The sequence below is a fragment of the Cornus florida genome, unplaced genomic scaffold, assembly GCF_030987335.1.
Source record: "Cornus florida cultivar Cherokee Brave unplaced genomic scaffold, ASM3098733v1 CherokeeBrave_3.0.0_Hap2_Chr01, whole genome shotgun sequence".
NCBI lineage: Eukaryota > Viridiplantae > Streptophyta > Magnoliopsida > Cornales > Cornaceae > Cornus > Cornus florida.
The window spans coordinates 106,249,239-106,321,327 of record NW_026775571.1 but is presented as its reverse complement, the minus strand read 5'-3'; the positions used below and the strand labels follow the sequence as shown (position 1 = coordinate 106,321,327).

Genomic DNA, 72,089 nt, shown 5'->3' with positions numbered 1-72,089 from the left:
CCTCGGAATTGCAGTCTGCGTGTATTAAGTTGATGAACTGTGTGATGAGAGAAGGGGAAGGGGAGGAGTGATCGGATTTGAGGGAGCGAAAGCCGCGAACGGAGGGGATGGTTTCGACGGAAGGGAGGGGAATGTAGGGGAAATGAGGAGAGTCTATTAATGGATTATAGAGATAAGGATGACAATTGTGAGGGTGGTTAAAGGCCAGCCAGCCATGAGAAGAGCCCACACAAAATGCGCCATTCGGCATAAGAAGCTCCCTCTGCCATGGTACACTGAGAGTCCTTCGAACCCTAAATTGACTCTGCTCCGAAAGGCTGAAGAAATGAAAATACTCCTCATTGTTCTTGTTGCTGGACTCCGAATTGTGGTGATCGACAACATTAACACCGGGAGGTACCATGAGCAATGGTGATGAAGACAGTGATCGAGGACTTACAGGTAGAGAAGAAGAAGAACAACGCCGGATCAGCAAAAACATCGCAGCTTTTTTGAAGCATCCGCCTCCAAGGAGCAAACCACTACCACCACTGGTACTGGAGTTGTGAAAACTCGCCGGGTTAGAACAATTACACCGTATTTTCTGCATGGACTGGTGGGAATACAGCATCCGATTGCCACAACTCCTCCAATTAGCCGCCATTCCTCTCTCTTTCTGCTATTTCGCTGTCGTGACCTAAGTAGATTTTGTTGTGATGGGCTTTTGGCCAAGTTGGACCATTATACTAACTAGCTGGATAGTCCATGTAACCTTGTACAGTTTTATCCCATAATTTAACTTTTCGGAAGAAAAAAAACGATTCTTTATATATTTCCCAATTAATAATCAACAACCCAAATAACTATTTGTAGACATGTATAGTGTTACCCAAATTCCACGTCAAAATATGCATTTTTTCTTTACCGGTGAACTGCAAATTAAAAACACTGAAATAGTTTCAAAAATGTGCAAAGTGTAATGATACGAAACCTGAAACAGAAAAGGCGAAAACTCTCAATCTAATAATTTTTTTTGGGCAGAATCTCATTTTCTTTGGGCAGAACCACATTTAGCCTAGTTGCTTGGCTCGAGTAATCGTGTTGGATACATGTCTGAACAATAAAGCTATTGTATGAGATGTGCCCAAGGACAGTCTCTGAATGATGCATAAAGAAACCTGGTTTGAGTCCTGATGATTGTTTCTATATCATCCATATAATAATCAGTTCATCACATTATGTCCCTGAGAATGAAACTCGGGGTTTAGAGGAAGATTAAAGTTTGTTCATCGAAGATTTAGGAAGTAACACAAACATCATAGACTAATGGTGTAAACCTGGCTTGATTACACAGATGGTGAAAGTGTCCTTAACAGATGTATGTCTTAAAATTCCAAAATCAATTATAACATCATAACAATCCATGATGTGTATTCATATCTCTTTTGGTGTCTAAAGAACAATCTTGGATTATATGATGCAAATTGATTGCAAAAAAAGAACATTATCAGCATTTTATAAAATGTATATTCTTTTCTTTTTTTTTTAATCTAATTCAGCCAACTGGTTTAGCTTTTCTACCATTGCACCCGTGCACTCAATGCACATCGTCTAACAAATACCATTACTGGATGTTGATTTACCATGACAACTATGTTTTAATATCCTGAGTTTTGTGGTCGAGCAAATCTGACGTCAGAAAATCACTCTTGCTTTTTGACATAGATACCAATTAAGTCCATATAAGCATAAGCAGGCAACAACAGTAAGAACTAGTGCAACTAAAGTATTGTGTGGGAATGATTCGTTCTTGGTTCCAAGTTCCAAACACGATGACATATGTTTTGGCTTGGAATTAAGTGGTAACTCAGTAGTCAACTTTTATTGTGTTCAATTAGTTGATCATTAAGTGTATTTTTAGTATCTTCCATGTAACTTTAATCATTATTGTGGGTTTTACTGTTAGTGAGGATGTAGACTACTGCTCCCATGGTGCCTGGATACTTTAAACACGCAGCAGTCATTAACTACTTCAGTTCAAAATTGTGGTTTTGATTATGATGGGTTTAGGTCCACAAATTACCTGCAGCAGTCATTAGCTAGCCAGAGAACCAAACATTACTTCATTACAATATCTTTCGATTCTTTTCAGAAAATGGTTGTCCAGAAAACAATGAGGTTGATGAGCAGCAAACAATGAGGTTGATGAGCATCTTACAAACAATGATTTTATATTTTGCTGAACATGATTTTAGTTCAAATTAAAATTTTGTATGAGTGATGACATAAACTATTTATATTTTTAATTTCATAAATATTGGGGCAAATAGTAAACCAACTAGACATCTTCAGGTCATTTACTTTGGACGCAACAACCTACTAAATTTTGTCAAACCCTATACGTGATTGTCCTTGCTCGCCGCTCCTCACAGCTTAACCCCGCTCGGATCGGAGTCTCCGTCGACCATTGAACCAGACTATTGGTAGCTATTTCTTTCTCTGACTCTATCTCTCTTTCTTTTTCACTCTTTGTTCAGTTTTTATTTTTATTTTTTATATTATGTATGTTGATTTTTTTTTTAATTATTATTATTATTTTGTTGATGTTACTAGCCAATGAGATTGTGTATTATTTTGATTTTTCCTTTTCTTCTTTTTCAATCCGAAATTATGCAGATTGTGTATTCTTCTTGACTCTCCACTGCTATATTCTAATTTTTTTTTTTTGCAGATTATTGGAACAAGTGATGGAAACTCATTTAGTGCTATCAAACACCTAAAATTCTATCTAAAACATGGATTGTTTAAATTAGCAATTTGCAACCAGATCAAATGCCCTGGAATGATTTCACTATTCTGTTTTGAAATTTACATAACATGCCTAGAAATGGGCCGAGCTCGTTGCAAACTCGCTATTAATATGTGCACCTTGGTGTGAGATACATGGCCCTAATCGACGGTAAAAATCATGGAGAGTGTTTTGGTGCATTTATGGAAATATAAAATCGCTTTAGAAAGGAAACCTGTAAATGGATTTTGGGGGCATGCATGCCCTTGTATGTTGTTTTGTGTTGCTGTTGATTTTAAAAATATTTATTTTGTAGAAACATGTTTTTTTTTTTTTTTTTTTTTTCATGTGCACTTCATGGACGGTATTAGTGACAAACATGTTGTAGAATAATTTTCAAGTTCGTATTTTTTATGATGCTTTGCATTTTGCAGAACCGGGAAGTCCAAAGAGAAAGTGTGACTGAGAGATTAAAGATCTTGTTTGAAGACATACCGAAATTGTTGGAAGTTCATTTCAAGAAAAACTAAGTGATATTGTGGATGTGTTAACTTTCACCTCAACGTAAACTTTTTTCTGCTTTGCAAATCTGATTTTGTGGTTCGACTTCTGGCTAAGGTGATCAATTGTGGGCCTTTGTCTGCTGGCTATGGTTATCAGTATTAAGTGATAGAAAAACTAAGTGATATTGTGGATGTTTTAACATTCACCTTAACGATATTTATTTATTTTTTATTTTCTCCTTTGCAGATCTGATTTTGTACTTCTGGCTATGATTATAAAATTGGGAGTTTCGTTTACTCTGGTTTTGTTGATGTTCAGTGACGGATTCAAAAAATTTTGTGAGGGTGGTGATCTTTTAGTTTGTGGGGTCAAATTTATATAGTGGGAGTTTTCTTCATAAATTTTTTAAAAATAAAAAATATAAATAAATAAATCAGTGGGCGAATTGTAATATTAGTTAGGGTATCTTTAAAAATTTTCAAAAATTTGAAGTATAAAATACAAAAAAAAAAAAAAATAATTCAGTAGGGACGAATTATAATTTTAGTAGTACTATCTTCACAAATTCAAAAAAATTTAAAATATAAAATGAAAATATAAAAATCCAGTAGAGACATGGTCCTATGCAAGGTCCTGGCTGTTGACGTGGCTTTCTCTTGTAAGTTTTTTTTTTTTTTTTCCTTCAGCTTTGCAAATTTAATTTTGAGGTTCAGTGCTTATTCCAAGTTTCTTGGAGATGGTGAAAATTGCAGTTTTGTTAATATTTTGTACAAGTTTCATTTTCATTCTCTCGCTGGTAACTATCTTGGCATTTGGGATATTATGACTATTTAGTAGTGGTGCTACATCAAACGTGATAATTTTCTAGGCTTCGGGTCTTTATTGCGTTGGCCTACTTTTGTTCCTCCTTATAGTGTACATTTGAGAGGTCCACATAGATGTATGTCCTTGGTATGTCCCTTGTATTTTGTAAGGTAGTTTCATTATTGTGATTAATAAAATATCGCCTTTGCAAAGCCATTGGTATGTGATGTGTGACACATGAAAGGTTATGACATGTTAATATAATTGACTTAACATGAATCTAAACATGAATAACTCAATTCATAAATACAAGAGATGTAGAAGCAAATATGAATTAAAGTCCATTGTAATTAATATCTCTAGCATTAATTCACAGTAACGTTAGTGATATATTATAAGAACAAGTTAGAGATAAAGTGAATATTTATGCACTAGAGACTATTATACATGCTTGTTGAGAAGCGAATATAGAACCTTGGAAAGGTAGATGAGGTGAAATATTTAATATATGGTATTTTAAGGTTTGAAAAACCATAAGAAATATATCATATATAAAATTTCCAAAGTTGTGGTGGGATAATGTCCATAAATGAAATTTGCTATAAGTTACCTCACCAGATAAGAAATACTTATAAATGTAGGGTTCTTAATCCTGAGAAATTTTGGATAGAACCAAAAATCATTTATAGTATTATAACAATAATGCATGTTGTTTCCTATGAGTAAAATATTATGGAAAAACTAGAAGAGTTCTTTTTTCAGCGGAAGAGCTGAGTTATTTGTTCTAGTTGAAAAGTAAAGTGTGCATATAAGTCCTTGAGTGGACTAAAGGTGGTACCAAGACAATAACATATATATGATGTATAAGTCATTATATGCCTTTAAAAAAAAAAAATTTAATGATATACTAATTAGTATATTTGATATGAAAGATTTAACATCTGATAACATAGTATATTCTCAATAGAGTGAAATTGAGATAATATTAGTTATGATAACAAAAGCCTAGCTAACTTTTGTAAATGTAAATCTCAAATATAAATACTAGTCAAAGTATATCATTGGTTGAGATTGCAAGGCATCTTAAAAATTATGTTTAATTGCACATTTTCAATCCAGGATCGGATCACTGAAAAACAATAAATTGGGTAGTTGAGATACACCCTAAATCCAATATTGCATAGATCGAGGTATCTAACTAAATTGGAGGTGTAACAATGATGCAATCTAGATGTGATATTAAAGACTTCAAATCCAAGAGTGGATATGTCTTTTATATTAAAGGTGTAGTTATATGTTCTTAATACAACTCAAAGTTAGAAACTTTGAATAAATCAAATAAGAAAGTCAATAGACTTCACCTAGAGGACATTTCAAAGTAAGTCTACACTTGTGCCACTAAAGAAAATGATATTGCTAACAGTAAGCAATATTAGGGCACAAAGTATACAGTTACTCTCACCTGGAGAAATCTCTGCAGAGTGTAATATTTCTAAACACAACCTTGTGGCCACATATAAAATTGAGGGTTGTACTATAGAACAACTGTACAGATCATCGAGGGGAATGGGATTAAAAGCCGAAAGATAACGAGTTATCTTAATGGAAATCCAACCTAGCTGACTGGAGATCTCAAGATCTAGGTTCAAAGGGACAACAGAAATTTTGATTGACTCACCAGAAGCACTGGGAAGATATAAATCTTCTGCCCATTTCTATGATGAGACAGTGCTACCTACAGCGAGGATTAGGATAAGCTATGCTTTTAATGACTCTTATACCTTGAAAATTCAAGTAGGGTATGGTAGGATACTCTTAATAAGAAATCACCTATATGAGTGTGAAGTGGGGCCGCTTCTATGAGAACTATAAAGGCTAAGTTTTCTGGAGCACTTATTGAATACTAGAACTTGTTCAGGGCCAAAATGAACACAACAATGAGAACCAACTTTGTGAGGAAATGTACTGTGTGTTTGTTATTGTCTTGGTTTACACAAACGGCTAAACAGTTCAAGACATCGCGTTCACTGGTTAGCCAGTAAATCCGATAGTAATACATTAGGGAAGGTTCAAAGCCAAAAGCCACCTATCCTGATGCAGTAACTTTCCGACTATACTCTCTCTAGTGTCTACATTATCATTTGCATTTTAGCAGCCAATTCCATTCATGTAGGGGATTGTTAGAAATTTGGTGTGAATGGAAGTTGTTTATCTAGGAGTCTGTAATTAGAGTGGTGCCACCATATCTTTTGCGATATTAATAACCCATGAATATGGTTATTGATGTAGAATGTTTCTGTAATACAGAATTTCCAAATTACAATGAATCCTTGACATGTGATTCAACGTGATTAAGGATGGGTTGGAAAGTAAGGGTAGCATGATTGAGAAGTCACATTGAATCATAATCATATTTGTGAGTTTTGGGTTACAGACGTTGAAAGAACGTAATGTGGTTGACAATTAAGAATCGGTTGAAGGTGACCAAACTATGAAATGATACGTTCTTTCCAAACAGATACACCCATACTCCAAAAGGAATCCCAAACAGACATACCTATACACCAAAAAGGCATCTCTAAGTCTATAAATACCCCACTGGCTACTATAATTTATCGTTCAAAAAAATTTATTCTCTCCCTCTCTCAAGATGAACCCAATCCAAGTGGATATGGGTTCAAGCCATGGTCAAGTGGTCTGAGCCACTTAGGCCCAAAACCAATTTCATTGAGCCATATTAAATTTGGTTCGAGCCATTTGGTTCGGATTGCACTCAATTCATTATTTAAATAGTATAGATGCATTTTTGAGTCAGAGAGAGTATTACACAAAGGAGGTTCACCGTATCCACGAGTTTGTAGTGCTGCTATTAGTGGATGTAGACCGTTGTATCCTGGGAGATAGATGCTACTGAGTCCGTTAGCACCATAGCGAGACGAATCTGTCTTAAGGACATAGTATCCAATACTAACCTTGGTCCAGGTTCTTTATTTATTATTATTATTATTATTTTATTACTTTATTTTACATATTTAATTAAATATAGAGTTGCATATTTAATTAATGATTTCTTAGCATATTGTTAATTATCTCATGACGTATTAGTATAAGGTTTGTTATGTTTTAAATGTCACATGAAACATATATTTACCAACAGTAAAAAAATGAGCAACTTAATCATAGTAGTTTTGAAATTGAGCACTTTGCCCCCCTCCAGACGTCGGAATCCTTTTTCCGATGATATGTATAAGTGCAATTACATATATGCCCTCTATAATTATCATTTTAGGAAAAATCAAAAAACATGAAAATGCAAAGTGTAGTATATACCCCTTAGTAGTTTTAAAGGCATGTTTGACTAAGCCTTGGTTAGTTACATTAGTTTAGGGTTAGAGATTAAGTTTTCACCCCATTTGTTTTTTTACAAATATAACCTTATTAGACCATGCCACCTCAATAAAATTAGGTATATTAATGTAATTTTTAATAAAACCCCAAACCCACATTCTCTCTCCATCGTACTGTCTCTCTCTCAACCAGTATTCTCTTTCTATATTCTCACAAAACTCCATTATCATTGTTAGATCATCGCCTCTGTCGTCGTCAACCATGGTGCCGTGAACTTGTTACCGTGATCCATACCATCGCGGTTATCGTCAACCATGGTGCCTTGAATTAGTCGCAGTGAATCACGTGGTTGGCAAACACATAAATTTCTACTCATAGCTAAGAAAAATCATAGAATCAAAAAGTTCAATAAGAAAGCCTGTTTGGTTAAAGAGAAAATGCAGGGAAAGAAATGAAATTAAAATTTGGCTCTGATTTTTCCCTTTTTTTTAGGAGTCAGGACCTAGGAAATAAAAAAGCTCGACTCAGTTGAAAATGTCATTTTCAGAAACCTAAACGACAAGTATAATTGACACGGAAAATGTTATAATTTCTTCCCCTCCCTCCATTTTCTCAGCAACCAAACAAAGACCCCACAAATTTTGAAAATGAGAAGAGCAGATTGTCTATTATCTTTTATTTTCCTTCATGTTTCGAGCAACTAACTAGGGATTTATATAATTGGGGTTTCCTCCATTTTCTCAGTGAACAAATAGAGATTCACATATAAAAAATAAAAAAAAAAATCCAAATTTCAATGATCAGAAAAAATATGAGAGGACACTGACTTAAGGTTTTGGCAAGCGATCTTCCAGAAAATAGCATAAGACCACTGATTATTGGCACAGAGAGTCTTCAAAGCTTCTTTCAATAGATACCCCATAGGTCCGAATCGGGACGAGACTTTGAACTTTAATGGAACAGTGAATCAACAAACTTCTGTGCAGGGTAACAGATAGATATAGATATAGATATAGAGATAGAAAGTTCAGTGACGGAAATCACAAATTTCCCGGCAACTCGAATTTTCCGGCCTAACTTCCACGACACGATCCTCGTCCCGCCTGTTTCATCCTCAATCCCCTGCTCCTCTTCCTGTCCGGATCCAAGTTCCCCGCAATCATCCTCCTGCAACTCATTCCAGAGAGAGAAGAAAAACAGGTCAGTAGAGAGAGAAAGTGGAACACACTTTGAGACCTAAACTATACCACAAGCTTTGGGCTCGTAGTTGGGCGAAGATTTTCTTCATTTTAGCTCAAAAATTGAATCAAATGTTACTAAAACAGAGAATATATGTGTGTGTATATAGTTGTATGACTATGATCATGTATTAATTAAGTTTGGATGCAAAAGCTTTTTTTATAGGAGAGGGGTATAATCGTCATATTGAAGGGTAATTTTGGAATTAGTTAAAAAGTCTGAGTCACGTGCATTACCATATCACCGGAAAGAAGATTCCGACGTTTGGAGGGGGGCAAAGTGCTCAATTTCAAAACTACTATGACTAAGTTGCTCACTTTTTTACTTCATGGATGTATTTTGCTTGATGAAGTAAACGTCGTGGGGGTATTTTGCACTTTTGCCTTTCTTTTATCTCTTAAAAGTGAAATGCGAGAGTTCAGACATCAAATCCTTTGCGAAAGTTTCTTGTTAAAAGCAAAAGATTAATAAATTACCTATAACTCAACCCTGATCAATTCTTAGTTACGTTTGCAACGTCAGACTCTTTCTCTTTCTAACTTCTAGTGAGAAAAACCCTATTTTCTACCGCGATTATCAATCTTTTCATACAAATCCTTCATCGATCAATCACTTCTTGCTCAAGATTGCCTTTCCTCTCACTGTAAAGTCTCTGTTCTTCTGAGTTTCTCTGTCCAATCAGAGTGTTTTGTGTTTGGGGGCGGTAATGGTGAGTGTTTTCGTTTTGGGTGTCTGATCTATAGGTAGTTTGGGCTGTGTCTCTAATTCTCGATTCGCTATGTCGCCTGCAGGTAGGTATTCCTGGTTTCATATTACTTTAGCCAATTTCACTATATTCTTTCGGAAATGGTGGAGTATCATATCGTTGCTGAATCTTATATTCTATTTCCCCTTGGGTTTTTTTTTTTTTGCAAGTCTATTGGTTGACTGAATTGGGTGAGTTTATGGTTCTTATGATTGAGGTTATGGTAGTATTTATGGTTGGTTTTATTACTCTCTTGTTGGGTATTGATCGAATCCGGGCTGATCTGAGATCTGATTCCTTAGTGTGATACCCCTCGGATCCGAAACACGGGGTTGATCAGGCCCAGGCCCAAACCCGAGGGAAATATCAAACAATTAAAGTATTTTAAAGCGAACACATAATACAAAGATTTAAATAAAATAAGAAATAGAATAAAGCTAACAGAAATATCCATTATCAAATCCTCCAAACGGTAGTGAATAAAATGAATCCAAATATCCCAAAACCTCCAAGTGTACAACTCGGGAATCCATCTAGTGGACCCCTAAATAAAATCCCAACTGAACTGAAATAACTGAACATAAATAAAACTGAAACATCGAGAGAAGTCCTACATAATCTGATGAATGGAAAACTGTCCTCGAACAGCACAATCAAGCTCTAAGGCTGGAACCGTCTCGTACCTGAAAAGAATAAAAGAGTGGATCAGGCCCACAAACAAGTTCTAATCTAACTGCAATCCATACAGTGACCCGATACGCAGATACACCCTAGATACCCTCACAAAAGCTATCTAGTCCATACATATATATATATCCACACTAAGGGACATTCACTGGACTATAATAGGGGTCTCAACCTGAATTGAAGGCAACATGCAAAAATGCACCCCAAGGTGGGCATGAGTACCGAGACCTAACAGGGTACACCTCAACCTACTATATCAAACTACGCATCCACTGCATATACGCACCCTAACCAATGAGCCTGAGACTCAAGCTCATTTCGTGGTACCATAATCATATATCTAAAGTCCGTCCAAATCCCGAGTATGTTATTCAATTATTCATTGAGGTGACATACGAAACACAGTCCAGTTAGCCATTCAACTTATTCAGCTGATATGACTTAACTACAACCAACTAATCCAATAAGTCACTCAACTTAGTCAGTTGATCTGACTCAAACACAAATAGGATTCAATATTTTACAATCTATTCCTTTAATCCGGTAGGTTAGGTTTGCGTTTTGAGCTAAACCATCCCTAGTTTGCCACCGTCCCATACCGGTGCATACACTCATCCACATCTATGTAAATTACAACACATAAATAATAGTTAAATAATTTACAATCCAAACCATTATCCAAATAATTGTAAAAAGATGGTTAATATTCTAGCAGTTTAAATCCAAACCACAATCCAGCTAATTGCAGAAAAAGATTTAATATTCCAACAATTAAATTCCAAAACCATTATCCAGTCCGAATCCGAGGTCCCAATAATTGCAAAATAGTGTGTGATATTACAGCAATTAAATCCAAAGTATAATCTAGTTTAAAAAAAAAAAAACCAAGTAAACTACAGAATTATGAACAGTAGCTTAACAACCAAAGTCCAAAACATGCATAGGTTAAAACTAATAAATACATGACCCTATCATGCATTTAGAATCAGTTTTATAACATATTAAATCCCATTAACTTGCTGAAATTTAATTAAGCAATTAGTCTATCTTCCATCCATTAACAACACAGAGGGTTCGTTAATTTTGTACTGTTTATCCCATTCATTTAGAGGTCATCCTAAATCAATTTAAGATCATAATGACACCCAAAACGAACATCCTAGTCCCTCTGTGAATTCCCAGAACCATTAGAACAGTTCACACAATTCAAAACAGTGCGTCAAAAACAACATCAGGAAGCAAATTTAAGAGAGAGCTGGTCGTCATCTTACCAGAAGCTTAAGAGTGTGCACTAAGGCGAGGGCTAAGAGTTTTACATTTATAGAAACCACTACTACCTTTCACTATAAATATAGCTAGGGCGAGTAGGGATCGTCCCAAGGGATTATGAGGATCGAGCAATGTCGTGGAATTGTTATTAGGGCTAATAGGTCGAGTGATCAAACAATTGGTTGGTTGGTTGATTAGAAAACAACTAAATTAAACTAAGTGATAACAAAGAATGCAATTAAGAGTAAGTGATAGAGAAAGAGATCTTGGGGTTTAGAGATTACCACCAAGCAATGCATTTCTATACCATTGACAAGTGACTAATGAGGGCAAATGGTGTGTTGCAATATTGGTGTGTGTGTGTGTTTGGTTTATTCAACAAGCAAGGATGACTAGTTAAGCATGTATTGTCTAAACATTATGTGAAAGGCACAATATATCTAAGTAATAAAACATATATTGTCTAAACAACATGTGAAAGGCACAATAGATCAAAACAAGTCATTAATCCTTTCATTAAGCTCACAATCCAAATGCAACACAAGGTTAGAGACATATGCTACTTGCATTCAAAAGCTTGGATCATCAAACAATAAGCATAGATTGTTCTCCCATTTAACACTACACTACAACTACACTACATCTATACTACAAACATGAAAATAAACTAGGAAGAGGCACAATCCATCAAGGAATAAGTATGAACCATCAAGAGAATCACAAGAGCATTCCTTTAAGCACTATGTTTTGACAATCTCCAAATCTATAGCATCAATACACATAGACATGCATCAATAACACAAAACCTAGAGACAAGCACATGAACATCTATTCTAGCATACATAGACATATGGATATAATGAAATGATCAATTGAAAGCATTAAACCACATAAATCATTGAATAAACAAGATCTATATATATAAAAATGTCAAAACATCAATTACAACACTAATTCCTTAATAATACATAAGATTAAGATATAAAAAGCATGTTTGGGGCTAACTCTAGCCCCAAGAGGATGTTTAGCCACTCATGGTGATGTTGCTCCAACCCTCAAGGGCTAACTCCATGGTTGAAATCTATTCCTTGTTGATGAAGAATCTCCAATGGTGTCTCTAGCATCTTCCTCCTCTAAACTTCCTTTCTAAGAGATGATATGAAAATAATGATGGCTCCCTTTGTAAAAAGCAATCCTTATCCTTATATATGTAGGTCAAAATGACACCCAAAATGAGCTGGGGTCGTGCACACAATATTCCCTAATGATTGGATAAAGGACGGATTGTACAAGCTGGAAATTTAACTTTTTCGCACTGGAGGAAGTTCGATCGATCGAACCTTGGACTTGGATCGATCGAACTGGCTGAGATCCATCAAACTTAGGCTGGATGGATCCAACTGGTTGAGCTTTTTGGGAAAAGACAAATTCGAGATATTTTGAGAGATTTTTTTTGGGAAAAGGACAAAAGTGGTTAGTGGGTGGTACAGCTGTGGATAGGATCAATCATTTGAATAAGGACAAAAGTGTTCGATCGATCGAATGGTGGTGTTGGATCGATCGAACTTTTAGACTTTATGCTTTTGGGTCAAGGCTTGGATCTATCTTGAAGTGCTGAGATCGATCATTGTTCAATCGATCGAACCTTGAACTTGGATTGATCGAACTTTGCTGCTTCTCATCTTTGGCTTCATTTGCTTCTTTCTTTCTCCACTTTGCTCATTTCTTTGTTTAATCCCAGAATTGCTTCAATTAAACTCTTATTTGGCTGAGTTAGCTTATTTTCGGGATAAGTGCCTGAAAATGGAAATAATACGAAATCAATCTAAAACGGTAAAGTAAGATAGATAAAGGTATTAGAATGCTTAAGCTTAAGGGGTTTAAATACGCACTTTTCAGCGCTCATCAAGAGCCTGCTCCAAGACTTTGGAAGCAGGCTCTAATCAGCCTGAAGCCGGCTCCAAGGTCCTTGGAGCCGGCTCCATATGTGTGGGAGCCGGCTCCCACTTCTATGGAGCCGGCTCTCACCTCCTCTGAGAGCCATCTTCAACCTCAGTAATTTCTGCGACCTTCTGCTTCGTCTCCGGTCGCTCCCAACCTTTCTACTTGGTTTTAAACTATTCCTAAAGGTCCTAATTGTGTACAATATAATCCCCATGGTGTGTTTACAACAGTTGAAATTAAATACAAAAACTACAAGTTCTACAGACTAAGCATGCTTTAAGAATAAAACTGAAATCAGACATGCACGAACTATAATTTAATAGATTTCAACACATATATTTCATCAATATAGCATCTAATATACATGTAAAACTCAGTTAATGATTAATTAAACCATAGAGACTATCTAGGTGCACAGAACACAAGCCAGAGGGAAGGAGGAAGAAAAGAACTTGCCTGTGATTTCAGTTTTGAAATCTTGGTGTCGTGTCCACTATTCCGGCAACACTGAACTACTGTCTATCCTCCTCTTACTTCTGCTCTTCCTTTCTCCTAGGTCCGACCTTGAAGCCTCAGTCGAATCCCACACCGAATGTGCTTTGTTCTCTCAAAACCTCACTCTGTATCTCTCTGTAGCTTTGATACGTGAATTATGCTTATGTTTTCTAAAACCCTAAACCACCGTAATGTGTATATTTATAGGCTTATAACAATAAAACCCTAATTAAATTAAGACAGTTAATTCAAATAAGTCAATTTAATAAACAATTCCATTAAATTAAAGCAATTCACTTAAATAAGATAATTCATTAATTAATGAAATTTAACTTCCATAATTAAACAACTAAATTACAACTAAATCAATTAAAGAAGTAAAACAATTAAACACTTAATCAAATAAACAAATAGGCACACAAAATGCAAAAAAACAATAATTAAAATACCAAGACTATCATTTTTAAAATTAGGAGTATTACAGTTAGGCAGTGGTAACGTTTTGTGGTGTCGAAAATTTCCGTTGAATATCCTTTCGCGATCGTCGGTTACGTGGTGCATAACTGGGCTGCTGCTACTCGTTCTTCCCCAGTTGTTGGTGTTCTGTTGCCGAGGTATTAAAACACAGCAGTCTTTGGAATGGTCGATGGTTAGGTTTCTTTGGCCGGTGACTATTTTATAGATTGGGGGGGAGTGATACTGCCTAAGCGTCCACTAAAAGATTCATTGTGGGGATTGGTGGGACATGGGCACGTGTGGCATCGAGATCTGTTATTGCCCCCCACTTTAATTATGTTTCTAGGTCAGGTCACACACGTAAACTCTATTAAATACGTTCTACATTGTGTGGTCACGGGTAAGGGTATCTCTAATGCAATGTTAAAAGGGCTGTTATTTCTAAAATATAATAAGTGGGCTTAAAAAGTGGCTCTCCAATGCATTGCTATATTGTCTGTCAATTTTTAACTTTGTCAAAATTAATGCCAATTGTAGCACAAGAAATAGCTACTACTATTTCACAGAGAGAGAGAGTGGCGAGGGTTCAGATATATATATATATATATATATTTAAAAAAGATCATAAAAAATTTCACCAAAATAGGATTTAGTTTGCAAAAACAAGAATTAAAGACCTTGATTAGTTGATTTAGAAAAAAATAAAAATAAAACCCATACATACAAGTTACCAGTTGTAGAGAAAGATGGGGGGCAAGCTTGAGAGTTGAGAAACAGGAGCTGAAGTTTGCGAACGGCGAACTTGAACTAGAACAGCGGGCGATGGAAACTGAAAAATATGGGTTTTGATTTTTTGAACAATCTAAAATGATATGTCGATATGGGTTTTGATATAGGAAATAGGTTTTGAACGTTTGATTCTTGCATAGATAAACTGAAATATTTGGGTTTTGAACTTCTGATTCTTGTTGATTTTGTAGTTTGCAGTTGCACAGAGAGAGAGAGGGGGCAATTTTAGAGCTGAGAACTAGAATAAAGATGGAGGCGATTGGGGAGGCTGAAATGATTTGCCCTAAAAATATATATATTTTTAATAATAATATAATCAAATATATATAATATATATATATACATATATATATATGGGTTTTGATTTTTTGATTTTCTTTTACATCATTTTGTTTTTTCTCTTTTTTTCTCTCTTTTTTTTTTTTTTTTTTTTTTTTTTTGGGTCCTTTTTTTGACCAGATATTTTAGATTTTTGCTTTTTTTTAATTAAGTTTAATTTTAGTTTCTTTCTAATGTCTACAACTTGACTTAGAATGTGCCTAATGTTAATATTACTGATACAAATATGAATGGTGGGAATGGTAGTTGAAAAAGAATGATGGTTGTTTCAAAAAATAGCATTTTGCGTAAAATGCACCATTGGAGCAGAATTGCTAAAATGTAACATTTTGACACTGTAACACATGTCAAAATATAGATTTGGCATGCAAAAATAGCTTTTAGCATTGGAGATGGTCTAAGTGGCGTCTTTTATTCACTTGTGTTAGCGCTGTCATCCTTGGTAAATGTAATTGGTTTATTAGGCTTTTGTTTTCCACGTCACTCCAGCTGCGTTATATTGACTACAAGTCACTTTTCTTAAAGCCTCGAGTACATTTTGTGCATCTTTTCAATGCCTTGGTGTATCCATTAAGCCATCTTTTCAATACCTTGGCGTATCATCACGTTAGGTTCTTCCCAGTTTATTTGAGTTAAAGCGTATCAAGTATGCCTCTGTATTTCTTGTATAGAGGTTGTGTGTTGCCTTCGAGCTATTTGTTTGGGCCTAAGTGCCTTATTGTTGCTTTCTTTTTGGGTTGCCTGTTTTGGGTAGCTTTGTATTATTATTATTATTATTATTTTTTGGCTGGCACCGGAACTCACCTGAGCAGGCCCCATTCAAGACCTACCATAGGCTACAAACCGGGGATGCTGTCGACTGCCCCACACCTCAGCAACAATTTTAGTTGAGGGTTATAATGACGATGTACAGGTTCGAACCTGGGACCTGAGGCAGTCCAGGTTGTGACCTTACCATGTATCTTGAATGCAATAGAAAAGTTTTTCAGGGTTTTACTCCGTTTGTCTTGAAGGGTGTTGTTGCTGGTATCTTGGTAGCGGTGATATGTCTTTATGAAATTGTCTTATGCTGTCTATTGATGTCATTTATTTCTTGTCACTTTGATATCTGTATGGTACTCCGGGTTCTCCCTTCGTCTTGGGTTAACTCTGTTTATAGACAGAGGTACAAGGTAGTAAATGTTGTTGTCCAGCTCAGGGGCGGAACTATGAATGGGAGCCCAGGTCCAATTAAAAAATTACATTTAGTACTACTAAACCCATGTACTACTATTCATTTTCCTATCATTCAGTCCAGTCCAATCCGTAATAAAACATTAACGCAGCCCAATCCAAACACATTGTTGAAAACCCAAACACATTGTTATCTGAACTCTCTTTTTCTTAATCTGCAAAACCGTGTAAACATTACAATTTGAATGTTCAAACTTACAAACAATTAAAGCTTCCTCAAATTGTACAACAAAGTTACTCTTTTGAACACAATTTTAAAGTGAAAAAGTAGCCCTGGATTCTTCTAATCCAAATCATTCTTTGCTTGAATTTTTTTTTCCCCAATAAATCCTCTATTTGAAATTTTTCTTTAGAATTCCCCACTCTCAAATCCTGGCTCCACCCCTGGTCCAGCTCTCCGGGAGTCATGTTCCTACGTATTGGTTTATTCAGTTTCTTTCAGAGGAATTTGTTCTCCCGATTGCGCAGAATGTAAAGACTAAAACTTTCCAAGGTAGAACGGCTTAGAAAGGTAACATTCAAAGATCTATGTATTCGTCTCTATCGCATGCAAAGATCTACGTATTCGTCTCTATGTATTTGTCTATGTATTTGTGCCCCTCCTCATGTACTTGTTTGTGATACCCCTTGGATCCGAGACACGGGTTGATCAGGCCCAGGCCCAAACCCGAGGGAATATCAAACAATTAAAGTATTTTAAAACGAACACAAATGACAAAAAGAACAATAAAGATAGAATAAAACTGAAAGAAACATTAATTATAAAATCCTCCATGTATAACTGAAAATTGAAACTCCAATCCTCCAAAACTTCAAAGTTACAACTTGGGAATCCACTGATGGACCCCTAACTAAAAGTTCAACTGAGAATGAAACTGAAAATAGATAATACTAGAAACATCGAGAGAAGTCCTATGTAATCAGATGAAAGTGAGACTGTCCTCGACAAGCACGATCAAGCTCTAAGGCTGGAACCGTCCTGTGCCTGAAAAGAATAATAAAGGAGTGGGTCAGACCCACGAGCAAGTTCTAATCTAACTGCAATCCATACAGTGACCCGATACGCAGATACACCGTAGACACCTCACAATATCTATCTAGTCCATACGTATAAATATATCCACACTAAGGGACATTCACTAGTCTATAATAGGGGTCTCAACCTGAATAGAAGGCAACATGCGAATACGCACCCAAAGGTGGGCATGAGTACCTAGACCTAACAGGATACACCTCAACCTATTATAACCAGCTACGCATCCACTGCATATACGTACCCTAACCAACAAGTCTGAGACTCAAGCTCAACTCATGGTACCATAAACATATATATATAATCCGTCCAAATCCAGGGTAAGCAGTTTAACAATTTATTAAACTGACCTACAATAAACCAACTAGTTAGTCACTCAACTTATTCAGTGGATATGACTTAACTACCATCCGTTAATCCAGGAAGTCATCCAACTTGGTTACAGCTGATCTGACTTAGTCACAATTAGGATTCGATATCTTACAATCCATTCCATTAATCCATTAGGTTAGGTCTTAGCGTTTTGAAGCTAAACCATCCCTAGTATGCCACCGTCCCATACCGGTGCATATAATCCTCCATATCAATGCCAATTACAATATAGAAATCATAATTTAGTAAATTACATTCCAAAACATTATCCAAATAATTGCAGGAAGATATTTGATGTTCTAGCAATTAAAAATCCAAACGATAATCCATATCATTGCAGAAAGTATTTACTATTTTAACAATTAGCCTCCAAAGCATGCATAGGTCAACTTCAATACATCAATGACCCTATAATGTATTTAGAACAATTTATAAACATATTAGATCCCACTGGAATGCTCAAAAATAAGCTTGAGCAATTAAGTCTTCTTCCATCCCTTAATCGTGTACAATGTGCATAAATTTTATACAGTTTGTTCCGTTAATTTAGAAGTAAACTTTAATCAATTAAAAGACCTCTTAATACCCAAAGTTAACTTCTTAATCACTATGGCAAGTCCCAATATTTTTTTTTTTAAACAGTTCCCACACACAACAGCTTCAAACAGTGCATTAAACACCTTCTGGAAGCAAACTGAGCGAGAACAGGTTATAAACAAAAGGGGAGCCGGCTCCAATTTTTATTGGAGCCTGCTCTACTTGGGTAGAGCCAGCAATACACTTCCTAGAGCCTGCTCTACACTAGAGGGGAGCCGGCTCCCTCCTCCATGGAGCCGGCTCTCTCCCTCTCTGAGAGCCGTCTGTCCGTCTGTGACTTCTGCGACCTTCTTCTTCAACGCCGGCCGCTTCCCATCCGTTTTATTTAGTTTTAGACTATTCCCAAGGGTCCTAACTATGTCCAGTATAATCCCCATAGAGTGTTTACAACAGTTGAAATCAAAAATAAAAACTACAAGTTCCACAGACAAATCACGCTTAAGAAAACAACTACTGTAATGAACGTTAAAGAACCATCACCGAATTTATTCAAGGCAAAGATAAGGTTAAATTGACATATAAAAACATGCTTAATTCAATTATTGATCCATTAGAACCCTAGAGTATATCTAGGTGCACAGAACACAGGCCAACGGGAAGGAGGAAGAAAAGAACTTGCCTGAAGTTTTGGACTCAAAACTTATCGCCGTCTTCCCAACGTCCGGTAACCACTGCAACACTGTCTAGCCTCCTAATACCTCCTTGGTCCTCTCTGTACACTTCCTCTTAAGCCTCACTCTGTTTTCCCCACAACTGCTCTCTGTTTCCCTCTCTGTATCTTGGGTACGTGAATAGGGTTTTTATTTTCCAACCCTTGATACAGAGTAACCATATATATATAGGTGTAAAAACATAAACCCTAATCCGTGTTTAATCAGAGACAGAGCCCTAATTCGAAACCTAGTCGGCCCATGAAACTACCTTTGTTACGGCTTACCCAAATGTGAAATTTCCAACCCCAAGGTTAACTGTAACTTAACACAGCATTAAATAAAAAACAATTAAATAATTAAATCCGCTTAACTAATTAATTCCAATTAAAAACCCAATTAAATAATTAAAAATACTTAATTCAATTTAAAACACATGACACATAGGTAAACAACAATTAAACCAAATAATCACATAAAACAATTTAATTCAAATTTCAAATAACCAATTAAATAAAAATGCGATAAAGATAATAAAATAAATTAAAAGGCAATACAATAAATATGTTGAAAATGCCGAGACTATCCTTTTTAAAATTAGGGGTATTACATTCTTCCCCCCTAACAAAAGGAATTCCGTCCTCGGAATTCGCTCTGACCTTATTCCAATATTTCAGGAAACTGCGAGCGAATGACATCCTCCCGTTCCCAAATGGACTCAGCCTCATTGTGATGACTCCACTGCACACGAACCAAAGGGATAACCTTATTGCGAAGGATTTGATCCCGACGGTCAACAATACGACATGGTGGCTCCAAATAAGTTGCATCCGGCTGCAACTCAATCTCCCCAACATCAATATGCTGATACCGATCCTCATCGCGCAGAAATTTCCCCAACATGGACACATGGAATACGTTGTGTACGCGATCCAAATTATCCGGCAGTGCCAACCGATAAGCAACAGCTCCAACCCGATCCGTAATCATGAATGGACCGACAAACCGTGGAGACAACTTCCCTTTCTTCCCAAAACGCATAACACCCTTCATAGGAGATACTTTAAGAAGAACCTGATCCCCAACCTGAAATTCCAAAGCACGAGTGCGACGATCAGCATAGCTCTTCTGCCTACTTTGGGCAGTACGCATGCGATCTCGAATAAGAGCAATCTTTTCAGAGGTATCCTTGATGAACTCAGGACCTAAGAATCGATTCTCTCCAACCTCCATCTAACAAACAGGTGATCGACACGGTCGACCGTAAAACGCCTCAAAAGGTGCCATCCCAATAGTCTTCTGGAAACTATTGTTATAAGCAAACTCCACAAGTGGCAAATATTCCTCCCAGTGGCCCTTGAAATCCAGAACACACAACCGAAGCATATCTTCCATAATCTGATTCACTCTCTCAGTCTGTCCGTCAGTCTGAGGATGATAAGCAGTACTAAGGTGTAACTCCGTACCTAAAGCCTGCTGAAAACTCTTCCAAAATCCAGATACAAAGCTCGAATCCCTGTCCGATATAATAGACAATGGAATGCCATGTAGCTTCACAATCTCTGAAATGTAAAGCCTCGCCAACTGCTCCGAAGTGTAGTCAGTGCAAATAGGCAAGAAATGAGCTGACTTGGTCAACCTATCCACAATGACCCATATGGAATTATGCCCCTTGAAAGAATTTGGCAACCCTTCCACAAAATCCATAGATATGCTCTCCCATTTCCACTCCGGAATTGGTAGTGACTGTAGAGCTCCTGGAGGCCTCTGATGATCAATCTTAACCATCTGACAAGTACTACACTGAGAAACAAAAAGAGCAATGTCCCTCTTCATACCTACCCACCAAAACTGCCGCTTCATATCTTGATACATCTTATCGCCTCCTGGATGAACAGAGAACTCAGAGTGATGAACAGAGAACTCAGAGTGATGAGTCTCAGTCATCACATCCTTCCTCAAATTATCAGTAGAAGGTACCACTAGCCGTCCCTTGTACCTTAAACCTCCATCAGCCCCAACATAGTAGAATGGAACCTCTCCGGAACCTATCTCTGTGACCTTGTAGAAACATTGCTGATCAGTGAGTTGTGCTTGTAAAACCTTGCGAATGATGGAAGGTGTAACTACCATGCAAGCCATAAAAGCATCTGACAACTCATCTACATTCTTCAAAGTATTCCACTCAGTAGTGAATAGAGCAGAAAGACTACCAACAGGTCGGCGACTGAGTGCATCCGCCACCACATTCGCTTTCCCTGGATGGTACTGTATAGAAAAATGATAGTCTTTTACAAACTCCAACCATCTGCGCTGTCTTATATTCAGCTCCCGCTGAGTGAACAAGTACTGCAAACTCTTGTGATCACTGAATAATCTAAATGACTCACCCAACAGATAATGCCTCCAAATACGCAAGGCAAAGACTACTGCTGCCAATTCCAAATCATGTGTTGGATAATTAAGCTCATGAGGCTTAAGTTTCCGAGATCCATAAGAAATCGGTCGCTCCTCCTGCATCAATACACATCCAAGACCCTGCAACGATGCATCCGTGTAAACGAGATACTCTATCCCGCTCTGCGGAGTAGCCAGAACCGGTGCAGAAGTTAGCTTCCTTTTCAGCTCATCAAAAGCTCGTTGACAGTGTTCATCCCACACGAACTGTACACCCTTCTTGGTCAGATGAATGAGTGGTCCTGCTATCTTGGAGAACCCCTGGATGAATCTCCTGTAATATCCTGCCAGGCCGAGAAAACTCCGAATCTCAGTAGGTGATGTAGGCTGTCCCCACTCAACCATCGCTGAAACCCTGGCCGGATCCACTGCTATCCCCTTTTCTGACACCACGTGACCCAGAAATTTTACCTCCCGCTGCCAAAATTCACACTTCTCGAACTTGGCATATAACTGGTGCTCACGAAGCGTCTGCAAGACTATGCGAAGATGTCTAGCATGATCGTCCTCCGACCGAGAATAGATCAAGATGTCATCAATAAAGATAATAACAAACTGATCCAAATAAGCCCGGAAGACTCTATTCATTAAGTCCATGAACACTGCAGGTGCATTAGTCGTCCCAAACGGCATAACACGAAACTCATAAGAACCATATCTCGTGAGAAACGCTGTCTTAGGAACATCCTGCTCCCTAACCCTCAGCTGATGATACCCAGAACGCAGATCAATCTTGGAGAAGTATGTGGCTCCCCTTAACTGATCAAACAAGTCATCAATCCTGGGCAAAGGATACTTGTTACGAATCGTAACCTTGTTCAACTCCCTGTAATCTATACACAGACGAAGCGAACCATCCTTCTTCTTCACAAACAGAACCGGTGCTCCCCAAGGTGATGTACTCCTACGAATAAAACCCTGGCTGAGTAACTGCTGAATCTGATCCCTCAGCTCTCTCATCTCTACCGGTGCCATCCTATAGGGTGCCCTAGCAATAGGCACAGTGCCTGGAGCTAAGTCTATCACAAAATCGATCTCGCGACTAGGTGGCAACCCTGGAATCTCCTGAAATACATCCGGGAAATCCTGTACAATTGGTATGTTATCCAATGACACAGTAATCCCCTCATCCTTTTCCTCCTCCACATGGAACAAATAGGTGCTACCGCCTCCTTTAGAACGTGGCATAGCTACTACGTACATATCCTGACCAGGTATGGTAAAAATAATAGATCTATCAAAACAATCAACTTGGGCATGGTAGTGAGACAACCAATCCATCCCAAGTATCACATCATAAGTGTGCATGTCCAGGACCAGTAGATTGGCTAGAAACCTGAGTCTGCCAATATCTAGTGTCACAGGCCCATCACTCTCATGTATAATAGCTGTATCACCCAATGGTGTAGAAATACCCTGAGGTCTAGTGCATACCCTCGTCCTCATCCCAGATAAAGCAACAAAAGTCCTAGCTACAAATGAGTGTGTAGCACCCGTATCAAATAAAACACGTCCAAGTAAACCATGAATAGGAAACTTACCCTCAATAGTCTGAGGTGCCTGAACATCTTGTGGCTTGGGGTTATACACCCTGCCATAATGCAACTGCTGTGGTGCCTGTCCCTGAGTCTGCGGCGGTGCCGGTAAAGCCAGATGTGTCTGTCCCTGAATCCGTGGAACTTGTGGAGCTGGTAGAGGCACTGGCGCCCTCTGTCCCTGCTGCACATACTGTCGCTGTCCCTGTCCTGCTTTAGGACACTGCCTGGTGGTATGACCATACTCTCCACAAGTGTAACAACTACCTTGGAAAGTACCAAATGGCCTCCTCTGTCGGTTAGCCTGTGGCTGACCCTGTCCTGCCTGTGGTCCTCCATTCTGTTGCCTCTGAATAGGTGCCCCATTCCGGTGAGCATCTGAACCACCCTTGTGCTTTTTCCAAGGCTGTTGCCCTTGGAACTTGCCTTTGTCATTCTGCCGGTGACCATTGCCGTTCCCCTTTTCAGCTGACTGATTAGTAGAGTCTTTATCACCCCGCTTCTCACCACGAGCCTGTCTGATGTCCACAGTCAACTGATACTGTTGTAGCGCGGCGTCTACCACCTGAGCATAGGTAGTATAGGCTGGACTACCTGTAATAGCTCTCTTGATAGACCACATCAGTCCCTTGACAAAACTGTTGCGCTTCTTCTCCTCTGTATCCACCTCCTCCGGTGCAAAGAGAGACAAGCGTGTGAACTGCTGCTCATACTCTGCCACTGTCATGTTTCCCTGCTGTTGACTTAGAAACTCGGTCTTCATAGCTGCCCTGACTGCGTAGGGAAAATATTTCTCCTCAAAGCGAGCACTGAACTCATCATAAGTCAATGTCATCCTCTCCTCTGGGGTGGTAACTGACTCCCACCACTGTAGTGCATCCCCAACTAACTTGAAAGTAGCAAGCATCTGCTTCTGAACCTCCGTGCACTGAACCAAACAAAGATGACGCTCAATGTCCTGCTTCCACTGGTGAGCTGCTCTCGCATCGGTGGAGCCTGAGAATACAGGTGGACTCCCCTTTGTGAAAGAGCTCCTAGCCTTTCCCCAAGAATCCGTCTGAACTACTGGTGCTGGTACAGGTGCCTGCTGAACCTGTGGTTGGTTCCGGAGTGCAGCTGTTACCCCAGCCTCTATAGCCCGAGCAACAAGGTCATTGAGGTGTGGAGGAATCTCTGAATCTCTGTCCCGACCCTGAGTCTGTTGAACTTCCTCCTGCTCCTCCTGAAACCCTGGTATTTGCTGCTCTTCTTCCATTTGCCGACGTTGCAGACATTCCTGCTGTCTACGTGCCGCTCTCCTCCGTCGACTGTTCATGTTCTGTCCTCTTCCAGTGTTAACCATGCTGTTAACATAGAAAGACAGACATCAGTACGAGTTTAAACGAACCGTAAAAGAATTCAACGAATCCTAAACATGAGCGTTATAAAAAAAACGCTACGCGGAAGTCTTAATACGAAACGTCCTAGAGACACTTGAACCTGGAGTGCTCTGATACCAACTGTGATACCCCTCGGATCCGAGACACGGGTTGATCAGGCCCAGGCCCAAACCCGAGGGAATATCAAACAATTAAAGTATTTTAAAACGAACACAGATGACAAAAAGAACAATAAAGATAGAATAAAACTGAAAGAAACATTAATTATAAAATCCTCCATGTATAACTGAAAATTGAAACTCCAATCCTCCAAAACTTCAAAGTTACAACTTGGGAATCCACTGATGGACCCCTAACTAAAAGTTCAACTGAGAATGAAACTGAAAATAGATAATACTAGAAACATCGAGAGAAGTCCTACGTAATCAGATGAAAGTGAGACTGTCCTCGACAAGCACGATCAAGCTCTAAGGCTGGAACCGTCCTGTACCTGAAAAGAATAATAAAGGAGTGGGTCAGACCCACGAGCAAGTTCTAATCTAACTGCAATCCATACAGTGACCCGATACGCAGATACACCGTAGACACCTCACAATATCTATCTAATCCATACGTATAAATATATCCACACTAAGGGACATTCACTAGTCTATAATAGGGGTCTCAACCTGAATAGAAGGCAACATGCGAATACGCACCCAAAGGTGGGCATGAGTACCTAGACCTAACAGGGTACACCTCAACCTATTATAACCAGCTACGCATCCACTGCATATACGCACCCTAACCAACAAGTCTGAGACTCAAGCTCAACTCATGGTACCATAAACATATATATAAAATCCGTCCAAATCCAGGGTAAGCAGTTTAACAATTTATTAAACTGACCTACAATAAACCAACTAGTTAGTCACTCAACTTGTTCAGTGGATATGACTTAACTACCATCCGTTAATCCAGGAAGTCATCCAACTTGGTTACAACTGATCTGACTTAGTCACAATTAGGATTCGATATCTTACAATCCATTCCATTAATCCATTAGGTTAGGTCTTAGCGTTTTGAAGCTAAACCATCCCTAGTATGCCACCGTCCCATACCGGTGCATATAATCCTCCATATCAATGCCAATTACAATATAGAAATCATAATTTAGTAAATTACATTCCAAAACATTATCCAAATAATTGCAGGAAGATATTTGATGTTCTAGCAATTAAAAATCCAAACGATAATCCATATCATTGCAAAAAGTATTTACTATTTCAACAATTAGCCTCCAAAGCATGCATAGGTCAACTTCAATACATCAATGACCCTATAATGTATTTAGAACAATTTATAAACATATTAGATCCCACTGGAATGCTCAAAAATAAGCTTGAGCAATTAAGTCTTCTTCCATCCCTTAATCGTGTATAATGTGCATAAATTTTATACAGTTTGTTCCGTTAATTTAGAGGTAAACTTTAATCAATTAAAAGACCTCTTAATACCCAAAGTTAACTTCTTAATCACTATGGCAAGTCCCAATATATTTTTTTTAAACAGTTCCCACACACAACAGCTTCAAACAGTGCATTAAACACCTTCTGGAAGCAAACTGAGCGAGAACAGGTTATAAACAAAAGGGGAACCGGCTCCAATTTTTATTGGAGCCTGCTCTACTTGGGTAGAGCCGGCTCTACACTTCCTAGAGCCGGCTCTACACTAGGGGGGAGCCGGCTCCCTCCTCCATGGAGCCGGCTCTCTCCCTCTCTGAGAGCCGTCTGTCCGTCTGTGACTTCTGCGACCTTCTTCTTCAACGCCGGCCGCTTCCCATCCGTTTTATTTAGTTTTAGACTATTCCCAAGGGTCCTAACTATGTCCAGTATAATCCCCATAGAGTGTTTACAACAGTTGAAATCAAAAACAAAAACTACAAGTTCCACAGACAAATCACGCTTAAGAAAACAACTACTGTAATGAACGTTAAAGAACCATCACCGAATTTATTCAAGGCAAAGATAAGGTTAAATTGACATATAAAAACATGCTTAATTCAATTATTGATCCATTAGAACCCTAGAGTATATCTAGGTGCACAGAATACAGGCCAACGGGAAGGAGGAAAAAAAGAACTTGCTTGAAGTTTTGGACTCAAAACTTGTCGCCGTCTTCTCAACGTCCGGTAACCACTGCAACACTGTCTAGCCTCCTAATACCTCCTTGGTCCTCTCTGTACACTTCCTCTTAAGCCTCACTCTGTTTTCCCCACAACTGCTCTCTGTTTCCCTCTCTGTATCTTTGGTACGTGAATAGGGTTTTTTTTTTCCAACCCTTGATACAGAGTAACCATATATATATAGGTGTAAAAACATAAACCCTAATCCGTGTTTAATCAGAGACAGAGCCCTAATTCTAAACCTAGTCGGCCCATGAAACTACCTTTGTTACGGCTTACCCAAATGTGAAATTTCCAACCCCAAGGTTAACTGTAACTTAACACAGCATTAAATAAAAAATAATTAAATAATTAAATCCGCTTAACTAATTAATTTCAATTAAAAACCCAATTAAATAATTAAAAACACGTAATTCAATTTAAAACACATGACACATTGGTAAACAACAATTAAACCAAATAATCACATAAAACAATTTAATTCAAATTTCAAATAACCAATTAAATAAAAATGCGATAAAGATAATAAAATAAATTAAAAGGCAATATAATAAATATGTTGAAAATATCGAGACTATCCTTTTTAAAATTAGGGGTATTACATTGTTGCTATATAAGCCTATAATGTTTATAATCTTTTTGTTTGGCAGGTTAAAAAAAAAAAATCTCAATTATGTTCGGGTTAGACCTTTTCGATCCAAACCCATAACAAACAGATTTGACCCAGTCGTCCCACTCAATTCGGTTCCGTAGGAAAAATTGTATTAATAAGACAAAGCAGCTACCACACCCAAGCCCAACACTTCAACCCAAGTGTTGTGGGGCTTGTAAAGCATTTTTCAGAATAAAAAATGCTTGTAATGTACTAGATATAAATTAGGGTTTTAGAAATGGGAGTGATGATATTTCTAGGTCACGAATTAAGTGGTATCTCAGAGTCAGAGAGAGAGAAATGGCTAATTGGAGGAGTTTTGGCGATCGGATGCTGTATTGCCACCGGTCTATTCTAAAAACATGGTGCAATTCTACCAATCCGGCGATCTTTCACAACTCCAGTATCGGTGGTGGGGGTGGTGGTGGTTTGCTCCTTGGAGGAGGCGGATGCTTCAGAAAAGCTGCGACCTTTTTGCCGATCCGACATTGTTGTTGTTGTTGTTCTTCTTCTTCTCCACCTGTAAGTCCTCCTCGATCACTGTCTTCGTTACCGTTGCTCATGGTACCTCCAGGTGTTGCTGTTTTCGATCACAACAATTCAGAAAACAACGAGTCCAACAACAACAACAACAACAACGAGGAGGACTATTTTCATTTCGTCAGCCTTTCGGAGCAGAGTCAAATTAGGGTTCGGAAGAATCTTAGTATACCATGGCAGAGGGACCTCCTTATGCCGAACAAAGCATTTTGTGTGGGCTCTTCTCATGGATGGTTGGCCTTTAACCACCCTCGCAATTGTCACCCTTATCTCTACAACCCCTTAATAGACTCCCCTCATATCCCATACATTCCGCTCCCTTCCGTCGAAACCCTCCCCACCGTTCGCGGCGTTCGCTCCCTCAAATCCGATCATTCCTCCCCTTCCCCTTCTCTCATCACACAGTTCCTAATCTTACTCCACCAAAACAACGATATCAGAATGGACACCTTCGAGGAAACATTGTCCTCCCGAAGAATGAGTGGTTGTTACGTAACAAAACTTGCTATGTCATCATCCCCGTCCCTCCCCTGTTATTCTTCATCTTCAAAACCAGAACTTGACGACAACAACGACTGCACTATAATGGCCATCTATGGCAGTAATGAAGCTATTGCCTTCTGCAAACCCGGAAACGATAGGTGGACTGTCTTGGACGGTTTGTTCAAAGCCTATGGTGACATAATATATTTCAGCAAGGACCAACGATTTTATGCCATGAACTCATATTATAGCATTGAAGCTTGGGACCTCACAGACCCTTCTTGTCCCAAAAATCAAGTGTTTGATAAAATTTCCTTTGGTCTGAAGAAGCCTGGGGCCAAATTTAGAGGATCTTATAATCGTGTATTAGATCATTATTTAGTTGAATCCTCGGGCAATCTTTTGCTGGTTTCCAGGTATAAAGCTGTAAGTGTTGATCGAACTGGCATTGTGCATCCTCGTAGGTTGGAAGAGAAAGTAGTAGTGAATAACAATGACAATGAGGAATGGGAAAGTCATTTCCTTCACGATGATGCTGCTTATTGGACTCTGGGATTTGATGTTCATAGGTTGGATTTCGATTGCAATAAGTGGGAACCTGTGGAATGCTTAGGTGACCGGGCATTGTTTGTGGGCACTAATCATTCATTTTCTCTCTCCACTCTCGACTATCCGGAGCTGACGGGGAATTCTATCTACTTCACTGATGATAACTTTATAGCATTTAATGACACGTATCGTGGCCATGATAATGGCGTCTTTCACTTAAAAGATAACAACATTAAACCTTGTTATCCAAACAGGTTGAAGATCTTTGACCCACATCCAATTTGGGTTGCCCCCAACACAATATAGTTCTACGCAAACATCTATTGGTGGATTTTTCTAAATTATGGTTGGTATATATGCAATTGCATAATAGGGTAGATTTTGGCTCCTAACAATTTGTGTTATTTTTATTTTTATTTTTTTATAATTATGCTAAACCAATTGGTGCTTGAATAGCTGTTTTTGCTTATAATTTTGGCAGGTGTTTATTAGTGTATGCTTAATTGGTGTGTGCATACGGTTAAAATTTGTGCTTGGTAATAAGAAGGATATGATGAAATGAGCGTTGTTCTGTTGATTTCAGTTTGTTACTGTTGGGTGCATTGAAGATGAAACTAGATAAGCAGCTATACATTCGGCTATCTTACTTTTTTTTTTAAAATTTGATTAATGCATGGACTTTTAATTTGATTAATGCATGGACGTGCTGAGTAGGACTTAAGCTGAGTATATGGCTTTCAAGCTTTTATTATTATTGTTATTATTTAATTTATAAAAAAAATCTCTCAGATTTGACCATTGACTACAATATTATTGCTTTAATACTAAAAAAATAGGGTATAGTAGCTTTATTCAAATCACTACTTTCAAATTGTTATATTTTTACTTTGACTACAATATATGTTCACTAATTACAAATTGGGCCAAAGGCTATATATCCGACTGCTAAAAGTGCCTTGAGGCCAGTTTTGTAGGTGTGTAGAGCACATTTTTTAAAAATTTCTAATTATTGTTCTTTTATCACCTAGATTCCCTTTTGGATTTTTAATCCATTTACAAGCTGTTTATGTTATCGAACAAGCTTGTGTTTTTCAATTCCCTGTTGATTGCTTTTTTTTTTTACTCACAACTACGAACTGTGAAGTTTGGCTCTGCTCATCAACGAAGGTCAATCTGCGTAGATTGATGCTGCCAGAATCTACGCTCAACTTTGGATGTAGACGGTTCATTCTTTTGCTAAGATAGATGATACCAATTTACAGAAAGCAATGCCTAAAGATCATGATCATAAAATAAGTCAGGATGGCCGGTTGATAGATCCTTTTTGAGTATTTTAAACATTGTGAAATTAGTTTGTTATGTGAAGGTTCTGGTCTTCTAGATTGGACTTTCTAATATTTACATATGTTCAACATGCTTTTTGTTCAATTCGAGGTTTAGTATCTTGATTGCAGTGAAGTATTTGCTCTAGTCATTGTAACAATAATGTCTAAAGAGTAGTAATGCTACGAACTAAGATCTTAACAAGGTCTCTTTGCACTATTAGATAAGAATAGAATGTTGCTCCTTTTACGGTAAAATTTGGTACTATCGGATTTGTGCTTGAAAGGTGCTTTTGCTTATTATTCTCATTGGCTGGTGTTTATGAATTCAAGTTCGGCAATGTTATGATTATATGAGCATTATTCCTGTGTATTTCAGTTTGTTACTGTCTTGTAGATGAACTACTATATATTGAGCACCTTACTGAGTTTCATTTTATTTGTATTATAGTTTGGGGTTGCTGGGTAGGGCCTCAAGCTTTTTTTCCTGTCTTCCTGTTGCATTGCCAATTTAGACTTAACAAAAAAAAGAATAGGACTTCAAGCTGAGTAGGGCATCTTATGGTTTGCATTCTTTGTTGCAGAATCTGCTGCTTTGTTTGTTTTCTTCTTTCCAGCAGCTCTGGCAACGACTTGGTATGTCATCAGCTCCATTTGTTCTTTGCTATTCTTCATTATCATCAAAACCAGAACTTGACAAGGACCGCACTATATTGGCCATCCACAGCGGATCTGATGATATTGCCTTGTGTTAACCTGGCGATGATAGGTGGACTGCCTTGGATGGTTTGCTCCGCTCCGATGTAATACTAACATCATATATTTCAGCAAGGATCAGCGATCCTCCTTGTCCTGAAAATCAATTGTTTGATAGTCCTGACTTCCTGTCCTGGGAAGCTTGAGCACGAATTTGCATATTCTTGTGATGAGACAACTTATTTAGTTGAATCCTCTAGGAAACTTTTTGCTGCTTTGCTGGTTTATAGCTGTAAGTGTTGTTGAACATGGCATGGCACAGGTTGGGAGAGAGAGCAGAGAATAAAAATGATGACAAGGAAGGAGAAAATTATTTCCTTCAGGATGATGATGATGATGATGATGCTTGATGTTCAAGTTAGATTTCGATGGGAACCAGTTTTTTTTTTTTTTTTTAAATCAACTGAAGATTTTCTGAGGTGATAGGGAATTTTATCTAACTTAAGAGACAGATAATTTTAAAGGATTTAACAAAATATATGGTGGCTGGGCATGATAATGACGTCTTTCACTTGAAAGATGACAACATAACACCTCATTATGGAAGCACGTAAAAGATTATTAACCGATATCAAGTTTGGAATGCCCTTAACACACAGGGTCCCTTTTGGCATACTAATTATGTTGCTTCCCTTTCCTCTTTTCATATCGGTAAGTTTGTGGATTCTTTTTTCATTATGATTGGTGGGAAGAAGGTTGTGATTTCATAGTAGGGTAGATTTTGGTGCTATTGGATTTGTGCTTGAAAAGGTGATTTTATTTATATTTCTCATTGGCTGGTGTTAAATGGTGTCTGCTTGGTCGTCGGATATGATTATATGAGCATTGTTCCTTCGTTTATATTATATATATATATATATATATATATATATGTATGCATTTTACTTGTTTCATTAAATCTGTAGTATCCAGAAACAACTAAAATGAAATCTCACTACAAGTGAGTCAGTACATGAAATCTCACTAACTGTCACGAGTAAATAAAGAAATGCACAATCCACTAAACTGAGCTCCACCTATAGCCTGATATATGGCGAAAAAGGGGTGAGCTTGGAAAGCCCAGTAAGTAATGTTCTAGCTAATCGACAATAATTACCATACCTTACCAATTATTACAGTTAAAAGAGAAGAACAGAACTAATAATAAAACATACTTTATTAGCCAATTACAAATTACACTTGGGTGACACGAAACATAATCAATGTAAACAATCAAATAATTGAGATTTACACTACTATGTCCCAAATCCGTAAACTCATCACCATCATACAAATAACGATAAACCCAGACCCCACTGACCCCATCATCACCTCCAAAGGAAGCCTTTTTTGCACAAATCCTCAAGCCCAACACCCATGGACAGCTCAATCACGGAAGGACACCCAGTGAACCACCCAAACTCCTCGAGAAGCCTACGATCGTGAAGAGACAATGGAGATCGACAATCACATTCTGGAAGAGAATTAGCCAAGTGGAGAAACGAAACAGGGGAGGGAGAAGGGAGTTGTTTGGAGCCTTGGAGGTTGACTGCGATAGATACACAGAGAGAGTTGTAGTGATAGATGCAGATACAATTTTTTTTTTTGTAAGTAAAAAAATACAGATATAAATATATATATATAGAGAGAGAGAGTTTCTACAGATACAGAGTAAGAGAGAGAATTGTTGGGTCAATATCTACAAATATATATATATATATATATAGAGAGAGAGAGAGAGAGAGAGTTGTTGTATCAATAGCTACAAATATAGATATAGAAAGAGAGAGAGAGTCTGTATAGATACAGAGTAAGAGAGAGAGAGAGAATTGTTGTATCGTTTTTTTTCTTCTTTTTTTTTTTGGGGGAGTTGGATAAGGTTGCAATGTGTTGTCAAGTTTTTATTGGACATTGGGATTAATACAGATAGGAAGTTAATTATCGTTGAAAAACCCGGTGTTTGTTTCAGGACAGGACTTAGACACCTACTGAGTCATTGTCATTTAACATAGTTGAGCCTACAGGGTGAGCATAAAGTTAAACCCCAACGTTCATTAAAGAGTTCTTTGGGTTTATACTGTAGAAAAGAAGAGTAAGAAGAAAGAAAACAAAAGAAGTTCTATTAATCAACATCATTCCTTATCAATGCAGTACTAGTCTCCGATTCTCCAATTAACTAATTCACATTCACAAGATCTAATTTACCCAAAAGAAACAAAAAGAAAAGAAAATTATCACATAGTAAATAATGTTTCCAAATCCAGATTTGCTACCACGTGCATTAACATGATGCACATCTTTCCATTTAGAGGTCACATCTGAAAAATGTTATGGGAGTCAAAAAAAAAAAAAAAAATCAAAACCCAACTTGAAACAAAACCCATCAAAAAATCAAATCAACAAAAATAAATTAAAATCTAAAAAACATATATAAAATTATATATAAAATCTAAAAAACATATATAAAATTATATATATATATTATTTTTGTTGATTTGATTTTTTGATGGGTTTTGTATATATATATATATATATATATATATAGGCCCTAAGGGATGAACATTGAAATTCCTAAGGGATGTTAAAAATAAAATCGAAAAAATTAAAAACTTAGATTGAGTGAGCAATTCATACCTATTTCTGAAGGTGATAAAGAAGAGATTCAAAACATTTTTCTAAGGTTTTCCAACCATGAAGGGAGAGAGTCGTATGGTGTGAAGAGGAGCCGTGTCAATTGAGGAGAGAACTTATCAGTTTTGGTTTGAAGAGAGGCTTCTATGGCATTGAGAGAGAGAGAGAGAGAGTCGAAGTGAAGGTTGAGGTCTGTAGTTAGGAGGTTGAGGTCGACGATTGGATCGGGTTTTGTTTGTAAAATAACTAGCCAAAAAATTTCAGAGTACGCTATTTTTGTTAAGTTCTAACAAAATATTTTACTTGGGAAATATTTAACTTAATTTTGAATCAAACACCAAAAAAAATAAAAAAAGTTTTCTAAAAAATATTTTACATGCAAACAAACAGAGTCTTGAATGGGAGTTGAATATCATGAGTTTGTTTGGTATGGATCAACATCTTTTCAAATATTGATGTTAGGAAAACATTAACAAACTCAAACCTTTGAACCCTCCAAATAAAGTGAACTGTTAATCCACCCAAATATATCATGTTTATAAATTGATTATCCAAATCAAAACGAACTTTACTCGCAATTGTAGAGAGTTTGGGACAGATCACTGAAATTTGATAATATAATTGAACCACCTATTGTCATTGCTATAATGTAGTTTCTCTCTATATATAGAGAAAAATAATTAAAATAATTATATATGTGTGTGTTTTTATAATGTAAAAGAATTTTTGTGATCAGTAGCCACCAAGACATATCAAGAGGTACCATAGGTGCCCAGATCAGATAGTCTAATCATGCCGTTATATAAACACTCTTGCTAATGGTGTGGTATTCTCAGTGCTGAAATGACGCAACCGTCATAGCCTAACAATTCATTTGAATGAGTTCAAGAAAAGGGGGGAAAATGTATTTGTGCTACCAAAGTTTAAAGTAAGAAGGAAAAAAATCATTGATTATAATTAATATAATTTTAATTTTTAGTGCCAATGTTTAATTATTTGCAGTTGTAGAGCACAAATCTCTAAAAATTGATAACCACCACCAAATCCAACCATGCAATGAAACCTCAACCCAAATTGGGAGTACGTGGAAACCAAAGAAACAAAACTCAATTAATCAAATTGACAATAATAAACAAACAATTCATAACATAAACTGTGAATCTTAGAGAGGGGGTCGATGATTTTACCTGAACAAGAAGATGGCTCGACCCGGTCGTGAGTTGTAGAAGAAACTGGTGCAAGAAAATCACAGAAAATGACCTTTTGAAGCTTCTTGATCAGGTTGGTTTAGTTGGATGAAGTCTGGTAATCCTCATCTGCGCATAGATGGAGATAGAGGAGTGTATGGCAGAGAGGGAAAAGAGATAAGGTTAAGATGATGATATAAGCAATGTTTTAAAAAACGCCTCTCAACGCAATTTATTAAGTATCAGCTGTTCTCCGTGTTTCCGAAAAAATGAGAATCATAACTCAAAAACTGTAAGAACCACCTTTTGCTGTTTTAAAAAAAACTATTATTTGAAGCTCAGTTCCAAACAAATCTAATTAGCAGTTTCTGTTTTTTACGTCACTCTGAAAATGGAGACGTTAGTGCCAAACCAAGCAAGGCCAAGGTTCTTGGCCAAAAAAGGAGGGGGGTTTTGACCCCGTGTTTTGTCTTTATTACAGTCAGACCTCCTCACATTTGCATAATTACACTGTTAATGATGTTAACAGAGGAAACGAATTGATAATTTTACCCGGTTTACTGAATAATGGAAAGAGCAATTAGCAAGGGCAAAATGAACTCTGCAGAAAAAGAAAAAAAATAATAAAGATAATGAACTGTATTGTCGAGAATTAGAGAAAATAAACAAACCTAATTATAAAAAAAATGAGAAACATGAAACAAATTGAGCGCATATACCTTTATTTTAAAAGAATAAATTAGTATGTTGGTTCACACCATTGGACTGGTTTATCAGGCCAACATTTTGCAAGAAAAATCTTGTATGATGTGATTATACAATGGAATGAAATTCTCACAATTCCATAATTAACTTTGATAGCAACAACATATAGGAATAAAACAAATGAATAAATAAGGTGCCAATATAGATGCTAATAAACCATCAATGAAAACAATACCAGATAGAGCCCCAGCCTGTGTGGAGTTTACATGGTGGAAGGGTATGCATACAGATTGAATGTTTGATACTACTTTTGTTTTTCTTTTTCACAATGTGGTAATGTTTATTTTCGAATCCATGTCTAAACTTCTCGCTTCTCCCAGTCTAAAATTTTTTAGCATTGCACCAAGCAGTATTCACTCATCAACATTACCAATATACTAAGTATATATAAGGATCTTTCTTGGTGTATTTCAAGATAAGAATGCAACTACTACATTATAAAGAAGCAATTTTGTATGGCTCCAGCATAGATAGGATAAACAAGAATACCAGGAACTATGAGAAAAATATAGTACATAATTTTAAGTAAAAAAAAAAAAACTAACAACTAAATAAACAGTTATGCATATAAATTTCTAGACTACTATAGCATAGATTTGCTAGTATAAGTTAGCATAACCAAATCAAGGGAGGGCTACATTTTTCTTCATTGCTGAGGAGGGACAATCCAGATAGAAGGCAGTTGAATCTTCATGTCATATTCATAAATAGGAGTGATGTTGTTATCTTCCAAGTTGAAGATACCCAAATCGTGAGAGTCCCTGAGGAGTTCAGCATCAGGACTAGAGAAGTAAATACAATTCATGGGCAAGCCGGGGAAATCAGAGGCCGAGACAGAGAGAGAGTCGTTAAGGCCGACAAACAATGCTGTGGTGTCACCTAAGCTTGGCAAGAGTAGCCACTCCTTGTTAACAAAGTCTAGCTTATACACATCAAATAGAATGGTGTACTTGGGATCATTCTCATCAACTGGATCATCATAGTACCTAACAACCATCAACAACTCCCCTGAAGACTCCACGAGATAATGATCAGGACTCCAAGCACGTCTCAACTGCCTTTCGTGTTTGTCCATTGTGGGGTGTACCAAAGGAGGCAAATTAGAAATGATGAGAGTGTTCTTTGGAGAGGCAGGGTTGCGGAGATCCCAAGCTTCTATAAGGTTATTATTGGTGGACAATGCATAAAATTTTTGGTCCTTGCTGAAATATATGACATCTTTGTATGATCGTGCTTCTCCATCTAAGGCAGTCCATGAGGTGTCCCCAATTCTGCAGAAGGCGAGGCTGTATTTAATGTAACCTTGGATGACCATCACAGTGCAATCATCAGAAGAACAAGCACTCATTTCATTACTATTATTGATGTTATCGTGGAGATGATGATGGTTGGATGGGAATGGGGACGGGGATGAGGATAAAGCAATCTTCTTGAAGAAAGGCGCCTTACTCAGTTCTTGAGATGAAATGGGCGAGAAGTGAGTCCAAATGGTGAACTCAGTAACAATGGATGATGATGATGATGATGATGATGAGGAATTGTAGCGTGAAGATGAGATGAAACAAGGGAGTGTTTGGATAGGAGGGAGAGGGAGGTAAGGGAGATAGGAGTGACTGAAAGGGTTGAAAAGGTAGAGAGAGCAATTGCGAGGGTGGATAAAGGCGAGCCAGCCACGAGATGAACCAAAGCAGATGGCCTCGTTAGGGGGAAGTAATTCCCTTTGCCATGGAAGCATAACATTTTTCGTCTTCATCTTCATCACTTTCTTCTCCGTAAGGCTAAAGAATCTGTAGTAATCCCTGGTGTCCTTGGCCTCCATTGTTACAAGTTTGAACATTTCTCTGTCGTCTGGTTGAGCAACCAAACCAGAGCCACCAGGTAGCATGATACACGGTGCTGATCGCAGAGGAAGAGGTCCACTTAGTGCCCCCTGTTCATCAACTACGTCTACTACTGTTGCTGTTGCTTCGGTAGAAGAAGAAGAAGAAAAACGTTGGATTGATGAAAAGGTCGCACCTTTTTTTAAGCCTCCGACTGGTCTGCCTCCAACACCAATAAAATACTCCGATGATCGGACGGGAGAAAACAAACCACCACCACCACCACCGGTGGAGTGGTGAAATTTGGCCGCCGAATTAGAACAATAGGACCATGTTTTAAGCATAGAGCGGCGGCTATGCAGCATGCGATCGCCAAAACTCCTCCAATTAGCCATCTGATCTCTCTTCTCCTTCTCCTTCGATATTTCAATTATTCCTCACTGCCTACTCCCAACCCTAAATAAATAAATAAACATATATATATATATATATATATATATATATATATATATATATTTATTTAAATTCATTTAATAAATGGAAACCAAAATATGTGAAAAATAAATTAAAAAATTTGTTCAAAATAAATGAGATTGTTAATTGTCCACTATTCTTTTTCTTCTCTCTTTTAAATCATCAAAAATAATTTATATATTATGTTGTAAGCTACAATTGCAACACTTTTTTGTTATTAGATTTGAAATTTTAAAATTAATATTAAAGACTTTAAATGGAGTTCACAAACCTACCAACATTGGCATAAGTCCATGTAGATAAGAAAGGTTGTTGAAAGAGTAATGTATGGGATTTTACGAAACCTTCTTCCCTGACATAGAATGAGAAAGAAATTGATGTTGTTAATCCTAGATAGAATTTGTGTTAAACTAATAAAATAGTTTGTGAAAAATTAGCAATTTAATTGATATAAAATTCATCTTGATAGAATGAGCAAGTAGTTTGCAACTCTTTAACACATAAACAAGTTAAATATTGAAAATGATTTAAAAAAAATAAAATAAAATATAGTGCATATAATAAACTGAAAATGAAGGGTTGTTAAATTTTAACTAATTACAGTGATGATTTTGTTTAAATAGCTAATTGTTACTATCCCTAAAGGTATTTGAATTTTGAAAAAATGACTCTAATTGGACATTGAAGAAGTGATTTAGTTTAATAAAGAATATTTTATATTTTTAAAAATATATATAAAGTGTATGGAGATAAGAAAAATGTCTTACATGTATAAATGATTTAAATATTGAAAAAAATTAAAATGGTTAAAAAAAAAAAGAAAGAAGAAGAAGAAGAAGAAGTGCATATAAAAATTGAAAATGAAGGGTTGTTAAATTTTAATTAATTAGAGAGGTAATTTAGTTTAAATAGGTAATTCTTAGTGTCCCATGTAGAATAGATGTTTTAATTTTGAGAAAATAACTCTAATTAGATATAGAAGAAGTGATTTATTTTAATAGTGCAATTTTTTTATTATTATTATTTTTTTAAAGGAATATTTAGGCCTAGTTTGGTAGAATAGAAATGGGAGGAAAAGAAAAGAAAGATAATGAAGGGAAATAAAAAATTATGTTTGGTATAAGAGAGTGAAAGGAAAGGAATAGGAATGGAGGATTTTGGAGGGAGAGAGTAAAACTTAAATAGTAACATTTGCTATACCCTCAAGAGTGGAAGGGAACCAAAGGAAAAAAAAATATATATAGAGACGCTAATGTTATTTCGTTAATACCAAATTTATCCTTAAATCAATGAGAATTTCTAATCCTTTCAATACCTTTCGGCAACTGCTCTTTCAGTGCATTATTGACGGGCTGGAAACAAGGTGGGCAATATTCATTAAAAAAAAAAAAAAAAAATGCATCAAGTACATTATCCTAATTAGCATTTATGGTACCATTCTTCTCATCGAGTTTATCATTTTTCAAAGCATCCTAACTTACTCTTTCTTACTTTTGTTGGGTAGATGGTACTTCAGTTATTGTTGTGAAAGTTAGATCATATATTTATTTTGTAACATCATCAACAATATATCACTCAATATAAATAAAGTGTTAATTACCAAGTATTATCCCCACAAACAATGTAATACCATATATTTTTGTTAAGCTTCTTTATTTGGTATTATGGGTTACAAAAATTGGTTCAAACTTTGAAATGGTTAAAAACATGTTTGGCAGTGGATGTCATGCTCAGAAATTGCATGCTTAATCTATAAATTTGTTTTTTAAAATTTAAAAGGTATATTGGTAAATTAATTAAAATGATTTCCTTTCTTTTTTCCTCTATTATTCTTTTTTTTTTTTCATTAATTAACACGATAAGAATATATAACTTTCCTTTCATCTCCTTTCCTTTCTTTTCCCTCGTAACAAATGTTATGCTTAAAACTAGACAGTGACGAAAAATTGAAATCGCCGTCTTGGAGAAGAGAGAGATGTCTAATTGGAAGGGTTTTGGTGATCGGTTGCTGCATTGCCGCCTGTCTATGCTTAAAACATGGGGCAATTGTTCCAATTCGGCGGCCAGATTTTACCACTCCACATGCGGTGGTGGTGGTAGTGGTAAGGGTGGTGGTTTTCTCTCTCCCGTCCGATCATCAGAGTATTTTCTTCGTCTTGGAGGCAGATCGGTCGGAGCGTTGAAAAAAGGTGCGACCTTCTCGTCAATCCAACCTCATTTTTTTTCTTCTTGTGCTAAAGCAACAACAGATGTAGTAGTAGTAGTTGAAGAGGAGGCACGAGGACCCCTCCCTCTTCAATCGGCACCGTGGCTCATGCTACCGGCTGGATGTGGGTTGGTTGCTGAAGGCGACAGCGGAAGGTACAAGCTTGAGGCGAAGGACGGCGAGAGGGATTACTACCGGTTCTTTAGCCTTAGGGAGAAGAAAGTGGTGAAGATGAAGACGAATCTTATGCTTCCATGGCAAAGGGAATTACTTTCCCCCGACGAGGCCATCTGCTTCGGTTCGTCTCGTGGCTGGCTCGCCTTTATCCACTCTCGCAATTCCTCTCTCTATTTTTTCAACCCTTCCATTCACTCTTATCTCCCTTACCTCCCCCTCCCTCCTATCCAAACCCTCCCTTCTTTCATCTCATCATCACGCCACAATTCCGCTATGCACTCACCATCTTATTCTTCTTCATCCATAAATTATAATGATATTGTTACCGAGTTTATGTTGTGGAATAACTACTCGCCCATATCATCTCAAGATCTGAATAAGGAGGAGGTTTTCTTTAAGAAGATTGTTTTATCCTCAGCCCCGTCCCCGTCCCCATTCCCTTCCAATCATCATCTTCATATTGAAAACACCAATAATAATAGTAATAATAATAATAATGAGGAGAGTACTTGTTCTTGTGATTGCACTGTTATGGCCATCCAAGGTTACAAGCAATACAAACTCGCCTTCTGCAAAATTGGGGATACTTCATGGACTGCCTTAAATGGAGCAGCAACAGGATACAATGATGTCATCTATTTCAGCAAGGAACAAACTTTTTATGCCTTCTCCCACGGTGATGAAATAATAGAAGCTTGGGATCTCAGTAACCCTGCCTCTCCAAAGAATACTAGCATTATTTCTCATTTGCCTCCTTGGGTACACCCCACAATGGACGAACACCAAAGCCTGCTCAGACGTGTTTGGGATCCCGATCATTATCTAGTGGAGTCTTCCGGTGAGTTGTTGATGGTTGTTAGGTACTATAAGGATGGTAAACAGATAAAGACCATTCTATTTGATGTGTATAAGCTAGACTTTGTTAACAAGGAGTGGCTACTCTTGCCAAGTCTGGGCAACAGGGCACTATTTGTCGGCCTTAACGACTCTGTCTCTGTCTCTGCCTCTGATTTTCCCGGGTTGGCCATGAATTGTATTTACTTCACTAATCCTGGCATACTCCCCGAAGACTTTCACGATTTGGGTATCTTCAACTTGGAAGATAACACCATCACTCCAATTTATGATTATGACTTGAAGATTCAACTGCCTTCTATCTGGATTGTGCCACCTCAGCAATGAAGAAAAATGGAGCCCGCCTCTGTTAAACAGGTTATGCTAATGTATTCTAGCAAATTTATGGTATGGTAGTCCAGAAATTTATATGCATCATTGTTTTTATTTTCTTATACTTTAAATTATATACTCTATATTTTGCATACTTTGTAATGACCACTAAATTTATAACACAAATTACTAACTAATTAAAGTGTGAAGTTATAAAAGAATAATTTAGTAAATTAAGAAATAATAGAAATGAAATATAATCCTAATCTGAATAGGATGCTTATATGAGAACAATATATATAGGGATGTCTTCAAAATCTAGGGTTATTGTTTTTGAGGAAGAGAACAAGAGGTGGTCAAGTAAATTAGCAAAACAATCAGCTAAGTAGTATTCTAATTATTAATTTTTACAATAAATGGCATGTTTCTGGTATACTTTTAATAAATTTACATTTGAATTCTGTAATAATTCTTGGGTTATTGGTAATGCTATAATGGAATTGATTTGAATATATTTGTTTGGGATATGTTGAATTGGAAACATGGGACTTATATTAAAATTTGGAAGATTAAGAACACACACACAAGAATTGATATACTTATGTGCTCGTGCGTTTTTGGGTATATGATGGACCCTAAACTTTAAAACTAACCTTGGTTCATTCAAGAACATGTCGTAGATATATATGTAATGTAATATATACATATTTATAGGCTTAAAAGTGTTAAGGATTTCTGACGGTCGGGACATGAATTTGGGGCCAAGTTTATTACACAGGTTAGTTGAATTCTTTGAATGTATAGATGTTTTAATGATCTAAGAGCAATAACACCTTGTTTTTGGTATGATTAGAGAGGGTTTCTATGGTCTGATTTTGAGGTTGAAAAGGGCCGAAAGTTTCATCTTATTTTGTTATAAATTAACACAACGAATGAACGTATAATATGTTTTATGATCTAGATTTGGAGCCCTGAGATTTTTGTGTGCTTTGGGGTGGAATGTGGTTTGATTATAGAGGTTCTATTTGTCTGGTCGTGAACTATTCTTGCTGGGTCTGTATTTCATGAACACAAAGGAAGTTTGAGGAAGAAAGATGGGAATGGATCCTCTCCAATAGTTTTCCTCTCCATGTATCCCCAAGCATTCATCCAATGGGTAAAAAAAAAAAAAATCACATCACCATCTTGTTTAGATTAAGTCAGTTATGAAACCATAACATGGTGATTACACCAATGATGATGTGACACGTTTTTTTATCGTTGGATAAAGCCTTGGAGACAATGGGTGAGAATCAAAATCCAGAAGGGTGAGCCATGGGCCTTATGACGAAGCCCACTCATGAGACAAGTGCTGGGAGGAGAGTGTGGTTAACCTGTTGTGAGTTTTGAGTCGGGTTTTGGCCATTTGGTACTCTCTGTGTCTGATTTTATGGGTTCGCAATTGGGTCCATCCAAAAGATTTTTATATTTATAATTGATATAAATGATGAGATATTGTTTAACAATTACAGAAATGGAAAATTATAATTAAATATTATTAGTTTAATTGAGTTTGAATACACTTAGGAACTTTGAGTTAAAATGGGATTTAAATTAGTTAGTGGTTTAATTAGTTTGAAAAGTAGCACTTTTTGGTACAAAAATTGGGAGTATGAATTAGTCTTAATTAGCTAGGTTTTGATATTTTGTGAGGATCTTAGTTTGCTGGATTTGTGATTTTTATATATGAGAATGGGATTTAAATTTGTTAGTGGTTTAATTAGTTTGAAAAGTAGCACTATTTGGTACAAAAGTTGGGAGTATGAATTAGTCTTAATTAGCTATTAGTTTGAAAAGTAGCACTATTTGGTACAAAAGTAGGGAGTATGAATTAGTCTTAATTAGCTAGGTTTTGAACTTTTATGAGGATCTTAGTTTGCTGGATTTGTGATTTTTATATATGAGAATGGGATTTAAATTAGTTAGTGGTTTAATTAGTTTGAAAAGTAGCACTATTTGGTACAAAAGTTGGGAGTATGAATTAGTCTTAATTAGCTAGGTTTTGATCTTTTATGAGGATCTTAGTTTGCTGGATTTGTGATTTTTATATATGAGAATGGGATTTAAATTAGTTAGCGGTTTAATTAGTTTGAAAAGTAGCACTTTTGGTTACAAAAGTTGGGAGTATGAATTAGTCTTAATTAGCCAGGCTTTGTTATTTTGTGTGTATCTTAGTTTGCTGGATTTGTGATTTTTATATATGAGAATGGGATTTAAATTAGTTAGCGGTTTAATTAGTTTGAAAAGTAGCACTTTTTGGTGCAAAAGTAGGGAGTATGAATTATTCTTAATTAGCTAGGCTTTGTTATTTTGTGTGGATCTTAGTTTGCTGGATTTGTGATTTTTATATATGAGAATGGGATTTAAATTAGTTAGTGGTTTAGTTAGTTTGAAAAGTAGCACTTTTTGGTACAAAAGTTGGGAGTATGAATTATTCTTAATTAGCTAGGCTTGGATATTTTGTGAGGATCTTAGTTTACTGGATTTCTGATTTTTATATATGGTACTCTCCCTGGTTGTACTTCTTAGTTATAAATTGCAGTTAAGATGAATCACAACTACAAGTATATACGGTCGGGACATGAATCACAACTACAAGTATATTGGTCAAATCTAACCCATGGAAGGAATTGGATTAAGATTTTTGATTGCGGGTGATAAAATTTCATGTGTGAACTAATATATATATATATATATATACATATATATATATGTAGGCATATTAATATGACTTGTGTTGTTCTTTTAAAGCGTGATTTGTGTTGTTTAGCCCTTTGTTACCTTAACTTCTTGTTGACAAGGAAAGAAACCAAAAAAAGATAAACCAAATTGTGTGTAAAGGTAGATGGTTGCACTTGTTAATGGAGTCTTGTCCCAGGTTAAAATAAATATAAATCTATGATTATCTTATAATTAATTAACTAAAAAGAGTTCTTAAGAAAACATATTTTATTTTTACACTAAATCATAACTAAATACTTTCTTTTATTTATTTGAATAATGTTAATAAGCCTATTTGTGAGTTTTAATCTTGTAGCGCTTAACAGACCCACACCCATTTACATCCTACTACTTTCCAAGACGGTTGTCGAAAGCAAATTGTCGAGTGGCCCTGGTTTTCAAAATGCGTAAGCATATAACGACGCCCTTCTGGGCTAATCCCTGCTGACCTATAAGATGTTAGCATTACGTCATGTCAGAGCGAACCGTGAAAGACAGTGCACCTATCGCTAGGTTTGCAGAAGGCAATATCATCTGATCTGCTGCGGATGTCCATAGTAATTCCCATCAAGTTCTGATTTTGATGATGATGAAGAACAACAGGGGACAGCTGATGACACAAGAAAAAAATATCAGGCATTTACAAATGACCTAGAAAAGCCAAAGCAAGCATCTAGAGCTTCTGGAAAGAAGACAGAGCAGACATCACAAAATAATTTTCAGTGGTATCTCGAATCATGGAGCAATGTCATTTTAGATTCAAGGGCTCACCATCATGTTTGTCATGACCTGACAACGGTATAGATATTATCCGTTTTGTACACTCTCCATGTTATGATTTTTCTCAAAATGTATCTTCACAATTAACATGCATCCACACATATAAGTGTGGCATCAAAACTTCTACCAACATGGAGAACGTATTCGGTGTGCACCGGGCACATCAGAGCCGTTTGTGTACAACATGCGCGGGTATGGACAGCTCTAATGGCCTGGTGCACGGTAAACCGGGCACACCGAATATATTCTCCCCAACATGCATCCACACATATATAAGTGTGTCATCAAACCTCTCACCTAGGCGACGTAGGAAATTACAACGTTAGTTACTTGTTCACCTTATTTATTCAACATTAAGTATCACAAATGTTTATCACTTTCCAAGAAGGAAAGTGCTACATACCAGGCCTACCTAGGGAGCGACTTACAACCAACATGAAACCATGACAAATAGAATGCAAACTGCAAGATGCCCTACTCAGCAACTCCAAACTATAACTATAATACAGATCAACTGAAACAAGTAAGATGCCATACTTAGCAACTTCAAAACTATAATACAGATCAAATAAAACAAGTAAGATGCCCAATATATAGTAGCTTATCAAGTTTCATCTTCAAGATAGTAACAAACTGAAATAAAAAAAGATCAATGCTCATATAATCATATCCTTGCCAACCATGAATTCATAACCATATGCATACATTAATGGCAACCAAGCATACACTAATAAAGACCAACCAATGAGAATTATAAGCAAAACACCTTTTCAAGCACAAATCAGTTAGCACCAAAATCTACCCTAGGAGGAGAGAGATTATATTATTATGTAATAGTGATCAAGGTTGTTAAAATCAGGATTCTACCCAGAATCGTTTTGGACTCTGTAGAATCGGAATCGTAGAATCAGATTGAGAATCGCAAGATTGTACCAACTAATAAAAAAACAGTTCAAACTAACTTCTTAAGCAATAATATCTAAAACACACCCAAAAAAAAAAAAAAATGTATAAAAGTACCGAAAAAAGAACACAGACCAGAAGCAAGATGTGTTCTAATAAAGGAGTGCACAGACTTGATTGATTCGTAATTTCAAGCAAAACATTGCAATACAGAAGTTTGGTTTGATTTAAGGGAGTTAATCTGGGCGGATAACAGGCCCTTCAGAACCCAAAAAAAAAAAAATTTGAACAAAATAAAGAAAGAACATAATATAATAAGAACCCAAAAAAAAATTTTGAACAAAAAAATGAAGGAACAAATTTCAATCAAAAATGAACAAATTTCAGAAACAAAAAAAAAAACACACACACACAACTTTTAAGTTTGAGTGATATGAGAAGTCTGTCAACTATGTCGAGGAGAGTGTCAAACTGTCAACCAAATTGAGGTCGAAGAGCCAGCAAATGAGTTTGAGTGCCTAATTGAAGCTTCCATGACGATTGCAGTCTGTCGAGGAGCCAGCGATGTCAAACAGAAGCCAACTTGTGGAGAAGAGATGACTTGTCGAGGAGCCAAAGATGTCGTGACTCGAGAGAAGAGGAGAAGCTACAGGTTGTGGGACTTGTGTCGCGATGTGTCTGAGACAATAGAAGGGTAGAAGAGACGGGTAGTGTCATGATGCAGAAAATTAAGGCTTCGGATTTAAGTTGAAATGCTATATTGCTGTTTTGGGCCGTCGGCCTTTGTTTTTTAAGAAGCCCAACCGTGAACGGGCCAGAAATTTAGCCCAGCAAAGGAATAAGTCAGAATTGGGCTAAGTCGCTAGAATCCTACGATTTTGTGATTCAAGACCAGATTCAACCGATTCTGGGGCGATTCAAACACTGTTTGCAATTTTTATGTGATTTCGATCGATTGTGTGGGTGGGATCGTAGAATCGTGTGATTCTACGACCCATAATCGCCATTTTCATAACCTTGATAGTGACAAGAGTACTTGTCAGGCTGCCCATTGGAGTTGCACAAAAAAACACATTTTTGTTCGTAGCATTACTCTTCAGACACTATTTTTACAGAATTGGACTAGAGCAAGTACTTCTGTACAATCAGGATATTAATCCTCGAATTGAACAAAAAGCATATTGAACTTGTGTAATATTTAGGAAGCCCGATCTAAAAGACCAGATCCTTCAGAAAAAGAACCAACTTCACAATGTTTAAAATACTGACTTTTTAATGATTTTAAACTTTTGGCTAATTTTAAACTTTTCAGGATACTAATCCTCGAATTGAACAAAAAGCATATTGAACTTGTGTAATATTTAGGAAGCCCGATCTAAAAGACCAGATCCTTCAGAAAAAGAACCAACTTCACCATGTTTAAAATACTGACTTTTTAATGATTTTAAACTTTTGGCTAATTCTACAAATGAAAATTTCGAAACTACTCCTCATCATTGCTTACAGTACATTGGAATTGTCCATCTTAGAAAAAAGAAATATTTGTCCACTTGCCAAACTTCAAACTACTTGGTTGGGAGTAAAAAAAGGCAAACATCATGGGAAAGAAAAACACAAGCTTGTTCTTTTTTTTTTTTTTTTTTGGGAAAATAAAGCAAATTTATTAAGAAAGTAAAAATAATTACAATAGTGGGCCTGCTGACTCAACCAAAGGAGAAATACAAAAGCCAAAAATTGGCCCAACAAGGGAAGGCCCAGTTTCAACCTAATAACCGAAATTAACGGCTTGTTTGGCCATTAATTGGGGGTATCAAGGAACAATCCGATGAGTAGCCCTAGCGAAGACGATGATCGGAGAAATTTTCAATCCGGCGGCCTCGGAGGAGGACGACAGCAAGCCGGGGAAAGATTCCAATCTGAGAGGATCTTCCTCAACGTGGCACAGTCTTGCAAGAATCCCAATTTGAGTGTTGTAGTGATAGTTGCTGTGATTCGAGCGAGCACCATTCTTTGAGATGATCTCTTCCCTCTGAAAATTCTTTCATTTTTTTCCTCCCAAGTGTAATAAACCATGGAAGAGAAACATAATTTGCGATGAAGATTTGCTGGGGAGTTCTGTTTCCATTGCGTAGACATCAATTGAATAAGATCTTCCCAGTTAGTGATAGCAGTGAAGAAGTTACACCTGATTTTGATGAATCATCAGATAGGAGACACAAAACAACATGTGAGGAATAAATGCTGGTGTGATTCCGATTGTAATTGACATAGAGCACAAAGGTTGATGTGGTTGGACATTGATCTGCTATCAAGGGTAGGTAACCTGAATTGCACAGCTAACCATAGATTGAATTTCATCCTAGGGATTGTAGGAGAAACCCAAACTAGGTTGTGCCAATGGACTACTTGCGAGTGCTCTGTGATGAACAATGCTGTGTGCTTAAAACTGAACTTGCCATTTGCAGAGGTGTGATACCCCCGAATTTCCGAATGCGGGTTGGCTAGGCCCACGCCCGAACACCCGAGGATATCAAAAACGAATCGGCAATAAACGAACACAGAGTACAAAAGAATAAAGAAGAATAAATAAAATGCTGACAAGAAACTAAAATGATAATCTAATAATAAACCTCAGAATATATTTCCATTAATTAATAAACTCTTCTGATACAACCGATCCTCCAAAATACAACTCGGGAATCCATACTGTGTGGACCCCTAGAAAATCCAAGATAAACAAATGACAGTAATAACTGCCTAAATCAGGAAACTGAATCATAAAGGAACTCCTATGTAACATCGGAAGAATGAAGTAGACTGATACCCGCTCAGCACGAACAACCTTTACTCCTGACGAACACCTGAAAAATAATGGTGGGTCAGGCCCACAAACAAGTTCTACTCTACTACAGTCCAAGCAGAGATCCGATATACGTATACATCCTAGTCAATCCAACAGTAACTAGTAGTCTGTATATATATATACACACACTAAAGGAACCTCACTAGACTATAGGGTTATCTCAACCTGAGTAGTAGGCAACATGCAAAACGCACATAAAGTAGGCATGAGTACCTAGACCTACCAGGGTACACAACTACACTATATCTAGTTACACATCCCTGGCGATATACGCGCCCTAACCATTGATCCTGAGACTTAAGCTCATATCATGGCACCATACTTATATATATAAAATCTAGTAACCATCCTATCCAGTATAAATTAATCCTCCATAAGTCATTCAACTTGTTCAGCTGACCTGACTTGAATATAAGTAGGACTTAACATTTTAGTTAATCCATTCCCTTATATAATAAATTAATCATCCATAAGTCATTCAACTTGTTCAGCTGACCTGACTTAAATATAAGTAGGACTTAACATTTTAGTTAATCCATTTCCTTATATAAAATAGGTAGGACTTAACTAATAAGTTAATTCATCCCTAGAATGCCACTGTCCCATACCGATGCATTAAACCACACAATTCAACAATTGATGTAACAATTAAGAAAATACATCAAACATTCTATAAATAACTATGATAAATATGATATCAAGTTATCACATAATAGGAATGACTTATTATTTCTTTAAACTTCCTATATCATATGTCCTACACAAACTGAATCTTAGACATGATGATATTTTATTATACCGTTAAATAAGCATTCTCCGTATCCAATTCATCCTACACATTTAATCTCAATTGCTTAAACATATTAAAAGATTAAATTTATTCGTTTGTTTAAAACATTCGAATAGCAAGCATCATTATGATTGAGTCTATTTAAATTTATTTAAACCCAAACCTAGTTCCTATTTAATGTTCAGGAATCCTAGGCATGTTTCTACGTTCCATCATTGTATAGATATGAAAAAATACATAATGTAAACATATAAAAATTCACACCAGAAATCAAATCAAAATCATGCATTTATCAATTCATAACACAAGAGCAGATATGAACCAATTTCATAAAACCTATGTTCTAATCCAATTAAACGTGCATAATTATTTAATTTTATGTGTTTAATAAATCCTGGAATTTCCTAGGCATGCATAGAAATACGAATCAAAGGGAAAGAGATAGAAGACGAACTTGCCTTAAACTTTCGGATCGAAAGTTAAACTTCTTCTTCCTTGATCTTCTCTCTACAGAGTTTTTCTCTTCCTTCCTTCCTTCTCTAACTCTCTCTCTCTAGAATATATCACGTGAATATTTCTAACCCCCTTTTACAACCTGTAGCTATATATTTATAGGCTAAATAAAATAACCCTAACCCTTTTCCCAATCCAAGTCAACTTAAAAAAAAATAAAATATTAAAAAGGTAAGTAAAATATGTTACGTATATAATTTATGTATATCTTTATTAAATAAATAAATTATACACATCCCATTATTTATTAATGGATTATCCAATAATACTTAAGTTACCATAATATTATAAAGTAACTTAAAATGTAACACGTATCAAATCTATGTATATTTTTATTATTTAAATATAAAACATATACATCAGATTAAATATTACTACCCAAGTTACCATAAAAGTAATTAATAAATTACTTTCCCTTTTATATATATTAAAAAGGTAAGTAAAATTTGTTACGTATATAATTTATATATATGTTTATTAAATAAATAAATTATACACATTTCATTATTTATTAATAGATTATCCAATAATACTTAAGTTACCATAATATTATAAAGTAACTTAAAACATAACACGTATCAAATCTATGTGTATTTTTATTATTTAAATATAAAACATATACATCAGATTAAATATTACTACCCAAGTTACCATAAAAATAATTAATAAATTACTTTCCTTTTTATATATGTATATAATATATATCTATATATATACATACATTATCCATGGGTAATAATCCATACACATCCAACCTCTTATCCAAGTAATCCATGGGACCCAATTGGTTGGCCCATTATTACTAATCATAACCATAAAAGAAAAATAAAATAAAATAATAAAAGAAAAGAAAACATTTAATTTACAATTAATCAAAACACCATTTAAGCACATAATCTAATTAAACAATTAACACATAGACAAATACAAATAATACATAGACACATAATCAAATAATCAAATAATACCTAATTCAATTAAATACATAAGCAATTAGTCAAATAATTAATTAAATAATTAAAAATACAATTAAAACAAATAAATAAATACCGAGACTATCCTTTTAATAGTAGGGGTATTACAGGAGGCTAGCCATATCTTGCTATCACTTCTTGAAGAACATAGCGAAGGCTGAAGTAATAACTCAGGAATGGCAGATGTAAGACTTGTAGGAAATGACCAAGATGAGTTTTGTATGAAGGTGTCGACTGTAGTTGATTCATTGAACCCTGCATCAGTAAGACTTGTTAGTGGAAAACGATTGCAGAGAGGTCCACCTGAGGACTAGTTATCAAACCAAAATGAGGTCCCTGAGCCATTGCCAATCCTGTGCTTGAAAAGCTGTCTACCAATGTGCCTATGCTGTAAAATCTTCCTCCAACTCCAAGAGCAAGGGTGAGGGAAGTTGATTGTCCAAAAGTTTCTTGACTTGATGAGGTGAACCCTACACCAAGTGATCCAAATTCTGTCATGGTTGTTTGAGTGAAGATCCCAAATATACCTTAGGATGCCAGCTTTGTTTGAAATTTCCAAGTTTGGAATGCCAAGACCCCCTTCCTTCTTAGGTAAACAAACTTTACTCCAAGTAAGTTTTGCTCCTGTGGATTTCATTTCAGTACCTGACCAGAGGAAAGACCTGAATATTTTGTTGAGCTCATTGATTACAGCTTTGGGTAGGATAAAGATGCTTGCCCAGTATACTTGTGTTGAGACCAATACAGCCTTGATAAGTTGGAGTCTGCTTGCATAGGAGAGTGACCTTGAAGACCAATGTGAAATCCTGTTTGTGATATTTTCAATAAGTATGCTGCAATAGCTTGATTTGAGCTTGGTGGATATGAGTGGAACACCTAAGTATTGGACTGGAAGAGATCCAATCCCAATTCCTAGCATGGCTGTGATTGCAGCTTCAGTGTGGGGATCAGTTCCAGAGAAGTAAACGTTGCTCTTGGATAGATTGATGTCCAATCCTAACATACAACAGAAGTGATCAAGGGCAGATTTCAACACTGATACTGAGGTGATGTCTCCATGACAAAACAGGAAGAGGTCATCAGCATAAGAGAAGTAAGTGATCTTCAATGCACCACATTTCCAATGGAATTTGAATGTGTGCGCTCTCCTTACATATTCATTAATGATGGATGATAGAGTGTCCATGACAATAACAAATAGGAAGGGGGAGATGGGATCACCTTGTCTCAATCCTCTCCTACCTTTGAAAAACCCTTGGAATTCTCTATTGAGGGCAATAGTGAAAGAGGGTGAAGTGAAGCAAGCCTGTAATAGTGAGATGAACTTGGTTGGGAAGTTAAGAAGCTTGAGACAGCTTAGGATAAAATCCCATTTGACTGAATCAAAAGCTTTCTTTAGATCTATCTTGATAGCACATTTGGCAGTGGAGGACTCAATGTGGTACCCCCTTAATAGCTCATGAGCTAGAAGAATGGGATCCGTGATCTTCCTCCCATTTATAAAGGCTGATTGTGTCATATCAATAATGTATGGTAGAGAGAGCTGCAACCTGGATGCCAGAATTTTGGATATACATTTATAGATGGAGTTGCAGCAAGATATTGGTCTGTAGTCATGTATGGAAGTTGGATTTTTGTATTTTGGAACCAAAGCAATGTAGGTATTGTTTGCTTCAGACAACATTTTGCCATTCCTGAAGAATTCAGCAATTGCCTTGGTAACAGAGTTCCCCACAATACCCCAAGCTCTTTGGAAAAATGCAGCATTGTAACCATCAGGGCCTGGGGCTTTGTCCTTGCTGAGCCTGAACATACATAGCTGAATTTCACTATTAGAAGGAATGCCATCCAAAATACTGTGTAGGTGGTCAAGAACCAATTTGGTAAAGAAGGGATGCAGATTAGAGATGGAATGAGTAGTAGGGGGAGAGCAACCAAACAAGTTCTTGAAGTGATTTACAACTTCAGATTAAATGGCTTCACAATCTGTTAGGACCTGACCATTCTTAGTGGTGAGAGATACAATTTTCTTTCTGTTATTTCTGGAGGAGAGGGATTTATGGAAGTAGGAGGTGTTGCTGTCACCCAACTTTAGCCAAGTCATTCTTGATTTCTGCCTCATCATGTCTTCTTGGTGCTTGGCCAGCCTTAGATATTCACTTGTTAAAATTTTCTCCATATGTCTGAGGTCTTCATTACTTGGATCTATGTCAACGTCAGTTTGGCAGGCATCAAGCTCCAATTTGACTGCATGTAGCTTCAAGCCAATATATGTGAATTCCTTTTTGCAGTTATTTTTGAGGGCTTGTTTCAGCAATTTGAGTTTCTAGACACATTGGAACATTACTGTGCCTCTGATGTAAGTTTGCCACACTTGCTGAACTGAGGGTAGGAAAAGGGGATGATTGCTCCAGGCATTGAAAAACCTGAATGGGATGTTCCTTTTTGGGATGTTGAAATTCAAGGAAACCAAGATGGGACTGTGGTCTGAGATCCCTGGAGCCAAGAAGCAACACTCAGATACTAGGAAGGAGTTGATCCACTTTTGATTGACCAAGGCTCGATCTAGTTTTTTGGCAATGCAGGCTGCTCCCAAGCTCTTGTTACACCAGGTGTACAAGATTCCATTAAATTTAAGGTCTTCAAGTTCAGCTTTTTGCAGGCATTCTTTGAAATCCATCATGGCTGGGCACCATCTCATGTTTCCACCATGCTTCTCATTAGTATTAGGGATGACATTGAAATCTCCCATTAGAAGCCATGGGGATTGAGCCAGGTTGCCTGCATGAAAGGTGATATTTTCCCAAAGTTGTTGTCTTTCTGTTGCTGTGTTGGCTGCATAAATGAAAGAGGAGAAGAAATAAATGTTTTGCCCTATGCTAGATATATTGCAGTGAATTGCTTGCTTATTGATATCTGTCACATTGAGCTGTAAAACATTGGGTTTCCATAGAACCCAAATTCTACCCAGTTGAGAGAAATTGTAGTTATGTACAATTAGTCATGAAGGAGCCAAGAATGTGTGAATAGATTCAATGTTCATTTGTGAGACCTTAGTCTCTACAATACAAAGCAAATCAAGATTTTTGTCAGAGATGAGCTTTTTGATCTCTGACTGCTTAGAGGGCTGATTCAGCCCTCTAATATTCCAAGTAAGGAGACTTAACATAAGGAAGAGGGGGAGGGAGAACCTTCAGGATGCCTGTGGCCTAGAGCAGAACCAATAGACATCAAATTTGTGTTGCTACAGGATTTCCTTCTTGCTTCTTTCTTCAGTGATCTAACTGTTAACTTCTCACTTGTGGATTTTGAAGAGGGTGTTTGCATAATAGGTGGTTGCTGAGTTTTTCCTTGTTTTTTGCATTGAGGGAAGGTAAATGGAGGAGGTGGAGATACTGTGGAGGTGTGCTTATGGTGAGTCATGGATGGAGGTGGAGATATGTTTGAGAAGTTTAGCTTCTTGGAACATAGAGGTGAGTGGGGGGGTGAGTGTGAGGGAGGTGACATGGTTGAGCTTGGGTATGTGTTCTGCACCAATGTGCCTGCTGAAGAGGTGGATGAGGATGCTGACTTGGAGTGTATTGGTGTGCTGGCTTCTTGGGGTAAGAATTGTAGGGTAGAGAAATAATTTGCTGAAGGGCTTGTGTGGGGTTGTAATGGGGATTCATGGATGATTACTGGTGGATTTCTCCTGTTCTTTCTAACTGTGATCCATTCTGTGGTCGGGGGATTGTTTGCTGGAGTGTGGTCTTGCTGTGAGGTGCTGGGATTTTGATTTTTTGTGATAGTATTGTAATTGGTCTTATGGTGGAGAGGTTTGATGAAGCTAAGAGGGCATTGGTTTTCAGAGTGGTTAAGCTGCTTGCATTTAGTGCAGAATTTAGGGAGCCACTGGTACTCAATTCTGATTCTTTCAGTACTGCCATCCTCCATCTTGAGCTGGACTTCATTTTGCAATGGTTTGGATAAATCAAGGTTAATGCATATTCTTGCATATTTGAGCTTGGTTCTATTCTCTGTGGCTTCATCAGCATGAAGGGCTCTCCCACTGAACTAGAGATGTAGCTGAGACCTTTGGCTGTCCAGTAATTTGGGGGAATATTGTGAAATTTGACCTATGAAGGGACGCAGCCCATGTGAGTGAGATGGGGTTGATTCAATTGGCTCCGTTTCAACAAGGAGAAAGGATGGCCAGCAATTGTCCATGGCCCAAGTGATAGTACCTTTTCAGCTTCAGTTGTTGAATGGAATATGAAAAAATAGGAATTTCCCTCTCCTTGTATTGTTACAATGAGACCATGTTTGCTCCATAACTTGGTTGCTGCAGCATGAATGACTTTGAAGGGGACCTTTTTATGGATAGATACACCTACCAAGTGAGCATCATTCTAGAATTGTTGACATTCTTCCAACACTTCCTTTGGTAGTTCAATGATGCCAGATGTTGAAGGTGGAGGAAGGAACTCAAACTTCATTTTGTCATTCCTGTTTATGACCATTTCCGACCAGGGATTTATTTGATGGTTAATGGTTTTGGGGGAGGTGGAATGGGGTTTAGCAGGTTGAGGGTCAGTGGTGTGATGGGCTAATGTAGGTATAGGTATAGGGTTGGTGTGTATGCTTGGAGAGTTTGGTTATAAGGCCAACATAGGCTGTAAAGTAGGTGATGGGCTTACCTCCTCAATTGGGATGGTATGTGGGGTATGTGGTAAGGTTAGTGCATTGGATAGTGTTGACTGTGGATGAGCTTGTAGTGGTAATGTGACCACTCCATTCGAATTCGAATTCAAATTTGAACACAAACCTGGGTCCACCTTGTTTGTCAGATCATCGAGGATTGGGGTGGAGGTTGCCGGTTGCCGTTGGTGGTGGAGCTGCCTCCTAAGCTCAGCAAGTTCTGATTGCAACTTTGAGATGGTGTCCATATAGCCTTGTTGTTCTTCCCTTAAATCAGAGATTATCTTGTTCCTTTCTCTGTACATGTCCAATGCCTTGCCTAAATTTTCATCTTTCCATTGCAATTGTTCATTGAGTCGATCAATCTGGTGCCCTGGAGAACTATATAATAAAGTGTTGAAGTTTCTTATTTGCTGCTGCTTTGGAGGGCTAGAAGCTTGGTTATGGGTAATGGGGGCTTCCTGCGAGTGAGGAGATTTTTTATAATAGCAATAATATTGTTGTCAAAGGTCAAATTAGGGATTTTTTATAATACCAAAAAAGAAAAAAGAAAAAAAATTGGAATCTATATATTCTGCTTAAATTCCTACTCAGGAGTTCCAAACTATAATACAAATAAATGAAACAAACAATATGTAGCAACTTATCGAGTTAAATCTTCAATACACTCGAACAATACAGTGACAAACTGAAATCATGATGAACAAAGCTCATTAATCATATCTCCTTACCAATAATGCATGAATTTTAACAATGTGCCCACATTAAATGGTGACCAAACATACACTAATAAACACTAGCCAATGAGAATTATAAGCAAAAACACCTTTCTAAGCACCAAAATCTACCATATTAGGCAATTGCATATATAATCAAGATCAATTGCATGTATAATCAAGATCAAGTGCTTTAAACATCAAAGCCTTGCTCCTGCCAACCATAATGAAAGAGAAACAACAAACTTACCTAGATGAAAGGGAAACCTCCAAAAGGAGCTAGCTAGCTGTCTGTGTTGGGGGCAACCCAAACTGGCTGCGGGTCAATGACCTTCACCCTACTTGGATAATAGGGTTTTATGCGGTTATCTACAAGGCTAAAGACGCCATTGTCATGGCCACCATATGCGTTGTTAAATCCTTTTAAGTAATCGTCTGCAAAATAGATAGAATTCTCCACCAGCTCCGGATAATCACGAGTTGAGAGAGAAAAGGAATTATTATAACCCACAAACATAGCCCGATCACCTAAGCATTCCACGTTTTCCCACTTATTGTTATCGGAATCAAACTTATGAACATCAAATCCCATAGTCCAATAAGCATCATCATCGTGAATGAAATAATTTTCCCATTCATCATCATTAATCTTATTCTCTACTTCCAATCTTCGACTTCGAGCTATAAACCTGCAAAGCAGCAAAATATCCCCACAGGATTCAACTAAATAAATTTTCTCACCCCAAATATAAGATTCCTTAAGGCCTATGAAAAAATTGCTTTTGGGGACGAGAAGGGTCTCTGAGGTCCCAAGCTTCTATGCTAAAATCGAATCTGAGGGCAAAAAATCGCTGGTCCTTGCTGCAATATATAATGTCAGCATACATTGGGCCCGAAACGTCCAACATAGTCCACCTCTCGTCCCCTGGTTTGCAGAAGCCAATTTCATCACCTCCGCCGTGGATGGCCATTATAGTGCAGTTCCCGTCAATTTGTGGTTTTGATAGTGATGAAGAATAACAGGGGACCGTTGGGGCTGATGACATAACAAGCCTTTGTATGAAGTAACAACAGGCGCGTTCCGAGGACATCTTTTCCTCGTATGTGTACACCTCGGAATTGCAGTCTGCGTGTATTAAGTTGATGAACTGTGTGATGAGAGAAGGGGAAGGGGAGGAGTGATCGGATTTGAGGGAGCGAAAGCCGCGAACGGAGGGGATGGTTTCGACGGAAGGGAGGGGAATGTAGGGGAAATGAGGAGAGTCTATTAATGGATTATAGAGATAAGGATGACAATTGTGAGGGTGGTTAAAGGCCAGCCAGCCATGAGAAGAGCCCACACAAAATGCGCCATTCGGCATAAGAAGCTCCCTCTGCCATGGTACACTGAGAGTCCTTCGAACCCTAAATTGACTCTGCTCCGAAAGGCTGAAGAAATGAAAATACTCCTCATTGTTCTTGTTGCTGGACTCCGAATTGTGGTGATCGACAACATTAACACAGGGAGGTACCATGAGCAATGGTGATGAAGACAGTGATCGAGGACTTACAGGTAGAGAAGAAGAAGAACAACGCCGGATCAGCAAAAACATCGCAGCTTTTTTGAAGCATCCGCCTCCAAGGAGCAAACCACTACCACCACTGGTACTGGAGTTGTGAAAACTCGCCGGGTTAGAACAATTACACCGTATTTTCTGCATGGACTGGTGGGAATACAGCATCCGATTGCCACAACTCCTCCAATTAGCCGCCATTCATCTCTCTTTCTGCTATTTCGCTGTCGTGACCTAAGTAGATTTTGTTGTGATGGGCTTTTGGCCAAGTTGGACCATTATACTAACTAGCTGGATAGTCCATGTAACCTTGTACAGTTTTATCCCATAATTTAACTTTTCGGAAGAAAAAAAACGATTCTTTATATATTTCCCAATTAATAATCAACAACCCAAATAACTATTTGTAGACATGTATAGTGTTACCCAAATTCCACGTCAAAATATGCATTTTTTCTTTACCGGTGAACTGCAAATTAAAAACACTGAAATAGTTTCAAAAATGTGCAAAGTGTAATGATACGAAACCTGAAACAGAAAAGGCGAAAACTCTCAATCTAATAATTTTTTTTGGGCAGAATCTCATTTTCTTTGGGCAGAACCACATTTAGCCTAGTTGCTTGGCTTGAGTAATCGTGTTGGATACATGTCTGAACAATAAAGCTATTGTATGAGATGTGCCCAAGGACAGTCTCTGAATGATGCATAAAGAAACCTGGTTTGAGTCCTGATGATTGTTTCTATATCATCCATATAATAATCAGTTCATCACATTATGTCCCTGAGAATGAAAGTCGGGGTTTAGAGGAATATTAAAGTTTGTTCATCGAAGATTTAGGAAGTAACACAAACATCATAGACTAATGGTGTAAACCTGGCTTGATTACACAGATGGTGAAAGTGTCCTTAACAGATGTATGTCTTAAAATTCCAAAATCAATTATAACATCATAACAATCCATGATGTGTATTCATATCTCTTTTGGTGTCTAAAGAACAATCTTGGATTATATGATGCAAATTGATTGCAAAAAAAGAACATTATCAGCATTTTATAAAATGTATATTCTTTTCTTTTTTTTTTTAATCTAATTCAGCCAACTGGTTTAGCTTTTCTACCATTGCACCCGTGCACTCAATGCACATCGTCTAACAAATACCATTACTGGATGTTGATTTACCATGACAACTATGTTTTAATATCCTGAGTTTTGTGGTCGAGCAAATCTGACGTCAGAAAATCACTCTTGCTTTTTGACATAGATACCAATTAAGTCCATATAAGCATAAGCAGGCAACAACAGTAAGAACTAGTGCAACTAAAGTATTGTGTGGGAATGATTCGTTCTTGGTTCCAAGTTCCAAACACGATGACATATGTTTTGGCTTGGAATTAAGTGGTAACTCAGTAGTCAACTTTTATTGTGTTCAATTAGTTGATCATTAAGTGTATTTTTAGTATCTTCCATGTAACTTTAATCATTATTGTGGGTTTTACTGTTAGTGAGGATGTAGACTACTGCTCCCATGGTGCCTGGATACTTTAAACACGCAGCAGTCATTAAGTACTTCAGTTCAAAATTGTGGTTTTGATTATGATGGGTTTAGGTCCACAAATTACCTGCAGCAGTCATTAGCTAGCCAGAGAACCAAACATTACTTCATTACAATATCTTTCGATTCTTTTCAGAAAATGGTTGTCCAGAAAACAATGAGGTTGATGAGCAGCAAACAATGAGGTTGATGAGCATCTTACAAACAATGATTTTATATTTTGCTGAACATGATTTTAGTTCAAATTAAAATTTTGTATGAGTGATGACATAAACTATTTATATTTTTAATTTCATAAATATTGGGGCAAATAGTAAACCAACTAGACATCTTCAGGTCATTTACTTTGGACGCAACAACCTACTAAATTTTGTCAAACCCTATACATGATTGTCCTTGCTCGCCGCTCCTCACAGCTTAACCCCGCTCGGATCGGAGTCTCCGTCGACCATTGAACCAGACTATTGGTAGCTATTTCTTTCTCTGACTCTATCTCTCTTTCTTTTTCACTCTTTGTTCAGTTTTTATTTTTATTTTTTATATTATGTATGTTGATTTTTTTTTTAATTATTATTATTATTTTGTTGATGTTACTAGCCAATGAGATTGTGTATTATTTTGATTTTTCCTTTTCTTCTTTTTCAATCCGAAATTATGCAGATTGTGTATTCTTCTTGACTCTCCACTGCTATATTCTAATTTTTCTTTGTATTTGTTGTGAATTTTTCATAGGTATTTGTTTGTTTAGAAATCTAAATTTTTCATGGTCATCTTTTCATAGTGTAGAGATGAGAGAGAGAGAGAAAGAGGAAGTTGAGAGAAACCCATTTCACTTCTTGGGTGGTCTCCTATTAGGGTTATAGTTGTGACAATTTTAAGGGTTGTTCTTACTTTTAAATCTATACTGATATATTATTTTATTCAGATTTTGCATGCTTTCTTTGCCAGTTAGTCATTATGAACTTGAGTTATTTTCACTTCAAATTCTTCTACTTTCTGTTATATTATTATGATTTTATGCTAGGATAAGTTGTGAATGCAAGGTCCTTTTGTTTTTTCTTCGTGTTTCTATTTGGTAAGATGTGAATGAAAATGCTTGTAAATATTTAAGTCAATTTTCAGTAATTTCTTCACACGTTTAAATTTTGTTCATTTAGTATAGGTTTATTCCTTGCAAGATAAAAAGCTAAATGGCATGAGTAGTATTGGAAAAGAGTAAGTTGTTTTGGGTTAATTTATCTATTTTCAAATGATTGAGCAAAGCCAACAACTTAACTGTGCCTAATCATTTCTATATATCTGACATGATTCAATTTCACACCCTATATGTGAGTTTAGTGTTATTGTGTGCTATTTCATTCTTAGCATTCTATTCGACTGTATGACATTATAATGTTGATTTGTGCTTGCTTCTAGGTAACATCTTGTGTTTTGTGTATAAACGATTTTGTGCATATGGATTGAGAAATTAGTTTTAGGTTTTTAACTTTGCAAAAAAACATATTGGGTTTTAGCTATTACATTGTTGTTTTTTTTCGTTTTTTTTTTTTTTTTGTGCTCCCCTTTAAACCCTCTGTTTACTTCTCGGGGATGAATGAGCAAAAAAGAAAGCCAACAACTAAAGAGAGCATATTGTTTGTGGTAAAAAATGCAGTGATTATTCTTCATTTTTCTTTTTTCACTTCAATGAACGAGTGTTGGTTTATTTTGACAATGGATTGCAACAAATTTTATTGGTTTATGTAAATAATAGTACTCCTGTTAGATTATTGTTCCTGGGATTTTGAACAAAGGGGTTATTGTTGGCACCCAACTCTCCTCCTCGTGATTTGCTTTTTGGGTGTTTATCATTTCTTTATCTATTGATTATCTGGGAATACACATCCTTTTCTAATGACGTATGAAAGAGCTCTTATATATCCTGACATCAATGCTTAAAGTACTAATGTGTGTGTGTGTGCACACACACACATATTGAACTGCTAGTAGCCATCCTTTCCTTGCCATGATTGACGTTTTAAAGTATTTCTATTATAATATTTCCATTTTTTTTTTTTTTTTCAGATTATTGGAACAAGTGATGGAAACTCATTTAGTGCTATCAAACACCTAAAATTCTATCTAAAACATGGATTGTTTAAATTAGCAATTTGCAACCAGATCAAATGCCCTGGAGTGATTTCACTATTCTGTTTTGAAATTTACATAACATGCCTAGAAATGGGCCGAGCTCGTTGCAAACTCACTATTAATATGTGCACCTTGGTGTGAGATACATGGCCCTAATCGACGGTAAAAATCATGGAGAGTGTTTTGGTGCATTAATGGAAATATAAAATCGCTTTAGAAAGGAAACCTGTAAATGGATTTTAGGGGCATGGATGCCCTTGTATGTTGTTTTGTATTGCTGTTGATTTTAAAAATATTTATTTTGTAGAAACATGTTTTTTTTTTTTTTTTTTTTTTCATGTGCACTTCATGGACGGTATTAGTGACAAACATGTAGAATAATTTTCAAGTTCGTATTTTTTATGATGCTTTGCATTTTGCAGAACCGGGAAGTCCAAAGAGAAAGTGTGACTGAGAGATTAAAGATCTTGTTTGAAGACATACCGAAATTGTTGGAAGTTCATTTCAAGAAAAACTAAGTGATATTGTGGATGTGTTAACTTTCACCTCAACGTAAACTTTTTTCTGCTTTGCAAATCTGATTTTGTGGTTCGACTTCTGGCTAAGGTGATCAATTGTGGGCCTTTGTCTGCTGGCTATGGTTATCAGTATTAAGTGATAGAAAAACCAAGTGATATTGTGGATGTTTTAACATTAACCTTAACGATATTTATTTATTTTTTATTTTCTCCTTTGCAGATCTGATTTTGTACTTCTGGCTATGATTATAAAATTGGGAGTTTCGTTTACTCTGGTTTTGTTGATGTTCAGTGACGGATTCAAAAAATTTTGTGAGGGTGGTGATCTTTTAGTTTGTGGGGTCAAATTTATATAGTGGGAGTTTTCTTCATAAATTTTTTAAAAATAAAAAATTTAAATAAATAAATCAGTGGGCGAATTGTAATATTAGTTAGGGTATCTTTAAAAATTCTCAAAAATTTGAAGTATAAAATACAAAAAAAAAAAAAATTCAGTAGGGACGAATTATAATTTTAGTAGTACTATCTTCACAAATTCAAAAAAATTTAAAATATAAAATGAAAATATAAAAATCCAGTAGAGACATGGTCCTATGCTAGGTCCTGGCTGTTGACGTGGCTTTCTCTTGTAAGTTTTTTTTTTTTTTTTTTTTTCCTTCAGCTTTGCAAATTTAATTTTGAGGTTCAGTGCTTATTCCAAGTTTCTTGGAGATGGTGAAAATTGCAGTTTTGTTAATATTTTGTACAAGTTTCATTTTCATTCTCTCGCTGGTAACTATCTTGGCATTTGGGATATTATGACTATTTAGTAGTGGTGGTACATCAAACGTGATAATTTTCTAGGCTTCGGGTCTTTATTGCGTTGGCCTACTTTTGTTCCTCCTTATAGTGTACATTTGAGAGGTCCACATAGATGTATGTCCTTGGTATGTCCCTTGTATTTTGTAAGGTAGTTTCATTATTGTGATTAATAAAATATCGCCTTTGCAAAGCCCTTGGTATGTGATGTGTGACACATGAAAGGTTATGACATGTTAATATAATTGACTTAACATGAACCTAAACATGAATAACTCAATTCATAAATATAAGAGATGTAGAAGCAAATATGAATTAAAGTCCATTGTAATTAATATCTCTAGCATTAACTCACAGTAACGTTAGTGATATATTATAAGAACAAGTTAGAGATAAAGTGAATATTTATGCACTAGAGACTATTATACATGCTTGTTGAGAAGCGAATATAGAACCTTGGAAAGGTAGATGAGGTGAAATATTTAATATATGGTATTTTAAGGTTTGGAAAACCATAAGAAATATATCATATATAAAATTTCCAAAGTTGTGGGGGGATAATGTCCATAAATGAAATTTGCTATAAGTTACCTCACCATATAAGAAATACTTATAAATGTAGGGTTCTTAATCCTAAGAAATTTTGGATAGAACCAAAAATCATTTATAGTATTATAACAATAATGCATGTTGTTTCCTATGAGTAAAATATTATGGAAAAACTAGAAGAGTTCTTTTTTCAGCGGAAGAGCTGAGTTATTTGTTCTAGTTGAAAAGTAAAGTGTGCATATAAGTCCTTGAGTGGACTAAAGGTGGTACCAAGACAATAACATAAATATGATGTATAAGTCATTATATACCTTTAAAAAAAAAAAATTTAATGATATACTAATTAGTATATTTGATATGAAAGATTTAACATCTGATAACATAGTATATTCTCAATAGGGTGAAATTGAGATAATATTAGTTATGATAACAAAAGCCTAGCTAACTTTTGTAAATGTAAATCTCAAATATAAATACTAGTCAAAGTATATCATTGGTTGAGATTGCAAGGCATCTTAAAAACTGTGTTTAATTGCACATTTTCAATCCAGGATCGGATCACTGAAAAACAATAAATTGGGTAGTTGAAATACACCCTAAATCCAATATTGCATAGATCGAGGTATCTAACTAAATTGGAGGTGTAACAATGATGCAATCTAGATGTGATATTAAAGACTTCAAATCCAAGAGTGGATATGTCTTTTATATTAAAGGTGTAGTTGTATGTTCTTAATACAACTCAAAGTTAGAAACTTTGAATAAATCAAATAAGAAAGTCAATAGACTTCACCTAGAGGACATTTCAAAGTAAGTCTACACTTGTGCCACTAAAGAAAATGATATTGCTAACAGTAAGCAATATTAGGGCACAAAGTATACAGTTACTCTCACCTGGAGAAATCTCTGCAGAGTGTAATATTTCTAAACACAACCTTGTGGACACATATAAAATTGAGGGTTGTACTATAGAACAATTGTACAGATCATCGAGGGGAATGGGATTAAAAGCCGAAAGATAACGAGTTATCTTAATGGAAATCCAACCTAGCTGACTGGAGATCTCAAGATCTAGGTTCAAAGGGACAACAGAAATTTTGAATGACTCACCAGAAGCACTGGGAAGATATAAATCTTCTGCCCATTTCTATGATGAGACAGTGCTACCTACAGCGAGGATTAGGATAAGCTATGCTTTTAATGACTCTTATACCTTGAAAATTCAAGTAGGGTATGGTAGGATACTCTTAATAAGAAATCACCTATATGAGTGTGAAGTGGGGCCGCTTCTATGAGAACTATAAAGGCTAAGTTTTCTGGAGCACTCATTGAATACTAGGACTTGTTCAGGGCCAAAATGAACACAACAATGAGAACCAACTTTGTGAGGAAATGTACTGTGTGTTTGTTATTGTCTTGGTTTACACAAACGGCTAAACAGTTCAAGACATTGCGTTCACTGGTTAGCCAGTAAATCCGATAGTAATACATTAGGGAAGGTTCAAAGCCAAAAGCCACCTATCTTGATGCAGTAACTTTCCGACTATACTCTCTCTAGTGTCTACATTATCATTTGCATTTTAGCAGCCAATTCCATTCATGTAGGGGATTGTTAGAAATTTGGTGTGAATGGAAGTTGTTTATCTAGGAGTCTGTAATTAGAGTGGTGCCACCATATCTTTTGCGATATTAATAACCCATGAATATGGTTATTGATGCAGAATGTTTCTGTAATACAGAATTTCCAAATTACAATGAATCCTTGACATGTGATTCAACGTGATTAAGGATGGGTTGGAAAGTAAGGGTAGCATGATTGAGAAGTCACATTGAATCATAATCATATTTGTGAGTTTTGGGTTACAGACGTTGAAAGAACGTAATGTGGTTGACAATTAAGAATCGGTTGGAGGTGACCAAACTATGAAATGATACGTTCTTTCCAAACAGATACACCCATACTCCAAAAGGAATCCCAAACAGACATACCTATACACCAAAAAGGCATCTCTAAGTCTATAAATACCCCACTGGCTACCATAATTTATCGTTCAAAAAAATTTATTCTCTCCCTCTCTCAAGATGAACCCAATCCAAGTGGATATGGGTTCAAGCCATGGTCAAGTGGTCTGAGCCACTTAGGCCCAAAACCAATTTCATTGAGCCATATTAAATTTGGTTCGAGCCATTTGGTTCGGATTGCACTCAATTCATTATTTAAATAGTATAGATGCATTTTTGAGTCAGAGAGAGTATTACACAAAGGAGGTTCACCGTATCCACGAGTTTGTAGTGCTGCTATTAGTGGATGTAGACCGTTGTATCCTGGGAGATAGATGCTACTGAGTCCGTTAGCACCATAGCGAGGCGAATCTGTCTTAAGGACATAGTATCCAATACTAACCTTGGTCCAGGTTCTTTATTTATTATTATTATTATTTTATTACTTTATTTTACATATTTAATTAAATATAGAGTTGCATATTTAATTAATGATTTCTTAGCATATTGTTAATTATCTCATGACGTATTAGTATAAGGTTTGTTATGTTTTAAATGTCACATGAAACATATATTTACCAACAGTAAAAAAATGAGCAACTTAATCATAGTAGTTCTGAAATTGAGCACTTTGCCCCCCTCCAGACGTCGGAATCCTTTTTCCGATGATATGTATAAGTGCAATTACATATATGCCCTCTATAATTATCATTTTAGAAAAAATCAAAAAACATGAAAATGCAAAGTGTAGTATATACCCCTTAGTAGTTTTAAAGGCATGTTTGACTAAGCCTTGGTTAGTTACATTAGTTTAGGGTTAGAGATTTAAGTTTTCACCCCATTTGTTTTTTTACAAATATAACCTTATTAGACCATGCCACCTCAATAAAATTAGGTATATTAATGTAATTTTTAATAAAACCCCAAACCCACATTCTCTCTCCATCGTACTGTCTCTCTCTCAACCAGTATTCTCTTTCTATATTCTCACAAAACTCCATTATCATTGTTAGATCATCGCCTCTGTCGTCGTCAACCATGGTGCCGTGAACTTGTTACCGTGATCCATACCATCGCGGTTATCGTCAACCATGGTGCCTTGAATTAGTCGCAGTGAATCACGTGGTTGGCAAACACATAAATTTCTACTCATAGCTAAGAAAAATCAGAGAATCAAAAAGTTCAATAAGAAAGCCTGTTTGGTTAAAGAGAAAATGCAGGGAAAGAAATGAAATTAAAATTTGGCTCTGATTTTTCCCTTTTTTTAGGAGTCAGGACCTAGGAAATAAAAAAGCTCGACTCAGTTGAAAATGTCATTTTCAGAAACCTAAACGACAAGTATAATTGACACGGAAAATGTTATAATTTCTTCCCCTCCCTCCATTTTCTCAGCAACCAAACAAAGACCCCACAAATTTTGAAAATGAGAAGAGCAGATTGTCTATTATCTTTTATTTTCCTTCATGTTTCGAGCAACTAACTAGGGATTTATATAATTGGGGTTTCCTCCATTTTCTCAGTGAACAAATAGAGATTCACATATAAAAAATAAAAAAAAAAATCCAAATTTCAATGATCAGAAAAAATATGAGAGGACACTGACTTAAGGTTTTGGCAAGCGATCTTCCAGAAAATAGCATAAGACCACTGATTATTGGCACAGAGAGTCTTCAAAGCTTCTTTCAATAGATACCCCATAGGTCCGAATCGGGACGAGACTTTGAACTTTAATGGAACAGTGAATCAACAAACTTCTGTGCAGGGTAACAGATAGATATAGATATAGATATAGATATAGAAAGTTCAGTGACGGAAATCACAAATTTCCCGGCAACTCGAATTTTCCGGCCTAACTTCCACGACACGATCCTCGTCCCGCCTGTTTCATCCTCAATCCCCTGCTCCTCTTCCTGTCCGGATCCAAGTTCCCCGCAATCATCCTCCTGCAACTCATTCCAGAGAGAGAAGAAAAACAGGTCAGTAGAGAGAGAAAATGGAACACACTTTGAGACCTAAACTATACCACAAGCTTTGGGCTCGTAGTTGGGCGAAGATTTTCTTCATTTTAGCTCAAAAATTGAATCAAATGTTACTAAAACAGAGAATATATGTGTGTGTATATAGTTGTATGACTATGATCATGTATTAATTAAGTTTGGATGCAAAAGCTTTTTTTATAGGAGAGGGGTATAATCGTCATATTGAAGGGTAATTTTGGAATTAGTTAAAAAGTCTGAGTCACGTGCATTACCATATCACCGGAAAGAAGATTCCGACGTTTGGAGGGGGGCAAAGTGCTCAATTTCAAAACTACTATGACTAAGTTGCTCACTTTTTTACTTCATGGAGGTATTTTGCTTGATGAAGTAAACGTCGTGGGGGTATTTTGCACTTTTGCCTTTCTTTTATCTCTTAAAAGTGAAATGCGAGAGTTCAGACATCAAATCCTTTGCGAAAGTTTCTTGTTAAAAGCAAAAGATTAATAAATTACCTATAACTCAACCCTGATCAATTCTTAGTTATGTTTGCAACGTCCGACTCTTTCTCTTTCTAACTTCTAGTGAGAAAAACCCTATTTTCTACCGCGATTATCAATCTTTTCATACAAATCCTTCATCGATCAATCACTTCTTGCTCAAGATTACCTTTCCTCTCACTGTAAAGTCTCTGTTCTTCTGAGTTTCTCTGTCCATTCAGAGTGTTTTGTGTTTGGGGGCGGTAATGGTGAGTGTTTTCGTTTTGGGTGTCTGATCTATAGGTAGTTTGGGCTGTGTCTCTAATTCTCGATTCGCTATGTCGCCTGCAGGTAGGTATTCCTGGTTTCATATTACTTTAGCCAATTTCACTATATTCTTTCGGAAATGGTGGAGTATCATATCGTTGCTGAATCTTATATTCTATTTCCCCTTGGGTCTTTTTTTTTTGCAAGTCTATTGGTTGACTGAATTGGGTGAGTTTATGGTTCTTATGATTGAGGTTATGGTAGTATTTATGGTTGGTTTTATTACTCTCTTGTTGGGTATTGATCGAATCCGGGCTGATCTGAGATCTGATTCCTTAGTGTGATACCCCTCGGATCCGAAACACGGGGTTGATCAGGCCCAGGCCCAGGCCCAAACCCGAGGGAAATATCAAACAATTAAAGTATTTTAAAGCGAACACATAATACAAGGATTTAAATAAAATAAGAAATAGAATAAAGCTAACAGAAATATCCATTATCAAATCCTCCAAACGGTAGTGAATAAAATGAATCCAAATATCCCAAAACCTCCAAGTGTACAACTCGGGAATCCATCTAGTGGACCCTTAAATAAAATCCCAACTGAACTGAAATAACTGAACATAAATAAAACTGAAACATCGAGAGAAGTCCTACATAATCTGATGAATGGAAAACTGTCCTCGAACAGCACAATCAAGCTCTAAGGCTGGAACGGTCTCGTACCTGAAAAGAATAAAAGAGTGGATCAGGCCCACAAGCAAGTTCTAATCTAACTGCAATCCATACAGTGACCCGATACGCAGATACACCCTAAATACCCTTACAAAAGCTATCTAGTCCTTACATATATATATCCACACTAAGGGACATTCACTGGACTATAATAGGGGTCTCAACCTGAATTGAAGGCAACATGCAAAAATGCACCCCAAGGTGGGCATGAGTACCGAGACCTAACAGGGTACACCTCAACCTACTATATCAAACTACGCATCCACTGCATATACGCACCCTAACCAATGAGCCTGAGACTCAAGCTCATTTCGTGGTACCATAATCATATATCTAAAGTCCGTCCAAATCCCGAGTATGTCATTCAATTATTCATTGAGGTGACATACGAAACACAGTCCAGTTAGTCATTCAACTTATTCAGCTGATATGACTTAACTACAACCAACTAATCCAAGAAGTCACTCAACTTAGTCAGTTGATCTGACTCAAACACAAATAGGATTCAATATTTTACAATCCATTCCTTTAATCCGGTAGGTTAGGTTTGCGTTTTGAGCTAAACCATCCCTAGTTTGCCACCGTCCCATACCGGTGCATACACTCATCCACATCTATGTAAATTACAACACATAAATAATAGTTAAGTAATTTACAATCCAAACCATTATCCAAATAATTGTAAAAAGATGGTTAATATTCTAGCAGTTTAAATCCAAACCACAATCCAGCTAATTGCAGAAAAAGATTTAATATTCCAACAATTAAATTCCAAAACCATTATCCAGTCCGAATCCGAGGTCCCAATAATTGCAAAATAGTGTGTGATATTACAGCAATTAAATCCAAAGTATAATCTAGTTTAAAAAAAAAAAAACCAAGTAAACTACAGAATTATGAACAGTAGCTTAACAACCAAAGTCCAAAACATGCATAGGTTAAAACTAATAAATACATGACCCTATCATGCATTTAGAATCAGTTTTATAACATATTAAATCCCATTAACTTGCTGAAATTTAATTAAGCAATTAGTCTATCTTCCATCCATTAACAACACAGAGGGTTCGTTAATTCTGTACTGTTTATCCCATTCATTTAGAGGTCATCCTAAATCAATTTAAGATCATAATGACACCCAAAACGAACATCCTAGTCCCTCTGTGAATTCCCAGAACCATTAGAACAGTTCACACAATTCAAAACAGTGCGTCAAAAACAACATCAGGAAGCAAATTTAAGAGAGAGCTGGTCGTCATCTTACCAGAAGCTTAAGAGTGTGCATTAAGGCAAGGGCTAAGAATTTTACATTTATAGAAGCCACTACTACCTTTCACTATAAATATAGCTAGGGCGAGTAAGGATCGTCCCAAGGGATTATGAGGATCGAGCAATGTCGTGGAATTGTTATTAGGGCTAATAGGTCGAGTGATCAAACAATTGGTTGGTTGGTTGATTAGAAAACAACTAAATTAAACTAAGTGATAACAAAGAATGCAATTAAGAGTAAGTGATAGAGAAAGAGATCTTGGGGTTTAGAGATTACCACCAAGCAATGCATTTCTATACCATTGACAAGTAATTAATGAGGGGAAATGGTGTGTTGCAATATTGGTGTGTGTGTGTGTTTGGTTTATTCAACAAGCAAGGATGACTAGTTAAGCATGCATTGTCTAAACATTATGTGAAAGGCACAATATATCTAAGCAATAAAACATATATTGTCTAAACAACATGTGAAAGGCACAATAGATCAAAACAAGTCATTAATCCTTTCATTAAGCTCACAATCCAAATGCAACACAAGGTTAGAGACATATGCTACTTGCATTCAAAAGTTTGGATCATCAAACAATAAGCATAGATTGTCCTCCCATTTAACACTACACTACAACTACACTACATTTATACTACAAACATGAAAATAAACTAGGGAGAGGCACAATCCATCAAGGAATAAGTATGAACCATCAAGAGAATCACAAGAGCATTCCTTTAAGCACTATGTTTTGACAATCTCCAAATCTATAGCATCAATACACATAGACATGCATCAATAACACAAAACCTAGAGACAAGCACATGAACATCTATTCTAGCATACATAGACATATGGATATAATGAAATGATCAATTGAAAGCATTAAACCACATAAATCATTGAATAAACAAGATCTATATATATAAAAATGTCAAAACATCAATTACAACACTAATTCCTTAATAATACATAAGATTAAGATATAGAAAGCATGTTTGGGGCTAACTCTAGCCCCAAGAGGATGTTTAGCCACTCATGGTGATGTTGCTCCAACCCTCAAGGGCTAACTCCATGGTTGAAATCTATTCCTTGTTGATGAAGAATCTCCAATGGTGTCTCTAGCATCTTCCTCCTCTAAACTTCCTTTCTAAGAGATGATATGAAAATAATGATGGCTCCCTTTGTAAAAAGCAATCCTTATCCTTATATATGTAGGTCAAAATGACACCCAAAATGAGCTGGGGTCGTGCACACAATATTCCCTAATGATTGGATAAAGGACGGATTGTACAAGCTGGAAATTTAACTTTTTCGCACTGGAGGAAGTTCGATCGATCGAACCTTGGACTTGGATCGATCGAACTGGCTGAGATCCATCGAACTTAGGCTGGATGGATCCAACTGGTTGAGCTTTTTGGGAAAAGACAAATTCGAGATATTTTGAGAGATTTTTTTTGGGAAAAGGACAAAAGTGGTTAGTGGGTGGTACAGCTGTGGATAGGATCAATCATTTGAATAAGGACAAAAGTGTTCGATCGATCGAATGGTGGTGTTGGATCGATCGAACTTTTAGACTTTATGCTTTTGGGTCAAGGCTTGGATCTATCTTGAAGTGCTGAGATCGATCATTGTTCAATCGATCGAACCTTGAACTTGGATTGATCGAACTTTGCTGCTTCTCACCTTTGGCTTCATTTGCTTCTTTCTTTCTCCACTTTGCTCATTTCTTTGTTTAATCCCAGAATTGCTTCAATTAAACTCTTATTTGGCTGAGTTAG

General features: G+C 36.6%; 2 protein-coding genes across 3 annotated transcripts; one reads left to right on the top strand and one right to left on the bottom strand.

Annotated features, from left to right (window-relative positions):
* The first annotated feature begins 40,625 nt into the window (after window positions 1-40,625).
* On the top strand, window positions 40,626-62,747 carry LOC132312101 (putative F-box protein At4g17565). Of its 2 annotated transcripts, none has more exons than XM_059810364.1 (2): window positions 40,626-41,559; window positions 62,150-62,747. In XM_059810364.1, exon 1 carries the CDS (start codon window positions 40,681-40,683, stop codon window positions 41,527-41,529), a length of 849 nt encoding a protein of 282 aa, XP_059666347.1. In that variant the 5' UTR covers window positions 40,626-40,680; the 3' UTR covers window positions 41,530-41,559; window positions 62,150-62,747. The 2 variants fall into 2 exon arrangements, with proteins under 2 accessions (XP_059666347.1, XP_059666338.1); XM_059810355.1 differs by lacking the exon at window positions 62,150-62,747 and adding an exon at window positions 59,934-60,639.
* LOC132279750 (uncharacterized) lies at window positions 53,067-54,520 on the bottom strand. The gene is made up of 4 exons (XM_059781789.1): window positions 54,289-54,520; window positions 53,707-53,932; window positions 53,524-53,593; window positions 53,067-53,423 (listed from the first exon to the last, which is right to left on the bottom strand). Exons 1-4 carry the CDS (start codon window positions 54,518-54,520, stop codon window positions 53,067-53,069), a joined length of 885 nt encoding a protein of 294 aa, XP_059637772.1.
* Window positions 62,748-72,089: the final 9,342 nt, after the last annotated feature.

Bases quoted from the DNA above. Each gene is read 5' to 3' on its own strand.
- LOC132312101 (XM_059810364.1), top strand. From the start codon at position 40,681: ATGTTGTGGAATAACTACTCGCCCATATCATCTCAAGATCTGAATAAG.
- LOC132279750 (XM_059781789.1), bottom strand. From the start codon at position 54,520: ATGACTCACCATAAGCACACCTCCACAGTATCTCCACCTCCTCCATTT. The intron at 53,933-54,288 runs GTTCTCCCTCCC...TCATTTATGCAG, and splicing joins AGGCCACAGGCATCCTGAAG to CCAACACAGCAACAGAAAGA. The intron at 53,424-53,523 runs GTTTTTCAATGC...CAATGTGTCTAG, and splicing joins AAAAGGAACATCCCATTCAG to AAACTCAAATTGCTGAAACA.